This window comes from Macrosteles quadrilineatus, unplaced genomic scaffold, assembly GCF_028750875.1.
Source record: "Macrosteles quadrilineatus isolate MER2022 unplaced genomic scaffold, UCM_ALF_1.0 Scaffold_1__1_contigs__length_201487025, whole genome shotgun sequence".
Classification (NCBI taxonomy): domain Eukaryota; kingdom Metazoa; phylum Arthropoda; class Insecta; order Hemiptera; family Cicadellidae; genus Macrosteles; species Macrosteles quadrilineatus.
This window is the reverse complement of record NW_026542594.1, coordinates 114,687,995-114,760,083: the sequence shown is the minus strand read 5'-3', so window position 1 is coordinate 114,760,083 and position 72,089 is coordinate 114,687,995. Positions and strand designations below refer to the sequence as shown.

The following is a 72,089-nucleotide window of genomic DNA, read 5'->3' as shown; positions in this document are numbered from 1 at the left end:
AAGGAAAAAGGAAAATTTTAAGTGTGTCGGAATAAAACGTGGCCGGCGAAAATCTCCCTATGTTGCAATAACGAACTTGTTTTGGAAATACACAAGCACAGCGTAACCAGGATGTTGTATAGCCTAAAACATTGACTACTGAAATATTATGAGTGACCGATTACCACTAGATTAAAATTGTGAGCCTACCACCATTGACTATACACCTCTACTTATAGTAGAGGTGAATGAATGCTACCACCTTCTTAGAGTACTACGTGAATGCAACTGCTACTCCATGTTGTACCACTCTGTATTTTGTCTCTGCTAATATTCCTTCCAAACATAAAAAACTACATTTAGTTTGTAATAACCAGCCTATTTTGGTGCAACACTCTATTATCACTTTAGACTGCTATGTAAAAAACCAAATAGATGATAACCACATGATGGTAATCTGTTTCAGCTAAATGCCACGTTTTGCTACGCTACACGTCAGCAATGTGTTGACAGACAACGCTTGTTTGTGTAATTCGATTACACACTTTGCGACAAAGTGAACACATTTTACCTTGAGTGTTCCGTATATACTTGGGACAAATGTGATGCTTGCACTATACTTTACTCGCTTACTATGTTACTACGAAGCATATTGTGTTGGTATTAGTTAGCAAATAATTAAAATGAGAGGTCGTCCAGTGGCCGAAAACGCGACCAAAAATATGTAATGTACAGACTTCTCTATGTTCATTGTTCACCCCATGCTGTAAATAAATCTTTTTATTGGAATCTCTATCATTTGTTTTCCTTTTCTGTTTGTATTGTGTTGTTATTTCCTCACCATCTTGGCAACCCATATTGCCCATGTTATTTTTAAAGATTTTAAACTCATTTTTTGTGCTTATTTTTGAGCATATTTTAATTTATAAAGGGATTCTTTACATCTACAGGAAAATATCTTTCTAACTAAGTTGTTCTAACTAAGATTTTCCGTGCAATATAAACGAGCTGAGAAAACAGGTTTTCTATAAACATCCTTGCCTGTATAAAGATATAATTTTACGACCCTGACCATTACTTAAATTGTATGCCTTCCAAAATATTGAACTAATAAATTGATCCATAATATGAAACAGTAATATTTATTTTTCTAAGTGGCTTGATTGTAACATGGTTGTATTTCCGTTTCTTTCACAATTCACGTCATACATTTGTAAAAACTGGTTCATGAAAAATTTAGTTATAGACAAGAACTATTGATACAAAAACAATATGGAACGATTCTAAAATGAAAAGTACACGTTTTAAAAACTTAACATCAGATCTATTTAAAAGTCGTAGAAAAAGCAAACAATAGCCGTACAAATATAAAAATACCCCCGCCGCAGCAAACCTGCCGACTAAGCGAATTTCCATTTGTCTGAATTGATTTTCAGTTAAATATATTTTAATAACATTAGGTTTAACGAGTACCTAGGTTTGCTGCTACAAGGAAACTATAATAAAGTGTGTTTTTGAGTAAAATATTGATAGCTTAGTACAAAATAAATAAATTTGCCAAGTTTGATCAAAATATATCCATAAACAAGCAAACTACAACATTTGACAATATTCTCCTTAAGAATAACATGGGAATTTTAAATTTACATTTTTTTTAATTTTCTCCGTTACTAATAATCGAACAAAAATACTTTTATATACTAAATTATTTGTTTTTTTAAGCTCTTTAAAAAGGTCTAAAGAGAAATCGGGAAATTTTGTGTTTTGAGGGTCAAAAGTGAGAAAAATCAATTTTTACCCCATAAAACCCCCCGTAAAGCCCCGTTCCCATGGTCCGATGTGCTGGTTCGCGAACTCATTCAAGTTTATCCCGCTTTACACCTTTAAACCAAATTTCATCAAAATCGGACAAAAATTACTCAAGTTATCGCGTTCACGGACGTATATATATATCGTATATATATATATATATATATAAGTCTATATATTTAAATATATATATATATACATATATAAAAATTTGAACGAATGGTGTTTTTGGCCTCTGGGGACATCAAAATGAAAAAGTAAATCGGTCCCGGGTCTAGGTCTTACCGTGCCACCTACGGTAATAGCATAGATAAAACATACTCCCTTGTGTTGGTTAGTCTATGGTAATAGCTACTTCCCTATAGGGAAATTCGCTAAAATAAAAATAAAAGTACGTTGAGTGGTTCCAAACATGTCACACATCTATAATGTCAAGATAGTACAGACAATAAACTTTACCATCAAAGATGTCTTTAGAATATAAAATTAAAACATAGTTTGTGCTTATTGTATATCTAAAATTGAGGACTAAGCATAGAATGGTGAATATCTCAGTACAAAATCAAATCCGATTACCAAGCGTGCAATTCTGTTGTTCGGTTTAATCGTACACATGAATAACACATTCAATCTCATTTACAAGCTGTTGCCGTTCTGTTAGAGGAGAGTTTAACATATCGTTACGTGTAATAATGGTTTTTTGTGTATTACCTAAATTACTAGAGGATAATATTCACACGAATTGTTATGTTAACCTATTTGATTATATTCACTACATTACAGATATTCACCGTAAAATGTTGCTTTTAAAAGTGTTTTAATACTATATAACTTCTCTGACATATTCAATAAATCATTTAAGTATATCCATCTTTTTCCGTACCCATTCAACAGATACTACCTTAAAAAAAAACATTAAATAAATTATTTAAGATTGCACGATTGAACATTTGATTGATTGATTGATTGATCGATTGATTTGAACTTTTGCTCATGTGCAAGTAGTGGTGAACCCAGAAAGATACCCCACTTTAGACACGTTTTTCCCATGTTATTCTTATGGGGATTATTTTTGGCCACCAAATCTAAAATCCTGATCTTTGCCTAAATATCCCTATAAAAGTTGTCAAACCTTATTTCTTAGTTATTCCCTGTAAATATATTCGATATTAAGCAAAAATAAAAAATAAACTAATTATTTCATTTATTGACCCATGTATGTGTATATGTATAGTAGTATAGGTTGTCGCCGCCGTTTTTTGGGCATCGAGGTTTTTGTGCCAACTCCCCCCCCCCTCCCCCCCTCACCACTCCCCTCTGCCCCATGTCTAATTGCTAGTACATCTACCATTCCCCTTTCCAGTTGATATATTATATTTCTATTTCAAAATCATGTATGTGCGTGGTTTGCACGCGAACTCGGCTCATGGCGCGGGCGCGCTCCCGGTCGCAGGCATGCTCCCGACCCATGGTCGTTTCTTGCCCCTAGTGGTGACGTGGTGAAAACGTCACTCCCTTGGGCTTGCTCCTTGCTAGTCTTGGATCTGTTGAAGTAATTTTTACAAATTTTTTAATTTCTAGCTGAAAATTTTTAAAATTTCCAAAATTTTGAAATTTTCTAAAAGTCTATAAATAGAAGTGACACAAATTTTTTTTGTTATATATAAAAATGAGGCCCACCTGTCAACACTGCTCCGTGTCGCTCTCCACCAAAAGTAACCTGATTCGCCACTACAAGGTAATTCATCAAATGAATGTATGTAAAGTTTGTAATTTAATCTGTGATAGTAACATTGCTCTAAAATCACATATATTACAAAGTCACAAGAGTTGTAGTTTTTGAAAGAAAAATATTGTTGGACATTTTAGAAGACATGTCAATTCTTGCAACAAGTGTCCATATACAATGATTAAATTTGTGGGTGAATCGATTAGAGCTGAACTTGAAAATAATCTCAAGTCTTGTCCTCTGCCGATAAAATGGACTTTAGTTAGGAGAATCAAATTTATAAAATATTCAATGGATCAAAATGGTAAATTAGTTAATGAAAAAGAATGTATAGCAGATTTTAGAAGTCTTACTACCTTAACTATTGAGAAGAGAGATTTAAAGCCTCAAATTGAAAATGCACTTTTAAAGATTGACGCTTCCATACACAAATATCAATCCCAAGGCAGTGGATGGATATATGACCATACTAAATATTGGCAGTTGCACGTTTACAAGTATAAACCCCTAACTCCAAAGTCATTTATCCCCACACCAAAAAATATTCAATCAAAACATGCTGTTTTAAATATAAAGAATTATGATAATAAATGCTTTCTTTGGTCGATTTTAGCAGCTTTACATCCAAGGAACTCTAATGAACATGCTGAAAGGATTTCTAATTATGTACCCTATGAAAGTCAGTTAAATATGGCAAATATAAAATATCCAGTAAAAATATCTGATATAGATAAATTTGAAACACAGAATAATATAAGTGTTAATGTATTTGGGGTTGAATATGATAAATTTATACATCCATTAAGAACAACTAAACTAAATAGTAATACTCATATAGATTTATTATTATTACAAGAAGGTCGTAAATCACATTACTGTTTAATTCGTGATTTTGATAGGTTAATGCTACGGTCTACAAAAGATAACAATAAGAAGTATTTTTGCAAGTTGTGTTTGCAACATTTTTACACTAATGATATATTAGAACGACACACAACATATTGTAAAAACTTTGATGCTCAACGAGTGGAAATGTCTAAACAAGATACATTACAATTTAAAAATTATAAATATCAACTTAAAGCCCCATATGTAATTTATGCAGATTTTGAATGCTTTATAAACTCTAATATACATATTCCATCGGGATTTGCATTTGTCGTAGTAAAAGATTCAAAAATTATTTCTGAAGAGTTGTACAGTGGCACAAATGTTATGGATGTGTTTTTTGAAAGATTATTTCAGACTTATGATTATATTAAAAATCAAATGGCAATATATATTCCTCTTCAAATGACTCCTGAGCAAGAGGTATCTTTCCAAAACTCAACACATTGTCATATTTGTGAAAAGCCCCTATATTTTGATAGGGTGAGAGATCATTGCCATTCCTCTGGCCAATACCGTGGAGCTGCCCACAATGATTGTAATTTAAATTATAAAGTAACAAAGAAAATACCAGTATTCTTCCATAACTTGAAAAATTATGATGGTCACATAATAATGCAACATTTGGGAAAGTTTAATAAACGTAAATTAAATTGTATAGCTAAAGATATGGAAAAATATATATCATTCTCTGTTGATGATTTAGTATTTTTAGATTCATACAACTTTCTGTCCCTTCCATTATATAAATTGGCTTCCAATTTGAACACATTTAGATTCATACAAAATCCACTACTACAACGTAAAGGTGTATATCCCTATGAATATATGACGGGACCAGATAAGTTCGCAGAGTGTCTACCCCCAATTGAAACATTTTACAGTTCTATAACTAAAGAACATATCTCTCCCAATGAATATGAACATGCTAAAAATGTATGGACCCATTTTAATATAAATAATTTACAAGAATATCATGATTTATATCTTAAAACAGATGTATTGCTACTGGCTGATGTGTTTGAGACATTTAGAGACCTGTGTTTAAGAGATTACAAACTTGACCCTGTACATATGTATTCACTTCCTGGACTTACATGGGAGGCCTGTCTTAGAATGACAGGAATAAAATTACAATTATTTCAAGATATTGACATGCATTTGTTCATAGAAAGTGCGATTCGAGGAGGAGTCAGTATGATTTCTACACGTTATGCTAAAGCAAATAATAGATATATGGGTGAACACTATGATCCCAATCAAGAGAGTGTGTATTTAATATATTTAGATTGTAACTCGCTATACTCAACAGCGATGTGCGAGCCGCTACCTATGGATGGATTTTGTTGGTCGAATGAGATAGACTACAAATATAATCAAAATGATGAGTTTGGATACATTTTAGAAGTTGATTTAAAATATGATAAAAGCTTACATGATTTACATAATGACTATCCATTAGCACCAGAGAAAATGAATGGCAAATTGATGCCAAATTTAAATGACAAAACTAAATATATTTTACATTATAAAGCATTACAAAAATATGAGGAATTGGGTTTGATTGTAACAAAATACCATGGAATTTTAAAATTTAGACAGTCTAAATGGCTTGCGCCCTATATTAATTTTAATATTGAAAAACGCAAATGTGCTAAAACTGATTTCGAAAAAGACTTTTATAAATTGTTAAATAATAGTCTCTTTGGTCGAACAATCATGAATCAACGCAAGTTTCGTGATATATATCTCAAGGATGAGTCACTATTAACAAAATATGTCACTAATCCAAGGTTTGATTGTAGTAAAAAGTTTGATAACAATTTACATGCTATACATTTAAATAAATTAGTTGTAAAGTTTAATAAACCAATATATTTAGGAATGACCATTTTGGATATTAGTAAAGTAATAATGTATGATTTCCACTATAATTATATGTCAAAATTTAAGAATAAAAGATTTCTAATGACAGATACAGATTCATTAATGTATGCTATAGTTACAGAGGACTTTTACAAGGAAATAGAATGTGACTTACACTATTTTGATACCTCTGGATATAGTAAAGACCATTTCTTATACTCTGATAAAAATAAAAAAGTCACTGGAAAGTTTAAAGATGAATTAGGTGGTCATATTATGTATGAATATTGTGGTTTAAGACCAAAGTTATATTCTTACATTCCTCTTAAATGGTTATATGAAGAAGACAAGCAAGCTTTAGAGGTGAAGAAAGCTAAAGGAGCTGATGGTGCCACTGTTAAACATCTCCTCAGACATCAACATTATTTGAACTGCCTTGCAACTGGGCAAGATTACTATGAGAATGTGACAAGAATTAAATCTATAAATCATCATCTTCAAACCTTAACCATGAATAAAAAAGTACTATCCTTTGACGATGACAAGAGGTTTATTCTGGAAGATTGGATCAACACTCTTGCGTTTGGTCATTATAAAATTGATGTTTAAAATGTGTAGATATATAATAAATACAAATGTTAAAAAAAACTCCAGTCTTTTATTTATTTACCCTTACCATCCTCTTGATAGAATTGGTCAAACATAAATCTATATTTGCCATTATTCTTTGGCCTTTCTTTGTCTATTACGAGAAAGCCGTATTTAGTTTTATCCCAACATTGATGACAGAGATTTTTAAATTGGTCAAATGAAAAGTCATTACCAACATGATTGTGATATACATGTTTTAAATTTAAATCATCTTGTTTAAATAATATTAGGAAATTTACATTATCACGTAAATGTTTGTGTACTTTGCTGTAAGATTGACACAAGTAAAAACAGTTAATATTTTTAAGTCGACCCATTGAGAAAAATTGTGTAATATTTGGACTATTTATGTCATCAAATACAACAACTGACTGTGATTTTACATCATTTGGTGTGATTTCACAGTCAGTAAACGTGTGTAATTTCACTTCATCACAAAAACTAAATATTTCAATTATTTGTTTATATTTTTCTTGTTCTAAAGATTTAGATATTAAATATAAGTTTGTAAATTTTAATCCTTCCTTTCTTACAATTAAGTTATAAATTACAACCGTCTTCCCACTTCCACTTGGACCGCAAATAACACATCGAATATTGGTAGGAAATAGACCCAACTTCTTTGGTATATACTCCTTAGTATGTACTATTTTAAATTTGTGTTTTTGTTGAATAAAAGACATTTTTTATATAATAAAAATGGTAAAAAATGTTAATAAGACACATGTAAACATGTAAAAAGGGCAAAGGTTTATTCCTAAAGCCTTACAGGGGTCGAGGGTTATTGAATACTCTTATAAATAATCTTCCATTCCCACTTCACATACCAACATATCAATACTGTGGACCTGGAACGAATATACGTGAGAATTTAGCTAAAAATGTACCTCCAAAAAATAAACTAGACTCTTATTGTAAAGAGCATGACATATTCTACATGAATAATCCCGATACCGCTGCTCGGAACAAAGCAGACATGAGATTAGCAGACTTAGCTTGGACTAGAGTAACGGCCAAGGACGCAAGTCTTGCTGAAAGAGCTGCTGCTTATGCCGTGACAAATTTGATGAAGGCAAAAGCAAAGATGGGAATGGGATTAAAATTTAATAAAAAAGATGGACAACTACCAGCTGTTAGAGGTCGCAAAAGACGTGCCTCACTTCAGGGGGGTGTACCTAAAAAACGAGCTGAAAAATCTAACACCAAGAGTAAAAGAGTGCGGAATAGTTAATTTAGACAGTTCATCTGGCACACATTGGACAGCTTATCGTAAAAATAAAGATATTGTAATTTATTTTGACCCATTTGGAATCCAACCTCCAAAAGAAGTAATTAAATATTTTGAGGGATATAAAATCTACTATACAACCGATCAAATACAAGATTTAAATAGTTCTATTTGTGGAATTTTATGTTTATCATTCATAAAAAATATTTCTTTATAAAAATGGATTCATTTACTATAACATTTTCGGGTACAGAGCCAGAGCTAAAGTCAGTATTCTTTCCTCCCATAGAATTAAATGATGATTATGTAATTGGATTGGTAGATTTTCAAAGTTATAATTCATTATTTAATGTTAAAAAACCACTAAATACTTTAACATATTACAAAGTAGAGAAAATGACATTACCAAAAGGAGAGATCTCAGTTGATGATTTAAACCAGTTATTAAATGGAAAACTTAAAGTTATAGTAGATAAAAATGGAGAAGCATTAATTAATACTAAATCCAAACTTTTATTCAAAGGGCTTATTCCAAAATTAAATCAACTTAAAGGCAAAAAATTAACCATTAGTGAAGGTGATGATGTTTTCTATTATGACCACAATGCTCCAGTTACAATAGAAATTTCTGAAGGAACATATGAGGTGGTTGAGCTTGCAAAGGAAATTCAAAAGCAAATCCCAGATTTTTTCCTTACAGCTAATAATAAAACTATGAAAGCGACACTACTTTCTAGCCACGTGTTTGATTTTACAAAACCATGTTTAGGGTCTGTTTTATTGGGATTTAAAGGTGTTTCTACTCCTGGTGTTCAGTTTGAATCTACAAATAAAATAAACATTAATAATGTAAATGTGATTAGAGTAAAATGTAATATTGCAAATGGGTCCTATTTAAATGGCAAAAAATCACACACCATACATAGCTTTTATCCAGAAGCTCCTCCTGGCTACAAAATTATTGAAGTTCCAAGAAATATTATATATTTTCCTGTAAATAAGAGAAGTTTAGATGTTGTCAGTATTACATTTGCCGATCAACACGACAAGGCAATTGACTTTAACGGAGAAGAAACTACAATTACTTGTCATATGAAAAAGATATGAGAATTTATAACAATTTATCTAGAATTTAAAAGAGTTCCATAAAGGTGGCAAGTTTAGTACTTGTTTGCCATTAGAGCTGTTAATGGGTGTATTTGAGGATTTTAATAAGGTATTAGTAAATGTCAAACAAAAATTGGTGTTGAAAAGATCTAAAAATGATTTGAATTGTATATTAACAACCGCTAGTGCTCCAGCCAGTGGCACTGCTGATTTGATTCCTAAAATTACACTTAACTCAATTCAATGGGTGATGCCACATGTGATACCATCAGATGGAGAGAAGTTACAATTACAAAAGATGTTATTGCAAAATAAAAATTTGCAAATTGCATTTAGAAGCTTAGACCTGCATGAACTTCCATCATATCCCAATACCACAAGACATACATGGTCAGTAAAGACGTCTTCAAGTTTGGAGAAGCCTAGGTATATTATATTTGGTTTCCAAACAGCTAGGGATAATAGTGCACGAAAAAGAACTGATGAATTTGATCACTGTAAATTAAAAAATCTCAAAGCATTTTTAAACTCTGAATATTATCCTTATAGTGATTTAAATCTCGACTTTGAAAATGGAGATGTCTCTAAAGCTTATGAGATGTTTATGAGGTTTAGAGAGACTTACTATAATACTATCCCAGATCCTATGATTAGTAGGGCCGAGTTTATGAAGAAATATCCACTAATCGTAATAGACTGTTCTAGACAGAACGAAACAGTGAAGGAAGGAATTGTTGATATTAAATTAGAGATTGAAACTGCAGAAAATGTACCAGCAAATACATCTGCATATTGTTTGATAATACATGATAAAGTGTTTGAGTACAATCCTTTGTCAAATGAGATAAATAAAATGTAAATAAAAGATGAAAAACATTCAACAAGAATTGGTTGACTCTGCAAATCAAATACGAGAGAAATATAGAGCTTTAAAACGTGGCAAGTTTCTAGAGGCTGAAGAGAGGTTCCAAACATTCCAACCTTTAATAGAGCCATTACAAGAATTAAAGAAAATCACATCAGAGAGGCCTCGAATGGAGATACTCCCAATGACTCCATCTAGAATATCAATGATACCAAGATTACAACCATTACAACCATTACAACCATCCACCCCACAGAAATTAGATTTTGGTCTTTTAGCATCAGACTATTTAGGAAATTACCTCAGTAAAAGTAGTATGACAGACACTACATATGGTATTAGACGAGAAGCAAATAAATTTTTTATTGGAAATAAGGAAGTTGATATTGCCAATGATGATGTTACAGTTGCAAATAAAACCTACAAGGGGACAAAAGGTTTATGGGAATTGTTAACATTAAAAGAACCTGAGAACTATACTCAGGCTGATTTGCAAAATTATAAAGAGATTTTAGAAGCTACAAATGGACATTTAAAGAGTTACAAAGATGGTGCACCAATTTCAAGTAATAGACATACTAAATATCTTAATATAATTAAACCTCTATTTAAATCTGTTGGTGAAGGTTTGAGACAAGTGACTGGTAATAAAATAGACTATATTTATTGGGATGATCCTAATGAGCTTGTAGATAGGTTAAGACTTCTTTGGCTAAGTCGCCAAGCCGGTAACTCAGGAGTGGATAATGAAATAGATTCCATTATTGAGGAATTGAGAGAAAGTGGAATTATTTATTAAATAAAAATATGTTTATAGATAAATTTTATCGTTTATATAATCCATATAATAAGCCTGCAGAACCCAGGGCTAGTAGTAAACCTACTTTAAATTTACAAGATGATAGTTGGAATTGTTTAAACCGTAAAATTGGTAATGTTAAAGATGGGGAGTTTGTAGATGATGTATCAACTTTGGGACAGACATTAACTAGAAAAGGTGATGTCTTTTTACAAGGTAAAACTAAATATGAGTTTTTAGAATCTAAGAATAAAAAGTGGAATGCTAAAAAACAGAAAATTACTAATGTGGAAAAGGGTGAAAGTTTAGATGATGTGCCCACTTTACAACAGACTTTAATACGAACAGATGGTGGTACATTTGTACAAGACAATAAAAATTATGAATTTTTAGAATCAGAGAATGGTGTTTGGAATGCTAAGAAACGGAAAGTTACTAATGTAGAAAAGGGTGAAAGTTTAAATGATGTGCCCACTTTACAACAGACTTTAATACGAAAAGAAGATGGTAAATTTGTACAAGATGATAATAATTATGAATTTTTAGAATCAGAGAATGGTGTTTGGAATGCTAAGAAACAGAAACTTAGCAATTTGATAGACGGTACAGATAGTAAAGATGCTGTGAATGTTTCACAAGTTCCAAAAATGGAAGTAGGCTATTGGAATTTTAATAATAAAAGGTTAGTACGTGTTAAACCAGCCATTGATGACACTGACTGTGTTACAAAAGAACAGACTATAACTTATAATAAAAAACTACATTGTTGGGATGCCAAAAATCAATTCATAAGAAATCTACCAGAAGGGGAACATTCGGATGATATTTGTCTAATGTCACAATCTATGCATTACGATGGATCAAAATTTGTATATGGAGAAAAAAAAATTAATTTGATGGAATATAATCCTGATTTATTAGTTGCTGACCCCACATCTTTGAGCGGATTTAAGTATATAGATAATAGACCATATATACCAGAAAACTATGTATTTAAAAGAATGGAAGATAATCTATTGATTGGGGCTAATGGTGATGTATTTAGAGTTACAGGAAAGGATGATGTTATAAAAAATGAATGAAATTGCATACGAACTTCATAAGCCTGCAAGAAAGAATTTCATTAGAAGGTCTTTTAAAGTATTGGGTATAAACGAAACCATACAAATAGATTTAATTGATATGCAAAACTATGCTAGAGAAAATTCTGGCAATAAATATATTTTAACTTTAATAGATACATTTTCTAAAAAAGCTTATGCTGCTCCACTAAAGAATAAGACAGGGTTAGTGGTTACAGAAGCCATTAAAACCATTCTACCAAAGGGGGTTAAAAACATTCAATCTGACAATGGAAAAGAATTTTTTAATCAATATTTTAGCAAACTAATGAAAAACTTAAATATTAATCACTATCACACTTTTTCTACAACTAAGGCTGCAATTGTGGAGAGGTTTCAGAGAACTTTAAAGAATTGGTTATATAGGGAATTTAGTGCTCAGGGAAGTTATAAATGGTTGGATTTACTTCCAAAGTTAATTCGAAAATATAATAATAAAGTGCATAGATCTATAGGAATGAAGCCTAACCAAGTAAATATTAAGAACAGTAAATATGTGCATGAGAGGTTGCATGAAAGGACTTCTAAAGTAGTGCAAGTTAAAAAACCAAGATATAAGGTAGGTGATAGTGTGAGGATTTCCAAGTATAAACATGTTTTTAGTAAAGGTTATACTCCGAATTGGACAGGTGAGCTATTTACAATAGCAGAAGTAAAGAATACAAAGCCTGTGACTTATATCTTGAAAGATGAAAATGGCAATATAATCAGGGGAGGCTTCTATACAGAAGAGTTGTTAAAGACCAAGTATAAAGATATGTATTTGGTAGAAAAGGTAATTAGGAGGAAGGGTAATTTATTGTTTGTCAAATGGCTTGGGTTCCCAAATAGCCAGAACTCATGGATTTCCACTAAGGATGTCCAAGGGAGCGCGCCATGAGCCGAGTTCGTGTGCAAACCACGCACATACATGATTTTGAAATAGAAATATAATATATCAACTGGAAAGGGGAATGGTAGATGTACTAGCAATTAGACATGGGGCAGAGGGGAGTGGTGAGGGGGGGAGGGGGGGGGAGTTGGCACAAAAACCTCGATGCCCAAAAAACGGCGGCGACAACCTATACTACTATACATATACACATACATGGGTCAATAAATGAAATAATTAGTTTATTTTTTATTTTTGCTTAATATCGAATATATTTACAGGGAATAACTAAGAAATAAGGTTTGACAATTTTTATAGGGATATTTAGGCAAAGATCAGGATTTTAGATTTGGTGGCCAAAAATAATCCCCATAAGAATAACGTGGGAAAACCCTGTCTAAAGTGGGGTATCTTTCTGGGTTCACCACTACTTGTGCATTAATACATTTCAAACCAAGTATTGTTGTAAACATTATAAGTATTGCCTCAGACATGAAATGCTGTACATGTCCAATAATTGGATTACGTTTCTCTAGACTAGACAGATAGGACAAAAAGCTAATATCTGTAGTCATTTAATTTTTAACATAATCTTTGACAAAAGACAGTAACCAAAACTATGTATACCTTTTTCCTATAGAACTAGCAAATGTAATGAATAGATTCTCGTTCCCTACATATAAAATAGATATATTCTGTTTAATGTCCCCAGAGGCCAAAAACACCATTCGTTTGAGTTCATAAATATATATGTATATGTACTAGTACAACCCGTGGTTTTGCTCACAAAAATTTTAATTTAAAAATGTAATGTTTTATCTCATACAAAATATACAAAATCATAACTGACATGGGCCTAGTTTGAAAATCAAATCGAATTTTTATTAATTCCATTCGTATATACTTACCAAAGTTAGTTAAACATGTTTAACTACTACTGGGAGAACTTAGGTAGTAAATCTGACAATGTGTAAAACCACAATCAGGGAAATGGAATTTCGCTTGGTCTGCAGGTTTACTGCGGTGGGGTATTTTATTTATATTAATTTTGTATATGGCTAATTTTACCATTTTCAGTAAGTTAATGTAATCTTTAACCCTTAAATAAAACTTAAAGGTGTTGTCAACAAAGCATTATATATTCCTTCCATTGATTGTAGAGGACCTGGCACCCAGCCCGCCGGACTCTAGTGGTTGGTTTGGCTTCTGGTCACGTCCCAAACTGCAGAACCCTTGTCCTCAGCCCCCCCCCCCTCTCACTACCCCACCATCACGTTATGGCCCTTAACTCACTTTAGAGGATTGCTAACTCTCTAACTTTTTACACTTATTTTAATTTCGGAGGAAAGAGTCTAAAGCAAAACTCTGACAATAAAATATGCCATAAAAATACGCCAGTTAAAAAAATACACTTTGACATATTTGTTGACAATGTTTTTGCCTATTAAACTAACTAAAAGTGAGAAATACTAGTATAAAAGTGTCATAAAACATGGACTGAGTGTAGAATTGGGTATGACAATCTGTTTGGTTTTGGTTACTTTCTAAGAGCAACTGTTTGGTAGCCAGAAGCATTGATCAATTGTATATAAGGAATGAACTAATATAAAGGTACAGGCGAACTTTTCATTACAGTAGTTGATAACATAACCACCTAGCAACTCAGATGTAAAGCAATGAATGTAAAGTTTGCTTTTGAGCAGCGTCCTTGAAGTTCAATTAGATAAAGGTCTAATTGGAAAAAACTTACATTAAAGTTTTACAAATTAAAACATTACTCCTTATAGAGCAAGGAATTAATTATGTTACGACAATTTAGGGTTAATGTGCCAGAATTATTAATATTTACAATATGGTCGTGTTTGAATTTTAACTCTTTGGTAATAATGTGAAAGCATTATGCAAAATTTGTCAATAAAAGTTTATCATTGTAATATTGTGAGAGGACACGAGAGCTGGTTGTGTGTCCGCGTGTCCCATTCCGTGCGTTAATGTTGCCCAATTAACAGAGGCGTGCTAATTAATATTAACTTTCACACATTAACTGGAATTACCGAGTTTCCGTAAAGCAGTTGTGTAATTACAGTTATCAGCATATCAGTGCGAGATCGTCCAACGCGTTTCTTTACCCTGCATTGCGGTAAAGGTATTATCGTTTAAAATAAAACACTTCTTTAATATTCATGCACTCCTTAAAAGTCATGTCAAGTAATGCAGTCATGTGTTCCGTGATATGTAGTAAAAATGTTTGAATAATATTTGATTGTATTTAATTACAAACTTGTTTTTTTTATAGATAATTAAAGTGTTGAAATTCCGGAGGGATAAATACTAGCCTATTACCCACTTAAAATATTTTATAACATGACTACTTGGTGTTATGATTACTTTTATTTTATATTGATTAATTACAATTAGTTACCATGTAATGCATAATTTTAATATTTAGAACTTTTGTTGTGTATTTTATCAAGCACTTCTCTGATATATTATTGTAAAGCTCCTTGTTCCTATAAAATCTCATACGTTTATGATAAATGTATGATTCATTAATTAATTCATTTATCATGTATGATATATGAAATACTAATCAGTATGCAGGTGACCCAGCACTGTATCCTCAGTCTGTGGTATCATCAGTCTTGGCTGTGGCTGACCACACTAGCTCAACCTCACTAACTACATCCTCACTGTCAAACTACAGTGATGGAGTGATGTATGATATATGAAATACTAATCAGTATGCAGGTAACCCAGCACTGTATCCTCAGTCTGTGGTATAATACATCAGTCTTGGCTGTGGCTGACCACACTAGCTCAACCTCACTAACTACATCCTCAATGTCAAACTACAGTGATGGAGTGATGTATGATAAATGAAATACTAATCAGTATGCAGGTAGCCCAGCACTGTATCCTCAGTCTGTGGTATAATACATCAGTCTTGGTTGTGGCTGACCACACTAGCTCAACCTCACTAACTACATCCTCACTGTCAAACTACAGTGATGGAGTGATGTATGATAAATGAAATACTAATCAGTGCAGGTAGCCCAGCACTGTATCCTCAGTCTGTGGTATAATACATCAGTCTTGGCTGTGGCCGACCACACTAGCTCAACCTCACTAACTACATCCTCACTGTCAAACTACAGTGATGGAGTGATGTATGATAAATGAAATACTAATCAGTATGCAGGTAGCCCAGCACTGTATCCTCTGTCTGTGGTATAATACATCAGTCTTGGCTGTGGCCGACCACACTAGCTCAACCTCACTAACTACATCCTCACTGTCAAACTACAGTGATGGAGTGATGTATGATAAATGAAATACTAATCAGTATGCAGGTAGCCCAGCACTGTATCCTCTGTCTGTGGTATAATACACCAGTCTTGGCTGTGGCTGACCACACTAGCTCAACCTCACTAACTACATCTATGTTAAATACACATTGTAATTTTCGCTAAATTACTGTGAAATTACCTGTTTTCGTTACATGTTTATCACCTGCGAAAATTAATCATTACATTGTTTACTACGGCGAAAGAATATTTACTATGCAAAAGTAATGTTTACTATCTTTTTTTTATTTTGCTGACGTAAACAAACAAATATTTGTTCAATGGTCGAGAATATATGTATAGAACAACTTTCGGTCGTGTTTTGAGGTTACTTTTCCCTAGACTACAAAGACCAATTAATTATTTTCTTGAACATTACAAAACTCATAGCATTATTCAGGTTATAACATCAATACTAAACAAACAGTTAATACTTAGCCTACTTAGGTTGTATAGTTTTGGTTGTTGAAAATTAAAACAGTTAAAGTGTTCGATAAATCTCGAACTTCAAACATGGTCTCAAATATGCAATAACTCACTTTCTACTCTTGTTATGAAATATACTATTTTAAACCGTATATTCGGAAATGTAATTGCAGTGAATATAGTCTCAATATTGTAGGCTGTTCCATCAACATCGATAATTTTTAAGCCTTAAGTTAGGTTGAAGGGTTTTTATGACATCTATGTTTTATAATGTTTTCACTGCCATGTATTCAAAATAACTTAGCCTAATTGGATTAGCAATTCGTTCCAATTTCATGCAAAACGTAGTGTTATATCAAACATTCTTATACTTGCAATATTGCTATCAAAATTCGTTTCTGATTACACACACATTAACTTAAGTAGCCTTACAGAGACGAGAGGCAAATCTTGTGTGGATTATTTTAACCGTTCCTGTGAAATTCAGTGGTTTAATGGGATATTCATCCCTGGAATGTTGGTAACAACATGGATCAAATAGGGAAATATGACGTATACGTATTATAGTTGGTATTGGTAGCGTGTTTGCCTACCGTTTGATTTGTCACACGACTGTTGTGGATGTTAGTCCCCAGAGCCATGTTGTCCGTGAGTGTCGAATTGCGTGGGTTATCTAGGCAGATGGATGGCTCAATGACACCAGTTGCTGATATACATCTTCAGTTAAACACGCTACAGATACCTCTATCGGATGGTGACTGAGCACAATAATATTCATTTTATGACACGAGGTAAATAATTATGATGGCTATAATAAGGTCAAGTAATATATTGATAACTCGGACAAAAGTGGACCGATTTGATGGAATTTGGTACAAAACACGCAAAGGTTTGCACGGTCGAACGAGTTCGTGAACCAAGGTCCGTGAAGTTGGCGTACCCATATTAGCGTATCCACTTTTGATCATACCAATCGTTAGTTCATCGTTAGTTCTCGATAGTTCCCAATTTTGTTCGTTAGTTCTCAAAAAATAAAAAAGTTATAGCCCATAATAAGTGGGTACGCTAACTTCACACTTCCGGGTTCTAGCGCGCGCCGTTTTCTGGTGAGAAATGTTTACATCTATATATCAATCGTTAGTTCTTTGTTAGTCCTCGATAGTTCCCAAATTTTTTCGTTGGTTCTCAAAAAATGAAAAAGTAAATCGGTCCCGGGCCTAGGTCTTACGGTGCCACCTACGGTAATAGACTACTATAGGGAAATTTGCTACAAGTGAATAATAAAAAAAACAATAATTTTAATTCTTATAAATATTGTATTTTAATATGTGTACTGATAGAATTAACTAGTTTCTACCTTAACGTTTTCAGGAAATTCTTCAGCACAGTGCTAGTTTTGAATCTGATATCAAAAACCAGGTGAATAATATTTTTCAGGGTTTTACTGGTTTTAGCATACATACTTGATACATGCATGATACCTAAAAAGTACCTAAATAACATTTGAAATTTGTTTTTTTACCTATAAGGTAGGTATCATATAAGCTTCTATCAGGTAACAGGTACATATTTGATATGTATTGATGATACCTAAATATTATTTGAGATGGACATTTTCACTTATTAGATAGGTATTTAAAAGGTATCATATAGGTATTGCAACGTTAAAAATACATATCCTAAGTTTCATGGATACCTATCTGATACCTATATAATACATATTTGTGCTATATGGGAACACGCAAAGGTTTGCACGGTCGAACGAGTTCGTGAACCAAGGTCCGTGAAGTTGGCGTACCCATATTAGCGTATCCACTTTTGATCATACCAATCGTTAGTTCATCGTTAGTTCTCGATAGTTCCCAATTTTTTTCGTTAGTTTTCAAAAAAAAAAAAAAGTTATAGCCCATAATAAGTTGGTACGCTAACTTCACACTTCCGGGTTCTAGCGCGCGCAGTTTTCTGAATAAAATTGCTTACATCCATATAGCAATCGTTAGTTCTTAGTTAGTTCTCGATAGTTCTCTAATATTGATTTTAGATCTCTAAAAACAAAAAGTTTATAAGGAATACAAAGTGGACACTCTAACTTCACAACTATAGAATTTCCAGTGGATACCGTTTTCTGACTATAAATGCATAGAATTATATACCAAGCGTTAGTTCTTCGTTAGTTCTCGATAGTTTTCAAAAACGCACACTCAACTATTCTTTCAAACATTCACAGCATCTTTATTAAACAGTTTAGAAATACGTTCAAAATTAAATTTGTTAGATTACTAATATACACCGAGAATAAATATTTTTACCTTATGATAAATAAGTTATAATAAATAATTAATAAAAATTTTGTTTAATGATTTGCATAAAGGGGGTTTTATTCAAGATGCCTATAGCCGGCTTCAGACTGTACCTACGCCAAGTACAGAACAGCGACTCGCCGAATCGCGAGTAGTATGACAGCAAATGTTCGTGCTCGTGTTTTCCGTTCATTGCCAGTATTTTTGCAAACATCAAAGTGAACGAATATTTTTGCCATTCCCGAAACGAACAGTTGCTGGGAAAACAACACATGTGTGCAGACGTTTTACTCGTTAATCGGTGAATAACTAGACAACTAGATCGCCAAACGGCAAATATGTCGTGCTTTGGGAGTGGCGCACGTCTGGAGACAGCTTATTTTGTTGACGGAAGAACTTGACACGGCTTAGGAAAACTTGTAAATCACTCTAATGTAGTAATATGGAATTTCAATATCTAAATTCATAAAAAAAACTCTCCATATAGTAAACATAACAATAACAGCATAGCAAATAAAAAAATAATAATAAAAAGAATTTTTCGTCAGATGCAGTTTGCACGCTAGAATTTCTGTGGGTGTGAAATTAGTGTCCTCATTCAGCTTCAACCAATCAACTGCAACTTTTAAATGTTTTTAGAACTAACAAAATAAAACTTACGATTAATATTACTATGGAAACTCTTAAGAATATATACTTACACTCTTAAGAAAGCAATTACGGAGCAACAATGATACTTCGTGTTACACCGCTACAACAGTAGAACGTGTAGCGCCTACATACCGAACCACGGCAACCTCTGCAGCGACATCTGGCAGAGACTGTACCGTTGGAGCTTATGAAACTTGGAGGTTATGAACCGCTCTGTTTATTTGATATTTAAACGTTGGAGTTTGTGAAATTTGGACATTGTGAATCGGTGATTATTTGAAAGTTATAGTTTTTGGAGTTTATGAAATTTGGAGGTTATGAAACGCACTGTTTATTTAATATTTTAGACGTTGGAGTTTGTGAAATTTGGACATTATGAACCTCACCCATTTTGTTTAATGATTTGCATAAAGGGGGTTTTATTCAAGATGCCTATAGCCGGCTTCAGACTGTACCTACGCCAAGTACAGAACAGCGACTCGCCGAATCGCGAGTAGTATGACAGCAAATGTTCGTGCTCGTGTTTTCCGTTCATTGCCAGTATTTTTGCAAACATCAAAGTGAACGAATATTTTTGCCATTCCCGAAACGAACAGTTGCTGGGAAAACAACACATGTGTGCAGACGTTTTACTCGTTAATCGGTGAATAACTAGACAACTAGATCGCCAAACGGCAAATATGTCGTGCTATGGGAGTGGCGCATGTCTGGAGACAGCTTATTTTGTTGACGGAAGAACTTGACACGGCTTAGGAAAACTTGTAAATCACTCTAATGTAGTAATATGGAATTTCAATATCTAAATTCATAAAAAAAACTCTCCATATAGTAAACATAACAATAACAGCATAGCAAATAAAAAAATAATAATAAAAAGAATTTTTCGTCAGATGCAGTTTGCACGCTAGAATTTCTGTGGGTGTGAAATTAGTGTCCTCATTCAGCTTCAACCAATCAACTGCAACTTTTAAATGTTTTTAGAACTAACAAAATAAAACTTACGATTAATATTACTATGGGAACTCTTAAGAATATATACTTACACTCTTAAGAAAGCAATTACGGAGCAACAATGATACTTCGTGTTACACCGCTACAACAGTAGAACGTGTAGCGCCTACATACCGAACCACGGCAACCTCTGCAGCGACTTCTGGCAGAGACTGTACCGTTGGAGGTTATGAACCGCTCTGTTTATTTAATATTTAAACGTTGGAGTTTGTGAAATTTGGACATTGTGAATCGGTGATTATTTGAAAGTTATAGTTTTTGGAGTTTATGAAATTTGGAGGTTATGAAACGCACTGTTTATTTAATATTTTAGACGTTGGAGTTTGTGAAATTTGGACATTATGAACCTCACCCGGCATAACAACGTTTAAGACCTTACTGCCTTTTTTATTTTTCAATAACTAGCAATAATATAGGGGAACTAACAAGAAATAACGAAGAATTAACGATTAGTATATAGATATAAGCGTGTTTAGTCAGAAAACGGTGCCCGCTGGAAATGTTATAATTGTGAAGTTAGCGTACCCACTTTGTATGCCTCGAAACTTTTTTATTTTTTTAGAACTAACGTAAATATTTGGGAACTATCGAGAACTAACGAAGAACTAACGATTGGCATTATAGATATAAGCATTTATATTCAGAAAACTGTGCCCGCTGGAAATTGTATAATTGTGAAGTTAGCGTACCCACTTTGTATGCCTCGTAACTTTTTGATTTTTTGAGAACTAACGAAAAAATTTGGGAACTATTGAGGACTAACTAAGAACTAACGATTGATATATAGATGTAAACATTTCTCACCAGAAAACGGCACGCGCTAGAACCCGGAAGTGTCAAGTTAGCGTACCCACTTTGTATGCCTCGTATCTTTTTTATTTTTTGAGAACTAACGAAAAAATTTGGGAACTATCGAGAACTAACGATGAACTAACGATTGTAATGATCAAAAGTGGATACGCTAATATGGGTACGCCAACTTCACGGACCTCGTGAACCAGCATGATCGAATTATAAGAATATTGGTTTATGGGGTGTTTTATGAATTACAGATTGGGTTTACCCATTTTGGCCCTAAAAACATACAATTACACTATTTCTTTCCAAACCTTTTTGTAGAGCTTGAAAAAAGAAATAATTCAGTATATCGAAGTGTTGCTTTATGCCTTAAGGTTGAGGAGGAAATTCAAAAATTGTAAATTGAAAATTCCAACATTATTTTTAAGTTGAATAAATAAACTGTTGAAGTTCGCTTGTTTATGGATATATTTTTATCGTATTTGGTACATTTATTTATTTCTATTATCATGAACATTAAATTTAGTATAACATGAAATCCATCAACAGTTCAATAAAAAACACACCTTAGTATGTAAAAAAACCTTCCGCAGCAAACCCAAGTACTCCTTAAGATTAATTAAATTTAGGTAGGAAATAGATCTGACAATTTTAAGGGAATAGTTTTTTTTTATCCAGCTAGGTAACAGGAAACTTCCTTTTAAAACTAACTATACTATGTAATCAAACCTAATCTCACAACTTTAAAATCGAGTAATGTACTTACTACACAATCATTTTAATTTACAATTTTTATGAACTTCTGCCGTAACCGGCAGGCATACAACAACACCTCAGTATACTAAATTATTAGTTTTTTTTAGCTCTACAAAATTGTTTGGAAAAAATTGCAAAATTATTCTATGTTTTTAGGTTGACAATGGGAAAAACCCATTTCTATCCCATAAAACCTCCCATAAACCCTTGTTCCCACAGTCCGATCATGCTGGTTCATGAACTCGTTCGAATGAATGTAGGTGTACACGTTTATACCGAATTTCATTCATTTTCATTTCATTCTCTAGTTATCGCGCTTTAAAAAATTATTTTAAGTTTTCGTACATAATAATGAGTTTATCTAACTTCCACGTGTCCTGTATTATTTTTGCACGCAATTAATCAAGCCTAAAATCCAGTTCATAAAAAAAACACAACCTTAAATAAGATTGTTTATTTCAGCAAACGTTCTCATTTTCTCTCCGAGTTCTTCTTTAGTGTTCACTCTTCTTATGTAGACAAGATCCAAACCCCAAAAAGTCACACACAGTAATATCTGGTGACCTAGGAGGACAAAATGTAGGAACACCACGGTCAATCCTCCAACGGTTTGAAAATAATGACATATCCAGACAATGTCGAACAAAGCCTCTCCAGTGAGGAGGAGCACATGAAGTCTTGTACATGGAGTCTTCAGTCTTGAAGGAGGATTAATATTGTATCTTGTCTAAAATCTCCGTTGAACAACATCAGACTTGGTTTCAATGGATCACTCCACACACTGCACCTTAAGCTTAATACGAGGTTCCATTGCGATTCCAACGAGACTCATAAACTATTTGTTATAAGACTGCTACTGATTAAAACTTTTTTAGTCACTCTTTCATGTCGGATTAAAAAAAAACTGTTTTGTCACATGGAAAAAGAATGGTATAAACACCCTGTATATAATTGAAAAAATAGTGTTTTTGGCCTCTAGGGACTTGAAAACGAAAAAGTAAATCGGCCCCAGGTCTAGATCTTCCCATGAGACCTACGGTAATAGCTTATTCCCTATATGGGAAATTCAAAAAAACCACCTAAAAAGGAAGCCAAAGTACCGAATTCAGACTCCTCTGTTAACTTTATTTTATTATATTGACTCAAATAAGCAAAAGTAAAGCCGACTAATCCTAAATATTACATTGATTAAGAAACTAAAAGTGTTATTGAAATCGGATGTTATATATCTGTCAGTACAGTAGATTGATCTCGTGTAGTGTGTATGATGTTAGAAATTCACCTGAAAATATTAGTTTATAATATACATAGCATGTTGAGCATCTGCTAAGATGTAATTTTTATAAAATGTATACACTTTAATTAACTCCTACTACACGTTAAGCTAAGCAAACTTAATTAGTTCCGCTGAGCTTCCCACATATTTGTGTCTGTCAGAAACTGTGGTTGGAATGTTAACGTAAAATTTATAATCCCAAGCACTTCTCTAGAATATTTAGAGATGGTATTTTCCAACATATTCGGTCTTTGGGCCTTACATGTTTTACACGACAAGGTGCAATTTTCAGGCTTGTAAACTTGATGTAACCAGTTTTTATTATGTGATGTATCATCAAGTCGATCAAGATTTGTTGTGTCAAAACGTCACTACAGTTGATGAGTTGATGGAGATTTTGCGTGTTTGCCAATGTAGCGTGATGTCCTGCCTAATATGCGCCACTCCACTACTCCGCCATACGGAATAAGAAAACTAGCTGCCAAAATGTAGAGCCATTGTTAGGGTTAGTAAGGGGTTTGTATGATTTCTTATAAAACGTGCGAATATTTTATTCAAGGTTGAGTTGTTAACATGTAAAACTAAAACTCTGAACTTTGTCTATAACCTTGCTAATCCAAAATTAATAAGCTATCGCAATGTTTAATTTCGAACAGCTGATGGTTATCATTTTTGAATTTAACCGAAAGTGATTTTTGTTTTTAAATCCTATAAATTATGAGTAAAGTTTGTATATTTATTACCTTGATCTCGGAATCAGCACCAAGAAACACCTTTATACTTATGGTGTAACTAAGTTCTGCTTTTAAAATAAGTTCTAGACCAGTGTTATATCCATGAAAAGTCTATTATGCATACAAACTTAGGGAAATTTAATATGGACCTTATGGAATGCCATTCCACTATTACGGTTATATTTAGAACATATGTTTACAGAGAGCAAAATAAATTTGCAATGTTTATACAGTGCAGAGCAAAAGAAAAGAACAATCAGATTAATACAATTGAGCCAATTATACTGCAAAATGAGTAACAAATTAGGTCAATGTCAAGTAGTGAAATTAATTAGAGGATAAAACGGAATACTCCAACTCTAACCTTACTCATACACCTGCTTTTAGATCTATAACCAGCAGATTTGAGAGAATTTATTTTGAACTATTATTTCATGTGGAATTTCACAACATTCCCTTTTGTAATGCATCTTCTTCTATAGTTTATGTAGTAAATGAGCACAACACTCTTCACGCTGGCGCTCCTCAATCAAAGTAAATTACACTAACGCAATATTTGTATCGTTGCGATAAAAATGTCTAAACGGGCGGAGGTGAAGTAGCTTCGTCAACAGCATGGCATTGTTGTAGTCAATGAAGTCTATCGCAAAACTGGTAGAAAGATGTAGGCCTATTAATTATATATAGTCTTTTTCCAGTAGTATTTCTTTTTCGCAAATTTCCCATATAAGGAATAAGCTAATTCCATATTTCTTATGGACTTGGGACCGATTTACTTTTTCGTTTTGAGGTCCCCAGAGTCCAAAAACACCATTAGTCAAATTCTTATAAGGATTTTATTATATTTATATAGGTAACTCTCTCAAAGTGGCTACAACACGTTAAAGTTCATAAACGTTAAAATTTACGAAATCGTTAATGGTTTTAGCTTCGTCTCAAGTCAATTTAAAATGTTTCTTCTGTAGCTTGTAGGTCCTAAGGATAACTAGAGCGAACTATTTTTGTAATTTAATTAATAGACATAACTTACCGGTAATGTATTAAAATAAAATATTTTTAGAGTAATAATCCTGAAACCCCCCTCAAAACGTTTGAAGCAATATTGACACTGAGTTTAGATTGCATATCATCGAATAAACGGCGCCGGGTACACGTTGTTTGTGTATTTATGTTGTTTAAATTAAAGTAAAAGTGTGTATATCTATAGTGCCCATCCTTGTCTTTGAAAAATTTGCCAAAGAATTAAGATCTTATGTTAGGAACGATGTTTCAAAATTAGTTTTTCCATGTGTCTTATAGCGGTGTAAATGAGCTTTTGAATTTTAAATATTACATATTTAAACAGGGTTTCTTTCAATAATAGGGGTGACCATTTTTATAATTTCTATAGCGCTATAAATAAATGTATTTTTCCTTGAACCTTAAGTATGATATACCACATATCCAGGGACCACAGAATAATGGTCCTCCACAGGGAAAGAACTGATCATAACATTGGTCAATTGACTGCAGATTCTGCCAAAGCACCACTGTCGGTAATTGTTCCTTGGTAGCCTATAACTGACAGGTGGTTATCATTCAATTTAATCGTAAATTTCGTTACCTGAGAAACACTATTTCATTATAAATATTTCAAATGCGAGAGAAGGTTTTATTTTGCAAAAACAAAACAAAACTTTCTCTCAAAATTTGAAATATTCTAGTCTCTGAGCCCCAAGTCTCCCTTCATCATGGTGGAAGCAAGTAAAGTCTTCCACCATGAACTTCCGTGTTCTTTTTTGTATCCTCAACACTTGGTCTACTTGTCTTTCAAGACAACCCTTCTTCTTATCACCCCAAAGCCAGACCTCACCTTCTAAATTAAATCACTTTTTCTTTACAACCCATGCTTCTTACTCATTCAGTTGAACCTTAATTTCTTCTCTATTTCACGTATCACACATGCACCAAGTTTCACCTTTTAGAATTTTCCTCTTAGATGACCAATCGCTCTGTGTGACCTTCTTGAACATCTTACATCTCACCCCCTCTTCTGGCCCACACACCACACTGGCCTCTTGCTCTAGGCTTGTCCACATTTTCAATCTTTATCATTTTCAACCTTTCCAAACTTCCCTCCCTCTGGGGCTTTGAGGGTCAATACTTTTAATGCAGCCACTGGCAGTCTCAAGCCTGTAAAAAGAGCTCATTCGATCGATATATTTCCGAGTTATTGTTTTAAAATATATGTTCAAAACAGTATTTGGATTTTTTATATTTTAAATTCTGAAGATTTCATTTGTATAAAGGGTTCTTCATGTACGAATATTATTTTGTAAGGACTGCACAGTGATTGATCTTAAAATTATTTTAATTAGATATTTTCCTAAACTACTAGACCAATACCTGTCCACTAGACCAAAATATTCACGTTTATGTACTGTACATATCATTCATATAACCATAACAATTTAAATTCCAAATCAATATGAGGCTTTATGGTTTTAAAATAAGAAATTAATATATATATATTTTAATCTTTGTGAAATAAAGAGCACTTTGAAATGTTACTCAAGTTCAGCCACACAGAGCCAGGTGCAATCCTAATGCTAAACCAAGTTAGCGCTCGGGGTGCATATGTAATTACCTACACAAAACCACCAGGATTAAATGTTTAATCTCGCTTTACGTTCCATGGGCAAACATTGCAAAATAATTCATGTTCACTATCCAAATGTTCATTATAGATTAAACACTAATTGTTTGGATAGGTTTGTTTGTCATGTGTTACCAATACCTGTGAAGCAATTCCGGCATAAATTGTTTTTGTGTAAGAATTGTTATTCTTCAAGGGAGACTTTAAACAATATTCGTAAGAATCGCAAGTTTAATTACCTAATTTTACAGTCCAGTACAGTTAAATTTGTCCGATTTTTATCTATAGTCAAAACTTTATTTAATTAATAAACTATCTTATTTATTATTAAAAAAATAGTCTTAACTAGAATGTTTTTTTATGAGCATTATGTTCATAAAAACCATATCAGACTGTAACCTGTTTTGCCTTTAACCTGGCGAAACAGGCTACAAAGAAATATTTGTTGAAATTACACAATATTCCGAAAACTAAATAGGCAGGATGAAATCCAAAACGGTGGGAATAGAAGACACATACATTGACTATAATGTGTGTAGCTACGTTCATGGGTGTAAACTGCATCAAATTATCCGAGTGGAGCTAATTACAATAATTAACCACATTAACCGCATAACCTAACGGGCCATGGCGTGATAGATCTAAATGCGATCACATGCAGATATCAGTCCCCTTCATTATCAACAAAATTATAAATAAATAGTCAAACACATTAGTTGAGCCTCATTTACTACATTTTGTGTTACCAACACTTACATTCTTTTAATAGACAATAAAATTCAACCATCCAATATCGTCTATGATTAAAAACGAGATTTTGGAAGGACGTCGTTCATTTTAGAATTTACCATAATAGTGGAATATGAGCAATATATAATAGATTTACACATAATGGAAACCGGAAACTGGTTGGTTTCGTAAGAGCCAAACATCTATTTTAAATTACTGTTTAAAAGTGGTGATGATAAAGTGTATCAAAACTACTAGATCAAAAGTGGGATTACTGTAGTTTGTAGAGTTGTTGGTTCAAATTCCATTTGTCACTGAAGTAGGTAGGAATTGTGCCCTGATCGACACGAGAAACCCCGCACCAAACTGCCGAACTCTTGTGGTGAGTTAGACAAACTTAGCGTTAATTAGTTCTCGCCAACTTTACCTGCATATATTTGACTGTGGTAATGTGACAGACTTTGGTGGTTTACGTTTGGAAATAGTCTTGAAACTAAGGCCTGTTGAGAACAACCTTTTGTGCATGCCTAATATATCTTGAATAATCTAAAACTATGTGCTGGTAAACCCTGTAAAATATAATATCACTAGCAAGTAACAATGATTAAACAAATATACAAAAAAGTTAAAACCATTACACCTATCAAAAATAAGGTTGTTAATGTTTTGAATGTGTTATTTCGTTGACTGTGGTAAGAATTATGCACCTATGAATACAGCTTATGTTGACAAATATATTGTGCAATTTAATAAGACTTAAGGCCTTTATCATCGTCGATATTCCCATTATAAAAACTATTATGTGAAGTCGTCCTTTATACTTTTAAAATTTGAGAAATAAAAAACCCAAGATGAAAAATAGTTATAATAATACTAGGAATATCTATTAATTTATGATTTTTATAATTTTGCTAGTCATTAGGAAATATTGATTTGCTTGGCACCAACAATAGTAGGCTATATTGTTTAGATCGTGGCCAAATTGAAATAATTTAACAACTCTGCTGCTAAAGTGTAGTCAAATACACTGAGGTTATAGTCAATGTTGTTTTTGAATAATTAATGACCCTTTCCTTTTACAAACCACTTTCATCCTCTAAGGATGTAATTTATTTCCACACTTAAATATGCACCCTTCACGACCAAAGCGAGTTGAACATCAGACTTGGCAATTTGTTTTGCGTATTATAATTTTAAATTAATATGACCATATTAGTCTTATAGCGCAGGCCTAAACAAACCTTTACTGTTATAAATCACTGTTGGTGATCAAATGAAAATGATCAAAACTGGTATGCACAAATTACATGGTTAACGTTACTATATATTTCGTTCTAATCTTTCGGCAGATACCAATATACATCTAAATACAAGAATATATTGAGAATACAGACGTATTTTCTTTACATTATAAAAATGGTAAAACAATATGTATGTTTACTTAATAATTTGTTGAAATTCCATAACGTCAGCGGAAACTAAAAACAACCGACGCTCATGGGAGGAGATGATCCTGAAATTTTACTTCAGCTTATAATCTGTCAAACGCAGTGCATTATTAATATGAGTGTCAGCGCGGATGGATATCTCCCCAGGACGCTGATAATTGAGTTTTACCTGTTAACCAGTCCTCATCCCCCGTCCCCTCCATGTCACGTCAGAATTATAAACATGAAGCTCTGGACTGTCAACAGAACACATTCAGCCAATATAACGTGTACAGCCGAAATAGTAATACTATTAACAAACTTGTGAATGATGATATAACATGACATGGTTTTATGAACATAGATTAACACTTTGTATTTTGTATGATAATTATTTGTTAGGTGTCCCAATGTTCATCAGAATATGTTTCCTAGAAACGATGAAATCATTTTCATTAAATTACATAATACTTCAATCAGTTTTGTAAAGTTAAATAAATGTGATAAAAGAAGATCAAAAATTTGTAAATTTATATAAGTTATATAAGTAATAACAGTTTTATATTCAATACTTTATTCCATTACAATAAAACTACTACGTTATATAATTTGTAATTTAATTAATTACATTATTTTTCGAAATTTGTATAGCACAATGATTCCAGTTTTTTTTTTTTTTTTTTTTTTTTTTTGTAAAATTAATTTATTTTAAAACTACATTGTATTTTAAGCTAAAATGTAATTCCATATTTCCCCTATTTCCATCTTGAATCCCCTAAATACCCTTTGCACTAAGCGTATGTCAAATGCTTGACTAACTAAAATTGAAGACTTGTGATAAGAAACATTTCAGGGTGAAACCACAAGTGGTAGCATAACTTGTTAAAGCCCAAGTTGAGTGTGTTTCGCTGACGGTAGCAGTTCTACGATCAACTCGGTGTTCAGCTAAGAGTACAAATACTTGTACCTCTGTTCTAAGTTGCACAAACGATCCCATTCAACAACACAAGCAGTTCAGCTCAAGTTTGTCAGCCACTCCGGCAAAATTTGCAAATTACGAAAGTTCTTGTCTAACTTTAAAGCCAAATACATTCAAAATACCTTTACACCACTAAGGGTATTAGGGGTTGTATTGTGTTTCTGTCTCTTTGATTGGGAAGTTTTTACTTTTTACTTAAGGTATGGGAATAAATAGGACATTCTAAGAATCATTACTGTTTTATACTGAATTAGGCTACTTTATTTGAGTGGCTTTAATTTATTTTAACTGGATTGAAACTAGTTTAGGCTATGGAACAAAATTTGTCCACTTTTGGGTAAAATATAAAAGTTAGGTCCTATAAAACCTAAATATTCTTGTAATAGCTAATTTTATTTACTTATTTGGTACCTACTATAATATATAACTTTATATATAATTTAGTTAATTTTTCTCATACGAATTATATAGAATCCTGCTATACAATTAAACCTATTCGTTTTCTCGCATTTGTGGAGTTAAGCTTTCATTATTTCCGTTTTGAACATTTGTATAAAACTAGCAACGCTCCAAAAATTAGTTTCTTCAAAAAAAAAAAAAAAAAAAAAAAAAAAAAAAAAAAAAAAAAAAAAAACTATATAAATATTCATAGAGAATGAGTAAATGTGTAATTGGAAACTCCCTTTTTACAACTGTCTAACTTTACATTTCAGTGAATTCGCTCTGGTTTATTTACAATGCACACGAAAAATTACAGCAACATACGAATGACAAACAAACTCCAAATCATTTAGCACTAGATCTATCGATGTAATAGGTTTGTTCCTGTGTTTGGAGATTTCTACAAGAAACTGTTATCCTAATATGTTTTTATCTTTCCCTTAGTGCCACATTGTGTATGCACCCTCCGGTGTTAATCTTGTAATGCTCGGGAAGCGCACCTGAGACTCTTGTGAGGTTAACACCCGGTCTTGTACGTGAGTCTGTACCTCATAGAGTTAATATCGTGTAACAACCAACAGCGTTCGAGTATTTGAAAATACTTCATTCCAAAATGAACAAGATAGGCTGACAAAATATGTAAAAATACTATTTGTAAGGACGGGCATTTTGAACGTTTAACAGTAACTACATCTTTTCATAGGTAAACTGCGTTCATGATAACCTGCACAAATTCATTACAAGGAATGAAGTGTGCAGTCATAATACAAGGTGGAAAAATAAGATCATTCCCTTCTGCAGGCTTAGTAAAACTTAGGATGCCATTTACAGTTATGACACTGAAGCTTTACAAAAAGCTCCCTGGTCAATCCAAACTTCTTGAAGACAACAAGATCGCTTAACACCTTAAGAGGAATATGAAAGAAGAGCCCTACTACAAGTTAAGTTAGTTTTTCGATGACGATTTCGGCGTCCCAAGACCATTGTCCACGGCAGCAGTGGGACTCGTATAACTTAACTCCGTCACGGAAGTCTGTAAATATTGTAAATATATACAAAATTATTCTTTTGACATTGCTTATCATTTGGTCTCAGGCAAAGGAGGACGTACTGAAATGGACATTAAAACTAGCAGCATGAAGAAATACAACTAATAATTAATCTGTAAAATACAGCATTGAGAAGTGTTAACGTTATATAAAGGCAGATAACATAGGTTTGTTTTTTATCATGTAAGCCAGATCTGAAGTTTTTTCTACAATTTATTAATATTAAGCTGTAAACTTTCAATGAAAATGCGAACTTTTATTGTTTTCTGTATAGTTTTCTTACTATATACCTATTTCTATCAAATAAGTTATAAAAACTTTAGTTTGGCTGGGATAGACTGTGGTAGACACAAAATTCCAGTTAAATAAATATTTTAGGACATTGCTCACCTTTTTGAAATAAGGAGAGCGCAAACCTTGTCAACACTAATCATATCACACAAACAGACATTTAAAATTAAAATTTTAAAAAATGAGTCGTGGTTAAGCGCTCACAACGTTTACGTGAGAAAAAGTACCTGGAAAATGTGATATTGGTGCGGCGAAACGTCGGAATTAGAGAACTTTAGTCCGTCATTTTATTTTTATTTTAAATGCGCGTTTGTGTGTGATATGAACTTTGTTGGTAAGGACTGCGTTCTCCTTATATAAAAATGTGAGTGATGGCCAAAATATTTATTTAACTGGATTAATTACCTCACCTAAAACCATGTCGTTTGAAAATAGAACACAAAACTTAGTTACCAGTTAAAAACCATTAGTTGATAAAAACGCCAAGTAATAAATATACAAATTCAAAGATGATAAGTGGAATTAAAAATTAAATATATTATCCCCATATAAATTATTGAAACACATACTCCGTAAATATTCTTAAATAACTAGTTGGCGAACCAGGCCATGGAATGAGTATTGAGTAGGTTGACTATTTCCCCAAAATTAGATCCATACACTGTTTATCCAAATAATAAGTCGTTTCAACATTTAATTAGCTTAAAAAGACAATTAATTGATTAAGTTTATTGTATAAAAGCAAAATGATTTTTTCGTGGCATCAAACATAGGTATTAATTTAGCAGCTACATTATTCAGGCTGTGTTATTTATTGTTAAACTATCGCACATTGTTCTAAATGAAAATTTCCTTTGAACTTAACGTTATTAAATTAACTTAATACATTATCATGGATTTGCTAATTGACTATGCATCAGTTAATGTGCAAAAATTAACCTTTATAATATGTAAAAATAAAATAAGAAATTCCCTACTGTTGCCTAGTCAAGAACCGTAGTACGGGGTAGTTATACAGATTGATAAGGTTCTGTATTCTAAAGATGGCTCGTTTGGGTGATGTAAAAGCCCATTGACTAGGGAGAGTGATCTACAGCCTACTTTATCTGCTTCAAGATCCAATCTTCATGATGTTCAGAGTTTCTGGCTTGTGATTTAGCAACTGCGTTCGTACATTCGAGTAATATATGTTAGACTTAGACGATATTATGCATATACATTATATGAGCAAGAATATTACGTGAACTATGTATAACAATATCCCTTATAAATCACAGTGTTTAATGGCCCATCATTATTTGATCAATCTCAAAAACATATCAAATGTGATATATTAATTAACAAGTTTTTGAAACCAATTGTCAAAATTACTAGAAAGTCGTTAATTTATAAACATGAATTTTAATAGTTTTGATAAATTATCAGATAGTATGAATAATTTAGCCACAGATATATATCGTAGATAAAGCGTTATACATTTTGAATGAATTATTGTAATGTATTTTATGGCGTTTTGTACTGCGATAGTTGTTTTTACTGCGTAATGTTAACATGACTCATATCTGAAGTCTATCTTCTGATAAACTTTTAGTAATCAAAGCTAATATTATACAACAGATTAGAATTTAACCTCTCACTGAGGTTTTTTTAAGCCTTGTTGCTCTTTGTTTAGTATACTAATACAGCATAAACACCTTGTAAGCCCACACACACTGCTAGTGTGATATGTTCGTACAACAGTGTTATCGTAAGCCGCCAGACTCCCTTCATTGTACTATCACGTCTCTCCCCGATCTTGTTTACATACACGTTTATCGCTTATGCAGAAGCTATTTAAGTAATGTACGGTATGGCTGCATGGTTTTTAAGTTTCAATAAATATTGGTTTATCGTTTCATCTCGGTTAGGCTGCTTAGTCAAACAGATAGATGCTAATATATATAATTGTCTGCTTCCTGATTTTAATATAGGGTGAATGAACGGTGGATGACCGTTTAAGGTTGAGTTTCCCCTTTAATCCGTCATGGGAAAATATGCTATTAAGTTAAAGAATAGTTTAAACTTCTTGTCCGTTAAACACAACGCTACGCATTCGTTCGGTTTTAATACTTTTACTCTACCATAGGTTGTAGGACCTGAAGTGATGTATACCTACATACTTTTCATAATATCTCCCATCTAACCAATGCTATAATAGAAAGCAAGAGGATTTAATAGGAAAACTTCTCAACGTGGACTGTGTGTGTAAATCAAGATTTTTCTGGCCATGTATTTCTTAACTTAGAATTTACTTAAACTTAATTTACTCGAGTACAACTGAATACTCAACACTTCTGCTGTAGTGAAGTAACAGATTTTTAACCGACGATACAATAAGCATACAAAAATGGTGAAAGCATAGAAAAATGACACTATAAGTTTATTGCTACAACTAATAACAATAACAATCATTCCCCAAAGTAATGGTGACAAGACAACATATTTTTTATTTAAATTGATATTCGTATGATTCCAGAATGAAAACAAAAGCATAGCAAATTTAGGAAAGTTTGACGAGGCGGAACGTGAATCTGCAGGGCATGAAATTGCACTCAGTTGAGCTATCAACCCCTCCCCCCTCCCCCTGGCGGCTCATGCCTATCTGACCTTACCTGAGATAGTAATTATGTCCCTGTAGCATATAGGTGGGTCCCACCGTTACAGAGATGTCTCAATCTTCTAACTTGATAACAATTCACCCCGTCATCCCCCTGCAACAAATACCTAGGTACCTTACATCAAGCCCTCAACTTCGACATTATTCTTTGTTCAATTACTTGGCTGGTCCTCGTGTGTACATCTCACACTCAAGAAGTAAAATATTTTTTTTTTAAATCTTTGTTAAACCCTCCCTAATTTTTATCGTAGTTAATATCCAACCGTTAATAGTCGACACTGTTTATCTTATTAAATAAAGCCATATAAAGAAACAATGAACGCCATGGGGTGTGTTGACTACATGCCATCATTGCGTGTAAAATGATTATGTCTTTACAAGTAGCCTAGTGTATCCAGATAGCCGTGGTGACCCGACAATTTCTTTCTCGTACGTTTTTTACACCCTAACCACTTATTTACCGCCTTTGTTCGTATTTTCAGACGTAATTCTATTTCTAGCACTCAAATATGCACCCTCAAGCTTTAGAGGGTTTTTAGAGACAGCTTGCGTTCCTTCAAAACCTTCATACGTACAGATTTTCAGCACTCAGTCTGCAATAGCTGATACAATGCGTAGATTTGTACATTAAATTATGTTAGGTGCTTAAAACTAAAATATTTCTATTATTGCACATAATTGATGGATTGTAATAAATTACCGATACAACAGTATTTACGGGTCTTACAGAACCTAATTAATTGATGAGATGCATTTTGTAACAGTAAACATTAATTTATGTGTATTAAAATGATAGCCACAGTTTACAAACATCCAAACATCCATCCTGGTTGAATAGTACGGTAGTACACGTACCATAAATTTAAATTATTTATCACATTCATATTATTGTTCTTAATAGATAACGAGGCAATCTTAAATGGAATTACAGAATTAACGTATAGCATCCACTATAATCTAAATTTTATAAAAGCCTTGTAGATAATGCAGCTGAACTTCTCATAAAAGGACTTTGCCGGAGGCAACAACTTTGTCAGAGTGGTTTCCCGTGGAGAACGTTTAGTAAAAGAGAAAAGCTTTTAAGAAAAGGTTCTAAACTGAGTTAAGTTCCTCGACATAATGTTTACAAGGCAAGGCGCATTAGAGTCATAAACAAAAAGTGTCAAGAGCTAAATTTGTTCTGACAACATGCTCCTTGCAATTACAGAATACTTTCAGATTTGTTTGAGTTGAATGGCATTATTGTTTACACGAGTGTAAATCACATAAGAATCATTAATTGAGTGTTTTTATTGTTCAATATTATCCTTAGGACACGAAGTAACTGCGTGAAGGATGCGTGAAAAGCAGAACTAGATGCCTTGCGCACTTTATTCAGTAACGTAAGCTATGGATCAGTTGGATGCTACGCCACTGGACTAGGAGAGTAGAGGGCAATACTTCTGCCATAGGAGTAGACTTTGGCTACTCAAATAAGTATGTCTACTAGTCCTTTAATCTATGCTTCTGCTCAGGAGACTTGGGCTCGAATCCCTCCAAATACCAATACATGTGTCACAGTAATTTCTTGATCCGATTGTTTAAGGCCCAACCTTAGGGTGTGTGTCCACCCATCACTAATTCTAAACCTCAAGGTGTGAGCACACATATCGAGAAGACCAACCTTAAGGTGTAAGTCCACCTATCAAGAAGAGTCTTAGGTTTAGATCAATTAGACTCTTCTTGATAGGTGGACTTGACCAACAGGTGTGTGAAATAGGATAGGCGATGAGAACTTTCCCAGTATTAGAGGTCTCCAACCATTAAAATCCATAACATGATAAAATATTATGCATCTAAATGAAAATTATGTTTATGGCTGGAAATTATTTACTTGTACCTAAAGATTTGATGTATTTATAACGTAACTAGCTGTGTACCCGTTCTACGCACGGGGATCTTATAATATTCAGTTGAAACCTTCTTATATAACGAACAGCAGTTGGTTTGCATATTTTAAGATATGCTGGCCAAACTATTATACATAGCTTCATTTTATGTTGTTTTTTGTTGTTCCGGATCGGTATGACAATCAATAAAAGGTTAAATTACCTCTGTGTCTGCCGGTCGATCCTATAACGGTAGGCTTACTTTTATTTTTACTATCTGATCTCGTTTGCATGGCTCAATCACGTCCTGGTTGAAGTTCGTTCGCTACGCTCACTCACCTGTATGTTGGAGCTCGTTCGCTGCGCTCACTTTCCTTCAGGTTAGCTCGTTCGCTACGCTCACTTGCCTTCAGGTTAGCTCGTTCGCTACGCTCACTCGCCTCCAGGTTGCAAATTAGCTGTTGTCATAAATGTAAAAGAAATAATAGTGCTAGTGCTGCACCCTGTTGGTAATCCTTGTAACTTTAATGCTATTGAACATCACAGAACAGAACCAACTTGTTTAATTGAAACAGCTGTTAAGATTCAATAATTTCATTTCTCATAAGGTTAACATGGGCTTCCAGAAATTCCACGTCAAAAATCGACAAAAACTTGATTTTCAAGGGTTTACTGTTAAATATCTAACTGTCTCATATTCGATGAAATACGTCTAAAACCATCTCATATATGTATAGTATTTGGAAAATAAGTTTCAGGCGGGACAGTGCTATAGTTATTGAGGAGTAGTTGTAATAAAGTGCGTATTTTAGCGTTACCAAGAGAATGACAGATAGACAGACAGACAGACAGACAGACAGACAGACAGAAATTGAGATAAGGTTTGATTCGGTTTCTCTGACCTATGAAATGTAAAAATAACCAAAAAGTTCATTATTCTAAGCAATGTACAGACAAAACTCTAATTTTATTTATATAGATTATTCAAGCGTTTGCATATTAAAAAATGTAAACCTCTATAGTGTGCATATTCGTTTCTACCAACAAACAAGACTTTGGTAACAGCGTACATGCTTCCATTTCCTGATTCTGGGTATTTACCACAGTATCGAGATATACGTATCGTTTGTGTCCAAAACCAACAGTTAAACTCCCAAATAAATATTTTAGGGCTGAACTGACAATTTGGTTGAAAAAAGTACTGTAGTAATAACATAATACAGTTACGTAGACTTACGAAACGTTGGTGACAAGACGTGTAATGTATGGGGGGGGGGTCCGAGGGGGGCAGATAACATTGTGTAGTGTGAAATACAGGGGGTGGAAGGGGGTACTGATAAACGTCCACTGTACACTGTCCTTGGGGTGCAACCGACCTTATAAATGTGTAATATCGTAATAAGTCATCAAGCCCTTCATATACGGAGAAACATTCAACATATATTTTAAGAATAACCATGTGGTCTATTATATAATAACGCCTACCAGAAGTGCAAAACCACAAAAACTTTATTTTCATGAGATGGGCAGGATTAAAGTCTTTAATCTTCTCAGTAATAACTAACCTCCTCTTTGAGAGTAAAGGCCTAACACCTGGGTCGCTTAATACTATTCTTTACATAAACGATTCGTGAGATATAGTTTACACAATATGGATAAACTAACCGGGTTACTATTTGGTTTTTATTTATGTGGAATTATTTACCATGTAATTCTGTTTTTATTTTTTAAGGAATTTAACCACTGTATTATGCATTATTATGACAAAGACTATACTAAACCAACGAATCTATAAACATTTAACTTTCTCAAGAACATTCCTGAATATATTTCGAAACACAATAAGATGTTCAAAGTCCTTGCAGCCACAATGCGATTATAAAAAGCCGATTGAAGTGGAACGATGATGAATTTAGAATCTCGTTAAGTCTTCCTGCGGGCGAACTTGTACTTTCTGTCTCTTTCTTTCCACAGTTTAACATAGGCCTAATTATTGCCTTATCGTTAATAGTTATTAATTTATTGATGTATTATCGTCGTTCATGCGGTTTTATAGGCTTGAACTGCATACTTTTCATATTTAGAATGTGTAATGAAATGTAAATTTTACGATAGTAAATTTGTATGTTTTATCAGACTCAGTTTAGCGTTTGTACCTTTTGACTTGACAGCGGGTTAACAATGACTCCTTAAAATTATGACATTGAAGCTGTGTATCTCTACCAAAAAAGTGTGTAAAAATGGCCATATCTAAAAGAGAAAAACACTACCGTAGCCTATCGGATTTTTAATAAAACTTCATAGATTTATTTAGAAATCAAATAACCACCTTTTTATACTATTTAGTTTAGAAAAAATAAACTCACATCGAAAAAATTAAAAGTTACGAGTGAGTGATTGTGCCTGATATCACACACGTTGATAATTTAACTGCATAACTGCCTTAAATATTATTCAACAATTATATGAACTTGACATATATAAATGTCACAACGTTATCTTCACTCTCCACGCCTCCTTTATTTGTAATGTCATAGGCCCAACACTGTATTCCCCGTGGACCCTCCTCATACATATGCAGGACACTGACACGCGGCTGTCTTTCACTACTTAACACGGAATATTCAATAATATCACAAATCTGCAGACTACACATATCGAAATAAAAATAATGGCTAAGAAACAAGGCCATTGATGATTCCAAATAGCTTAGTAATACTGACGAAAAATTACATTTTGAGAAAATTATATTATCAAATTTCCCATTATGGTGAATAAGCTATCGTATTACTTAGGTCTCATAGGTAAGACCTAGAAGACCCGGAACAGATTTTTTTCGTTTTGAGATTAATTTTTTTGTTAAGGTTTATATGTACATATGAGAATATGTATTGTATATCTAACTGTATATTACTATATATTCATTTCAATAACAGGCTATCTCGAGGAAAAATCATACGAGTTTGAATGACTATGAATTAAAACGAAGTTTTATATGCTAAAAATAGGGGTTTCCCATTTTGACCTTCAAAATATCAAGCTTTGCACTTCTTCTTTCTGAACCAATTCGTAGAGCTTAAAATGAAAATAATTTATTTTTCTTATAAACAATGCTGTGTGCGCTTCGATGGTTGTGGAGAAAATAAAAAAACGGAAAATATTATTTAAAATTCACATTTGATTATTATTATGAAGAATAAGTGAGGCGTTGTAATTTGCTTGTTTACGGATACATTTTGATAAAATATGATAATTTTTTTTACAAATTGACAAGATTTCACTTTTTAGCAACCAACCTAAGTATTCATTAAAAATAATTTGGTTTGGATAGAAAATAAATCTAACACTTCAAAGGAAATATATCATTCAAAAACCAATCAGGCAAATGAAAATTTGCTCAGTCTATAGATTTTCTGTGGCGGAGGTTATTCCTAGACCCATCAAACTGCTATGAAAACATATCTAACTTAATATATAGCCTATAACAGTTTATTTTTAAAGGGTTAGTTGGCAAACACTAGGTAAATTTCAATACTGCCATCCTAATCAAGCTTACTCCACTATTCCGATGTGTTACACTTGAATTATGTCTGAAATTCACAAAACATTTTGTAACAAATCAGAAGGTCTTCAGCCATTGGACGTAATCAAGACCAGAATCCAACCAAACAATTCCCCACTTTACACAGAACTTTCAACATCCCTACAACCAATACAACCCTAACTCATTGAGCTTCGTTTAACTTATCCAATTCTCTCCGAAATATCTCCTTTTATCTCCTAAGGCTGATCCAGCTCCTCCCCAGCTTTAAAGTGGGGTCTGCTAACGGCATATTGCCTATTGGCTAATAGGATCAAGTTTACTGAAGGACGATCGGCGAAAAGAATGCCAATTTCGTTAGACAAAAGAAAGATTTATAGCCTAACGCTAATGTTTTCCACTATAAATAATTACTAACACTGTAAATAATAACTGTTATTTACGCTGGTAAAAAAACTGTTAGTCCCTAAAAATAGCGTTACAGTAATTGTGCGAATAAATATTGCTTCCACCAAATCTTAAGTCATCCTCATGGAAAATTTATTATCAGGCACAAATTTAGTTTAAAATATTTTACCAGCTATTAAATAGCCCATAGAGCTAATGGCAACAACTAAGGGACCTACAGTTTATAGTGGAATCCCGAACCACATTTTTGCCTTTGGTATTAACGAATTAGTCTAATTATCAGGATAGTACTGCGGATATTCGTAGTACTCACTATGCTCACTAGTGCGGTCGTTAATCCACACCAGGGAGTATCGTATCCACAGTGCATGCCTATAAATATCCACAATTCGTGACCTCTTAGTAGCTGGTTTACAGGTCATAAGCTATAGTATTTTCTCGTTTCAGATTTTACAAAAGGATTAGAGTGTACTTACTCTGTTTAAGGTCCAGTAGAAAACCTGTGTGTTTCTATCAGAATATTTAGATAGTAACCAGTACCGGTAAATGATTTTGAAAGTATGCTTTTTTAGTTCATAACAGTTGATTTGAATTGTTTGCTTTTGTCACCATTTACAAGATCAATATTAATTTCTGTTTTAATGTTGTTGCTAGGCTAACATTTTAATTTTGGTACTTAAGGATTGCTGAGTATTTATTCATTTAAGAGAAATTTATTATTAAACACTCTACTTAATTTTGAACACCAATATACCTATTTACACCGAAGGTACCATTTTACAAATGTACTAACATTTTCTTGTGTCTTGTGTAATGGCATTGTAAGTTATAATTTTCCATTTAGTTGTGCATATGTAGCCTACTTGTAACCAAGCTATTTAAATATACAGGGTGTCCGGTCAAAAGTATTAAATAAACATTATCTGTTAAACTAAATAACCTGATTGAATTATTCCTATTTGAGGTTCCCAACTCAAACCTAAGAGGATAAAAGATAAAATTAAAAATTGTTTAATAATGATAGTTGTTATGAAAAAACATATATTTCTGTGTAAGAATGACCTTTATTGTTAAAATAAATATAATTTTAAGATCCTCAAAAATTTACAATAAGAATAAGAATACTACTTAAACATTTGGGTGTTGGATGAAATTCTACTAAAATTTCATTGCAAAAGTTAAAATTTTTAACAAAGACAAAAATCCAGTCAATACTGTATTTTTAGCCTTTATTTCTAGGTTGCAAAAGCGCTGATGCCGCTGAAGGTATCAAATATTATAAAAAACTTCCTCATCAAATATAACAAGCTTTAAAATTATGTATCTTTAAAAAGTGTCACATCGCAAGATCAAATGCATGCATCATTGTGAAAAAACATGGTCTTGCCAAAAAAAGATAATTTGAAAGATAAGAGATTTAACTATTTTAAGGATGAAACTGATATTTATGTTTTTCTGATATGTTGGTAACTATCGGCGTAAAAATAGTTACAAAAATATAGACATCCTTTTTTACTCCTTGGAAAAATGAAAAAGCTATTTTACAGCAAATTTTCCTATAGGGAAGAAGCTATTACCCTAGGTGGCACGGAAAGACATGAACCTGAAACCGATTTATTTTTTTCTTTCTCCCCTTGTTTTTGTAAGAATTTTAGAGTTTGAGTTTTGAGGGGGGCCCAAAAAAGTGGGTTTTGAAGTGATGCTGTGTGTGTCTGTCTGTATGTGTACAGAGCTACACCACACCTGGAGTCTGATTGAGATGACATTTATTAGTATGCAGGTACTAATCCATGGTCTCTCCAGGGATTATTTAATTATTTGAAATTTTGATTTTTAATGGTGATTTCCTCATAAAACATTGGAAAAATCAAATTCCTTTGAAGATGGCCCGAACGATTTTGATAAAAAAATTTGTATGTAGTACTTAAAATTCTGAAAAAATTTTACAACTCTTGTTGCTAGTTCAAATTACTTCCAAAAAAACCATCAAATAACGGAAAATAGTTTTTTTAAGCAGGTTTTGATTAAAATTAGTATTTTATGGTCCTTACAGTTCTAAACAAAATACAGTAGTGTGACCCTTAATTCATTGCTGTAAAAATTATGTTTTAAAATTAAATAAAACTGTTGTGATCTTCCTTATAAAATACTGTATCATCAAAACCGACTCGAAAAAGAAAACCCAATATTTTTTAAATATGTAGATTCAAAATGTTAATACTTCAATAAATAATGGTTTAACCAAGTGTAAAACAAAGTTTTTTTGCCTTCAGTTAAGGAGTAAAATGAACTTCACAAAATTAAAATCGGACCACTCGGTACGGAGATACGTATAAGCAAATAATCTAGCGATTTGGCGGTCATTTTCCAATATGGCAGCCAAACGACCATGATCTGGACCACATGACCAGTTGTTTTTTTTAGCTCCCATAGGTGGTTAAACAAACCCCCCCAACAAAACTCAGGGGACATATAAGTGCACACAGGACATGGCATAGCGCCTAGACTACAAGAACACAAACATTTTTTGTGTCAAATGTAAACCTTTATATTCCATCATTTGATTAGTCAATAAACCATAAGAAATAAAATCATTAAACAAATTCAGGTACAAAATTGATCCAAGAAAGAGAGTATCAGTAATTTTTATAAGCTTTATTTAACAATTCTTAAAAATTATTGTCTATTTTGTAAAAGCTTTGTTGTATCACAATAATTATGTATAAAAGAGAAAAGTTATGATAGAAGTAATTAAAGCAGAAAATTATATAGCTATACAATAATATAAAGAGGTAAATATAATGTAATCTATGATTAATATTTTCAAGACTTGTGAAGAAATCCACGGAAGTGTCCAAGGTATGTATGATTGGGCAGGTATCAGGGTGAGTCTTCTTTCACACGTTGTCTCATACGTAGACTCTCCTCATGCAGTTGTCTGCGGAATGTCCCCAGCTGTGTAAGGATGTGAGCATTGTGCTTGGTGTTGGAACTGCCTTGCTCAACATAAGGCACCTACAAACATAGACGTAAGCATTATTGGGCAGACAGCAAAAGAAACAAAATCCAAATTGTTTATTCTGTGAAACAGAATAGTTTATACCCTTTGCAAGCTTAGCAGGGCTGTGCGAATAGTTCGAAAAACGAATCGAATCCGAATCTTTTTAGAGATTCGATTCGGATTCGAGAACGAATCTACTGTTTCTAACTGGATTCGGATTCGGAATCGATATTCGAATTTACTGGTAAGAGATCCGGGTTCGGATTCGATATTCGAATTTCTTGGAAATAGATCCGAGTTGGGATTCGATATTCAAATTTACTAGATTCTGATTGAATATAATTTTCAATATAATTTTTTAGACACTAAAAAACTACTTGTGCACTCCGATTTGCTGTTGACTGGTTCATGTTAGGAACCTGACCAACTTGGTGTTAGGTTTTAGGCACATTAGTGTAGGTCGCATTTGAACCCTATCTTGGCTATCAGTAAACTTAACCTCACAGTGTTAGTTGTTACTTGTAATAGTAATGCAGACATAGGCTTGTGTGGAGGATTAACACCGAGGTGTATAATAGGCTGGGCCTATGTTTTAGACTACACAAATTGGTAGTCCATCACTTTTAGCGAGTAACTTAGGCCTAGGTGGTATGCCTTACTTATGCCCAATTTTTTAGTTTCAAAACTTCAAATAGGTAGGCCTAAATTTTATAACTTTTTTATTTGGCCCATTTCAAGAATTTTTTTAAGCAATTCCCTAAGTTATTTCAGCCCCAGAAAATATGGTCTAAAAATGTGAAAATTGGTACTGCTGACTTTCCTCGGATTTGGATTCGACTCTGAACAGGTTTAAATATTCGGATTCGATAACAGCTTTAAATTTCAGATTCGGATTCGATCCAGGTTCGATAATGGCTGTAAATTTGAGATTCGGATTCGACCCAGATTCGACTCGGGATTAATTAAAATATTCGGATTCGATCCGGATTCGATAAAATCTCTACAGCTATGATTCGGATTCGGATTCGAACCAAAATTTCTGGATTCGCACAGCCCTGAAGCTTAGGTGTTTGATACACAGATTGCAGTGCAATAGCATCTCTAGCTGCTAAAAATTTACACTTACAATTTAGAATTTATTTTAGATAGTGCCTGCTATATATAATTTTGATTTGATATGTATGACAAAAAAAGCTTTCTGTAAATAAAGATAAAAATTCACCACCTCTGTGGCAGCACTTTTGTGTACTGTTTTGACCAATGGGAGTTATTTATTTTTCAAAACGGTTCCATTGGTTTTATTTACAGAATCAAAAATGATGTGCTGATATCTAAAGCAGATTCTTGGTTCTACCGCTTCATAGTGAAAGGGTGAATTTACAAGAAGTGTGAAGACCGACAAAGGTGGTGCAGAAGTGTCTCTAAATGGATACATCAATCTTCCATTGGGTGCTAAATTACTTGTATTTTAAATTTACTTACACTAAAGGAGGGACTAACCTAAAACATAAATCCACAGAAGCATTGGGAAAGTGACCACACCATAGCATACACAAGCAACAATTGCAATCACGGCACCATCGTAATCATCTCCCAAGAAGAGAGAACATCTGTGATCGTCTCCGCGACCGTTTTCTAAAATCTAAATTGTGATTTTCTCACTTGGGAGAACCAACAGAAAATTTACAATAAGTTTGCTCTTGGTCGAGGGCTATCAGGAGCAATTATTTTAAATTTCACAGTATTTTTATAGAATTTCCATACGATTCAGGATCTTTTTCTTGGTCATCAAAATGTATGTACAAATCATGATTTCCTGACCTGGATACTCCTACTAACAATATGTTCATTTCATTACATACTTCAATATTTGCAAAAGCTATATAACCTACTGTTATTTCAGTGCCAGTTTTTCATTTGTTCTGATTTTGGATTAGCCTATGAAATGGGAATGGCCTAAATTTTCTACCTGGAATCACCAGCTAATAGTTTATAAATTCTAATAAAAAATAAACCCATAAATTATGAAAGTATATGGCTGTACGCACATATTTTTCAGCTTGAATGAGTAAAACAAAAAATGTCAATGTTTAAATTTAGTCTTGAAGAATGAATACAATCATTACCTCCTCTAATACAGGGCCACAGGGTTGGTTTGTGGCTACGTATCATAGTCATGCCTATTACCATGGTAACAAGAGTCATAACAAAAGTGTAAAAACATTTAAACATTGCCTATAATCTTCATTATAAATTAGTGCAACAGCTGTTTCGGTTTACCAAGACAGCAGTGTTGCCACTTTGGTCTCGCCGTGGCCTTGTATTAGATGATACAATTATTTAGGTACCAAACCAATGCTACTTATACCAGGAACAGGATCCAACAGTTGATTTTTGCAAGGGTGGTACTGACAGATCACTAGTACAAAGTTTAACTTATAATTTGTGCAAGGATGTTAAGGAGTATTCAATTTGTTGTGACAGACACTGTCAATAATATACTCGCAATACTTTGCACAGCAATTTTATCATAACGCATCTGCCATGGTAAGCACCTGTATATAGTATTTATTTTACAAAATGGCTATTTTCTTATCTGCTTAGTGTCATTACCTTCCACTTATCTTCCAGTATGTCAGTGTTGATTCTTGGTGACTGGAAGGAAGCACTAAATGGAGGAATGGTGGCATGAAGCAGAGGTTGGGAGACGGGAGGAAGAACTCGGGATTCTGATATCAGAGGCTGTTTTAAAATATTATCTACTTCTTTTAACCTTTCTCTTGCTGTGCTAGAGGAATAAGGTGTATTGGCATTTGCTCTTGGAGAGGTCTTTGGAGTTGTATTAAACACTGCTTTTTGAGCTAGAATATCCACTTCCTTACTTTTGTGCACTGATATTGGGGGAGATATGGCAGCACTCATAGAAGACTGTTTTGTTTTGAGAGGAGGTGAAATTCTGTCAGAAACTAAAGGTAGAGAAGAAAGAAGGTCAGTTTCAGGCTTAAGAAGAGGTTGTCTCAGTTCCTGGTGAACAGTAGACAAAGCTGATGCTGCAGATTGGTCAGGTAGGGATCGGCTGTAATGTCTTCTTGAGGAACATGTGCGTGAAGGTTTAGTTAAGTCAGATTGGGTGCCCTTTTCATGTTGCTTACAAACGTAATTTGGCAATTCTGCATCTTTAACCAACCGTTTCTTCATGGCTTTGCTCTCTTTTGCTTTTTGGTGTTCACTGGCTAGTTTTTCTCTCAGAACATCTTCCTGTTCCCTTTTCTGGAAAAATAATATTATTAACATATTTTTACTTCAGATGGTAAATTTAAATTCTTTTAATTATTTGCTCTGAGTATATTCAAAAGCATGTTGTATAAGTTACATACGTAGAATGGTCAAAGCAATTGTTTTGTAATTTCTGCATTTGTTCTACATTTACAAGAACAAGAATGAAGTTATAGTCATATTTATACAAGGTGTTCCAAAAAGGTGGGGACATAATTTAAGTATTGATTTCTTGGGTCAAAATAAATAGAAATTCAAGAATAACATTTTTCCAAAATCGCTTCATTAGCCAGATATCCACCATTTTCTATTATTTACACAAACATTTTTATCTTGGAATTTTTTCAACCGATCTTTATGAAACTTGGTATGTATGTTAAGGTAAAAGAGACCCATGTTAGAAAAAAATCACAAAAACTCATTAAAACCGACTGTTTACTGTGATATTCGACTTAAATTTAGGAGAGCGTTGTATTAAGACTCGTGATCACTGGTCTCAAATCTTTCCCACGAGAACAGACGTTTCAGTACTGCCCACCTCCTGCCGATCTAGTCCGGTTAAACTAATGTGCTGATAAAAATTGTCTGGTTAAAGAGATATCATTTCCGCTGATTGTAGTCCGGTTAAACCGATGTCCGGTTAAAAGGTGTCCGGATAAGAGGGAGTCTACTGTATCAACCTTAAATACTGTATATAATACATTGTTTTGAATGATCAAAAAACAAAGAGTTTGTCTTTACTTTAATATTAAAGAAAAAAAAATAGTTTGAGTTTGCATTGGTTTTATACAAATTCAAAACCCTCCAAAAGTGCCATTTAATTCTATCATCCTCTCCACAAGCTTGAGGATCGGTATAGTTAGCCCGAATATATTGCTTTGTTTTGCATGGTGAATATATAATCTAGTTGCAGTATTACCATTGACTTAACTGACACAAGTGCAGACTTCTCATTACATTGTAAAATCTAAAGATTGTTTTTCATATCTAGTTCATGTTGGTGACAGTAGGTTCATGTGTCGACAAAATTTTGTTTATATTATTTTATGATTTGTGTTTTAATTTCTTAAATATAACCAGGGGACGAGCTATTGTTTTCGATTAGGCCTAAATCGTTTTATTTGGTAAAACGTAGTTTAAAATAACTGGAATAACAAGAATTGTCTTAAACTGATTTATAAGTATGACAAATCTACTAAGGGGGATGTTTAATCTATGGTATATTGGAGTTTATATTTGGGCCTAAAATTTGAAGCAACTGCGGCGGCAGCAATGGTCATCATTTGTTGCAGGAACGCTCTGCGGGTTAGATGACTGGTTTTTATTTCAGTCCCACAAACCTAAGCTCACAATATGATACATTAAACTCCTAAATGTGTTTAAGACGGTATTTTATTAAGGCCTGAACCAAGTAAATTCTTTAAAAAGGTTGCAATGATTAACAAGGTAAGATTAAGGTTGTGGAATGTTGTTTAAGCAATTGACATAAAGGCCTGATACAGTTTTTAATAAAGGGTTGTAGGAAAGTAAATTTAACTAGAATTAGGAATGGAAAAATTATTGGGCCTATGGGCGCCAAAACGCTACATTCACCCCTGGCTGTGGGGGAGATATTTCTACTTGCAGCTCAAAAAGTAATACTTACACAATAACAACATTTAATTTAGAAATTAATGTATATTAACTAGTATATTATTTGTACGAGAACATACCCTGATAGCAAGTTCTAGTCGATGGAGCCTTTCCTCTTCATATTGCCGTCTCATTTTCTCGATATCTTTTTGAATCTTAGCTTCAAATTTGGCTTCTTCTTCTAACTCTTTTTTCTTCATTTTCTCTTTTAATCTATTCTTTTCTTCTATCTGTTTTTGAAGTTCTTGTCGATACATGTATTCTCTAATTTCCTTTTCCGTCATGTTCTCCAAATCTATTTTAAAGTATAGGAACATACATAATAAATACTGTTAAATTAAGTTCCAATGAGTTATTTTTATTTTTTAATAACAAGAAATCTAAACATTTTAAACATTTAAAGCATTTACATACAGATAACCAAGATACATTTTTTACTTATTAGTAATTATTACAAGTGCCAAACACATTTTTGGGTTGTCAAAAAGGTCTCAACCGTGCATACTATTTTGAATACTTAATTTGATTTGGCCTAATCAATAAATTTGTTGCCTAGATTTGTTGATTTTTATAGTTATTATAAGCCTTAAAAAGTATTACGATCCAACTTGTCCACTTACTTAGCTTCAGATACATAATCATATTTATAAGATAATCTCATAGACCAGACAATTTTGAGTTATAAGAACATAGCTAATGACACTGTGTGATCGATCAATTGATCATAGCATGGTTTCACTTGTTTGATACTGGTACCAGCTGATTTCACATGTGTCATGGAAGATGTATTTGGAGACAGATATGGACCTGGACGTATAGAATTATGTCCACAGTTTGATCTTGCCTCAATCATTATGATGTCTTTAGTCAATTGACTGTTATAGCTGACTGTTTAATAGCTTCTGTTGTAACATACACAAGGGTTGTCCATAGCTTAAGATTTCCATCATTCTCCCTTCACAACAGAGTTAACTAGTTCAAATCTAACACTAACACCTTCATAACTTCCCCCTACAACTATTCAGGCGGTCTCAGCATTCTCATTCAGCATTCTCCAAACTCACTCCATTACGCACACTTTTTAACTTAATAAATGTCATAAACTTTTTTACTAAGACACCATCTTCTGTAGGTGATTTTAATGAGGATTGATCCCTTAGGCCCCTATTAGACTCGCCTGGCGACGTCGCCAGCGACCAAACTGGCTACTCAGCTTGTCAGGGGTCATTGATTCTTATGGATGTTATTACACGAGGGTAGCCAGCGACGCAGCCACACTTTGGCGACCGACTGGCTACCGAGCCCCGTCGCCACTGCGGTAGCCACTGGCTACCCATATTGGCGACGCTGCGTTGTAGCATATGAAGCTTATTACACTAGGTTGCCACTCGGTCAGTTCATATCACGGGGGTACCGGTACTTGCACACTGTTGTGTTGCGTTTTGTTGTGTTGTGAGTGGGTGAATTGTTCACTTCAGTTGATAAAATTTCTACTTCTGATTCAGTCGAAGGGATACGCAAAGATATGAAGAAAAAAGAAGAACTTCCGAAAGGCGAACAAAAGAAAGAAGCAAATAAAAAGCAAGAAGAGCTCATGAAAAAGTGTCAGAAGATGGCCGACACAAAGTTAAACACAGAAGACTTTATTAGTGAAATCGAAAAACACCCTTATATTTGGAACTGTGCTGTAGAGGAGTATAGCAACAAACATGTGAAATTGAGGTGTAATACATCTTAGGGTGTAGTACATCGCCTCGGGTGTAATACATCTTCTCATTGCAGTATCAGTTCCAGTTATATCATCCTTTATGAGACCTAACAACTTGAAGAAACTGGATTGTGACATACGATTAATTGAAAAATGTTGTATTGTCCGCACAGAGCTCATCAAAAAGGGTGTAATATAACCCTTTCGATTCCCTTGCACTAAGCATTGGATGAACGTATATTTTTCTATTCCTTTGCCTCCTTTTCTTCAGAAGTAACAGAAGGAGAAGATACTTATAATCACTCATTATTCACTGTAAACATACCGCTCATAACAAGTACAAGACAAGCACTCACAATAAAATGAGAACGGCGGTAAAATTCTAGCTACTCAACTGGCTACTAGGTTTGGTGGCCAGTGCGTCGCCAGCTACTCGTAGCCAGGCTACCTCGTCTAATAGGGGCCTTAAACGATTTTAACTTGGCACGAGGGTTGATTTTCCCTGTCAACATTGCTTATGCATACAGGTGAATACCAGTCAGGACAGTAGTGGGGGAAGTAGAGAACATGTCACTAGTGCTAGATCTAAACTACCTACCTTTACTCTGTTATGACAGAAGCTTGTTTGAGACCATAATTTACGCTCGTATGTATCCCTCATATTTATATAGCCTGAGGGTTTTATAATTGTTAAACACATTACTTCAGGCTAATCCTAGAGGGATGTATCATTATTACTTGGATAAAATCCATTGGTGATTGGTGAGATTTGAACCCGAGTTCGTGGGGATCAAAGTTCCACGCTCTACCACTAGACCAACTAGCACACTCCCATATATTGACAATAACACAATATGTTCAACAGTTACAGCTAAGAATTCTTAGGAGATCTGTTAGAGTAGCATAGTACAGTCTAGAACCTCATTAAGAAGTGTCTCAAGGGGATTAGGGACACAGTCCTCCTTGTTACAGTAGACTCCCTCTTTTCCGGACACCTTTTAACCGGACATCGGTTTAACCGGACTAAACTCGACGGAAATGACATCTCTTTAACTGGACAATTTTTATCAGCACATTGGTTTAAATGGACTAGATTGGCAGGAAGTGGCCGGTACTGAAACGACTGTTCTCGTGGGAAAGATTTGAGAACAGTAATCACATGTCTAACTAAATACAATGCTCTCCTAAATTTAAGTCGAATATCACCGTAAACGGTCCGTTTTAATGAGTTTTTGGGGACGTCGGCTTAACCGGAAAACCCGTTATTCGGACTGGCCTTGGTGTCTAGGAGATCGGATAAGAGGGAGTCTACTGTATTGAGATGCTCTTCTTGTTGGGGGTAATGTTCATAGCTAATTTTGGCTAGCAGTCTTGGTATAGAAGTTAAGAAAGCAATGAGAAATTTTATATTCAGAGATAAGTTTGCTAGCACGTCTATTTGTTTCTTGAAAGCAGTAGTATTAAAATTGTGTAACAAATTAAAATACCTTAGTAAATTGACAATATGGGAGAAAAAGGATAGGATAAGCAGGCTTACCTTAAGAAATGTAGGCATCCCACTTCAATCACTACAGAACACAGAAGAAAACACAAAATAAAATAAACACTGGATATTTCAAGGCCACTGGCCCCTTTCTCAACATGGAGAGTCACATTAGATATTTGTAGTCTTCCACTGGTATAATTATAATTTGGAAGACTACAAATATCTAATGTGACTCTCCATGTTGAGAAAGGGGCCAGTGGCCTTGAAATATCCAGTGTTTATTTTATTTTGTGTTTTCTTCTGTGTTCTGTAGTGATTGAAGTGGGATGCCTACATTTCTTAAGGTAAGCCTGCTTATCCTATCCTTTTTCTCCCATATTCTCAATAAGCCCTTTCTCTTCAAACCTTAGTATATTGACAAATAGAAATAGTCGTTTCAGGTTAGAAGTTAATTTAACGTGTTGTGGCGTTTTCAATGGGATTAAGAAAGTTCACTTACAATTGAGATTATTGAGGATTGTGTATATGATGTTCTCCTGTAAATGTAGAAGAATTTGTTGATTTTGTTTCCCAACAGTTAATATGATGATTACTGTCTACACTTACGCTTAGGAATGGGAGAGGTAGGCCTACAGTGTGTGTCGACATCTTTACGTCCATAGGATTCTCTGTGATACTGAGTCTCTTCTGGGCTTTGACTCATGCATCGGAGACTTCTCTCCATAGAGATGTTTGGAGACCAATCATCTAATGGGTCCTGAAAACAATTGGTTGCATTAAGAAAAACACTAAAAAATATAGCTTTATTCTAATCTTACATCAATCACACTGCAACCTGGTAGTTTGCATCGCAGTTCCTAAAATCTGGATTATCAGTCAGTGTGGGTTATCAGCTTTTGTCAGAACATCTTTACATGGCCATGTAAATTACATTTGTACATTTTATTGTATTACATTTGCAGTCAACCATCATATCAACTTCACCAATTCATATTCATGTGCTTACTGTACAGTAATGCAACTGACATGGCAGCTAACAATCAAGTCATTACTTTCAATAAAGTTCATTAAGTCTATAAATTATTAACTTAAATTATTTAACAGGGAATTTGCCAACTCATATTATGGAAAAGAAGTTTTTACAGAAATTGTACATGCTTTCAAGTTGAGAAGACATTTCTCGAGTTAAGTGATCAAAAACATTGTAAATAAACTCAAATTACTTTCATAGTTATGAGTTATGATAATAAAAAAAAATATCCAATGGTAATAGTATTAAAAAAAAAAACTAGCAGCCAGCTTGACTTCAAAATCCGTGATATGTTTGAATTAATTTATAATAATAATTGAATCAATAATTGAGTGCCCTATTATTTTCACTGTGAGTGCAATCTCTTTGAGCCATCTTAGAATAATTACAAATCCTAATGAAACATACCATGAAAACACAAAATCTAACTCAAGTAATTTTCTTCTTTCCATTTTTAACAAATGACATTCAATATTTTACTTAAATTCACTAAAATATCAATAAAACGACTTTGAGCAATGAACAACAGCCCATAGAGGCCATGGCTTTTCCTCAAGTCTCTTAGTTCAATATTAGTGTATAAAGTTAGACAATTGTGTGCGTACGTGAGATGTGACCTCTCAGCAACAATACAGTATTTTTATATGTATTTTTTTATACAATGTGTTTGTTTTGTAATGACTGTTTTGTTCAATATTTTAAATTGTAGAAGAAGGAGGATAGCAGCTAGCTTACCTTGAAAGTGTAGGTAGGCCATAGAACATCTAAAAGATACACTATGCACACAATATTTCGTCCCCTGAGGGACATTGTCAAGTGTAGAGAAAGTGGTAGAGTTTACAAATTGATTTGAAATATACTATTTCATTGTTTAGTGTTTACAGTGAGATCAAAAAGTAAATCAGTCCTGGGGCTGGGTGTAGGTGTTACTGTGCCATCTAGGGCAATAGCTTCTTCTCTATAGATAGAGCCAAAATGATGACATTTTTTTTATTCAATTGGAAAAAATGTGTATCAAATTTCACAGCTGGATTAGTAGAAAAAAAATGTGGGACTTCTGTCCAGGAGCCAAGGTTCAAACCCAGGTAATCACATAAGGCAATTTTACGGTACGTCTAGAGTGCACGCCGATTCAGATTTTCGGCGGTTGGTTAATCTGAGTCAGATATTTTGTTGGTGGCCACAGTGGAAGCAGGAAATACACTGCTGGTACTGACTCTGTTAGCAAAGAAACAAGTCAGACGTTGTTATGGAATTGTCGGATGAGGAACTAACGTGTAAAATTATAGTGTCTGAAACTGTTGTGAAGTTACATCCAGTGAAAAAATTGTGTTCATAATATTATATATCTCTTTTCCCATAGCTAGAAATGATACATCTTCTTTCTATATTGCGTTGAATGGAGCCCGAAACCACTGAAACTTATTATTAAAACCGGACATCGTATTGTAAGAAACTAGTGTAACCTACACAAACAAAACAATTTTCCTGAGCGTTTAGTGGTAACCCTAAAAGTAAGGATGAAAAATTTTAATATTTTACTATAAAACAAAATTTATTTAATTAAATAGTAGTATGCGTAAGAGCAAAATCTGAATCAGAATCTGAAACCAGAATGAAGAATTCATTCCGGTAAGCAGGTGCCTGCGCGTGGGCTTGGAAACCGGCAGCCACTACGGCCACTACCAAGTGAATGCAAGTGCCATTCCTGCTGCCAAAAATCTGAATCTGAATCGGCGTGCACTCTGGACGTACTGTTACACATGACGATGAGTAGGTCTAGCTATTGAACTGGTGCCTAACGATTACATATATAAATCCTTGTGTATTTTGTTCCTCAAACAAAGAGAAACAACACACATATAAAATACAAGAGTAGACCTGCAAGAGTAAAGATTGAAGGATTCTGTTTAGGAATATATTCTATACAATATAGTGTTTTTATGTAAGAACCACCTCTCATTCACGTAGAAAAAAATAAAATATACTTTTTAATTAACTACTGTTGCTCCCCTTTCCAACTGTATGGTCACTGTGTACACACATTTGTTACTGTCATTTACCGTTTGAGTTGCGATGCTCCGATGGTTGAGGCTGGGGCCGTCATCACAATGGGAAGGTGAAGGGCTTCTTGACACCTACAAACCACAATGTTACACTTCATTGGCACAATAACTATTTAACAACAATGTAGCAAATAGTAGTCTAAAGAAACAGAGTTTCACTTTCCCCAACCTGTCAGTTGTACCAGCTACGGTCTTTTGCACACTCGGGTTTGAATTTCACATCAGTTGTCCCTGCCACTTGGATCCAACATAAAATCAATCCAACACTCAGAAGGTCTGCAGAACTGCCCAAAAACACATTCTTTATACAAATAAAGCTTACCTGTTCCTGTTACCATGTCTGCTCGAAGGCAATGCCTAGTGAGTAACTTTGGAACTAAAATAATTCTGAGCTAATGTAGCTAGTGAATGGCTAATGAGTTGATACACAGTGTAGGGCGGCAAGTAGTGTTGACCAGATTTTAACAATTCTGAATTCCGCAGGGTTTATGTCAACGGCATGACCCTTTATTACTGGCAAATACTTAATAACACCCTGCTGCAGCAAACCTGTGGCTGCTAATTTCAATATGCCTCGTTGAAATTTTTGTTAAAATATTTCCTTTAACACAAAAGGATATATTCGGGCTTGTTAGGGCTAGGGTTTGATGTATTCCCTATTTCAATAACAATAGGTTTAGTGAATACTTAGGTTTGCTACTACAGGAAATGTAATGAAGGCTATTGTAATAGAGGTTATTAAGTTTAGGTAAATATTCTTGGTTGCTGTCACTAGAATCGTAAATTTTAGTTTTTGAGCACAGGGATACATTATCATCACCATCCTGTTGTTTAATTTCGGAATCTTAAACTTCGGAATGACATTGCGTCGCCCATGTACTGACCCGATAGTGCCGCCTTAAAGTGAATTTGTATTGCTATGCACGACCGGAAGATCAATTCTGACTTTGTCTGTTGTTTTTGTTAAGTTACTATCTGAATATGTACAAACAGATTTTGGGTATTACATTTTGATGTTGATTAATATATTTTAAATAAGACTAGTACCAAATTAAGTTTTTCTTGATTTTTGGCAATATTTGCAGCCAATGCACGACCGGAAGATATTAACATGCAATACTATTATTAAAATATAAATGTCTTAGTACCTTGTAGATGAAATGTTCAACTATTACATATTAAAAATTGAAATTTTAAAAATTGTAAATATTTCTGATAAAATATGGGTTTTTAGCGAATTTCCCTATAGGGAATAAGCTATTACCGTAGGTCTCATGGTAAGACTTAGTCCCGGGACCGATTTACTTTTTCATTTTGATGTTCCTAGAAGCCAAAAACACCATCCGTTCAAATTCATATATATATATATATGTGTCCGTCAGCACGATAACTCGAGCAAAAATGATCCGATTTCGATGAAATTTGGTACAAACGTGTAAACCTACGTTTATTCAAACGAGTTCGTGAGCCAGCATGATCGGACCATGGGAACGGGGTTTTATGGGGGGATTTATGGGGTAAAAATTGGTTTTTCTCATTTTTGACCCTCAAAACATAAAATTTCCCAAATTTCTTCTAGACCATTTTGAAGAGCTTAAAAAAACTAATAATTCAGTATATTGAAGTGTTTTTGTATGGTTATTGGTTACGGAGAAAATTATAAATTAAAAATTCCCATGTTATTCTTATGGAGAATAGAATAAGTAAACTTTTGTAGTTTGCTTGTTTATGCATATATTTGGATAAAACTTGGCCAATCGACTTATTTTATACTAAGCTGTTAATATTTTACTGAAAAACACACTTTATTACCCTGTAGGCAGCAAACCTAGGTACTCGTTAAACCTAATGTTATTTGAATAGATTTAATTGAAAATCAAATCAGGCAAATGGAAATTCGCTTAGTCTGCAGGTTTGCTGCGGCGGGGGTATTATTTTTTGTTAAAACTTTAGAGCACATGCGCGACCGGAAGATAACAACCAATATTTTTAATATTTTTGCCCTATTTTGGTCTTACAATTTAGCAACTTTTCCAAGGTATTACATCTCAAAAAAATTATTGATTTTTTTCGACCCCACCCCCCACATATCACCCATCATCCCCATATCACAAAATTATTAAAACCAAAACATAGAGACAAACTATACCTAATCGTTAAAGTAGAATAAAATGTTTTTTCTTTATAATCAAATAAAAAGGTTACACATTTGTTAGTGTCTTACCTGTTTATACTTCTGAAGCAGCAGTTGACGTTTTTCATCCCAATCACCCAGTCCCAGCACTGTGGCTCCTCCAGGCAAATTGGGGTTAAGTGGGGAGAATTCGCCAATCCTAACCATCTTGCTATCCTTAAAATTGTATCAGAGAAATATTAAATGTAAAGGAAGTTAAGTTTATAATATACTATGTACAAAGGGGAAAAAAACTAATTATTTTGAAGTACAAAAATTGTTTTGCTCAGTGAATTAATTAAATGTACTGGCAATCTGTGGATATGCGCATCGCACATTGGAACATCATAAATTTAATGATCTATTACAACATGTGGTTCCAATTAAAAAACCATAACTTACGTGAGCAAATTGGAAGGGATCTAAATGCTAGGTTGTGAAACATTTGGGATGGGCGAATAGTTAATATTTAGTTGATGTGTTTGAGTTCGAGTTAAGGCTCTTGTCACTAGTTTCCCATGCTGAGCTTGAAAATTTCAAGCAAAAACATTTTTTGACCAAAGATTAAAAAATTATCTAGTTGAACAGAAAACCCAATAGAGCTTTAAAATGTGTTTGAGTACTTACAACAGTGTCTTTTTCACTCTCACTATAATGTGAAACTACAATTTTGGGGTGGTTGTACTTGGTTCGTAAATAATCTTCTTGTTCTTCACATGTGTATTCTTTTCCTTCCAAAAATCTATTGTCACTCTCAATAAAACTCGTGTTCTGATTTTTATCAATCACTTTTTCCAAACTATTTTGTTTGAAGTCATTGAATGATATTGAACTACACAAATTTTTTGAAATATGGCGGCTAGAGGGTATTGTCAATGGGCTTTCGGTTGAAGCAAGTTTTTCAGATAATTGATCTTTCTCTCTTTCTCTTACATCGATTATTGGGCTCAACAACTGATTAAAATCTCCTGTGATTTGAGGATAAGATCTTCGTAATTCCCTATAACTTGTTACAGTTGTTTGCTCCTTCGGTTTAGATATTTTGTCTATAAGCTTATTTATTTCTTCCTCACGAGAATTTCGTATCATATAGGGTTTTGTTTTATTCTTAGCTACACTTGTTTCACTGACATCAGCATTGTTGTATGGTTTGGAATGTTTGTCCTTGGGAAATGTGATGTTGCTGAGGAGCTGACTTTGACTACTCTCACACTCTTGACTCTTGATGTTCTGAAACAATACAGGATATCTAAAGCCTTCACAAACACTCATCTATACACAAATAACACACATTAAGTTTATGGTCATAGTGAAACTGAGAGTAACACACATATTTCTTTGTATAAATGTTGCCCAGTCATTAGCAGTAAAATCTAAGATGTAGAGCAAACAAGTTGTAGTAAAGGTTAAACATACTTGCTCGTGCTATATATATTGGTACAACTAGGCTTCCTTTACCCACTCCCACCATCTTGACCTTAGTACATAAAGATTTCAAGTAAAATACCATAAATATATTGATCTTAAGAAATCCAAATATTTTTTTTCTCATTATACACAATAAAATCATTGACATTAATTTATCATGTTCATATTTGATCCAAGTATTTGGGGTAGCGGATTTTTATCCCCCTGGAATTTTACCCCCTGGGCAAACGTGTCGCCGGAATTTTATACCCCTGGAATTTTACCCCCTGGGCAAAGCTGACGTCACTATGACGTAGTAACCTGAGTGGCCAAAAGTTTGTTCGCGGCCGGAATTTTACCCCCGCGGATTTGGAAGTCTAATGAAAATAGTCAGAGCGTGATTAATTAGATTAGCGATAAAAACCGGAATTTTACCCCCTGTCCATATAACTAGCGTTTAGGCAACTGAAGATGTACGGGCCGGATTTTTACCCCCGGAATTTTACCCCCCGGAATTTTTACCCCTGGCTGATTTTAGAAATTGAATGATTGATTTTCTTATTTCTGTTTTTAATTAATTGTAAACATTTCATTATTTAGTAGCCTATCTTTATTTATTTATTTTGTAATCTCAACTAAGTAAACAGAATTCGCTGTTTTATTTTGATCATATTAACCAACAGTTGGCTTCAGAGATCGAATCCTGACACTCGAATCTCAAAATTAATATTAAAACCCTGTTCGATTAGTTAATGTTACATATAAATTAAGATAGGCTACTTAATAATAAAATGTTTACCATTAAATTAAAACTGAATGACGATAATTAATCATTCTCACTAATTTATATCTAGCCAGGGGGTAAAATTCCGGGGGGTAAAATTCCGGGGGGTAAAATTCCGGGGGTAAAAATCCGGGGGGTAAAATTCCGGGGGTAAAAATCCGGGCCGTACATTCTAGGTTTTTATAATTTGATGTGTTCTGATTAAACTCACAACCGTGAAAATATATGTTTAATTCCGCGTTTAATCCATCGAGCTGATGTCGCGAACTCAAAAGTTCGCGGCCGGAATTTTACCCCCTGGTTTGTGACGTCACGTTTGCCCAGGGGGTAAAATTCCAGGGGGATAAAAATCCGCTACCCCGGGCAAACGTGACGTCACAAACAGGGGGTAAAATTCCGGCCGTGAACTTTTGAGTTTCACGACATCAGTTCGATGGATTAAACACGGAATTAAACGTATATTTTCACGGTTGTGAATTTAATCAGAACGCATCAAATTATAAAAACCTAGAGTGTAAAGGCCGGAATTTTACCCCCTTCATGAGGTCAGCTCAAAATTTACGGCCCGGATTTTTACCCCCTGGCCAGATAAATAAATTAGTGATAATGGTTAATTCTCATCATTCAGTTTTAATTTAATAGTAAACATTTTATTGTTAAGTAGCCTATCTTAATTTATTTGTAACATCAACTAATCAAACAGCTTTTTAATTTGAATTTTTAGATTCGAGTATCAGGATTCAATCATTGAAGCCAACTGTTGGTTAATATGATCAAAATTAAACAGCGAATTCTGTTTACTTAGTTGAGATTACAAAATAAATAAATAAAGATAGGCTACTTAATAATAAAATGTTTAAAATTAAATAAAAATAGAAATAAGAAAATCAATCATTCTTAATAACTTCTATATCCGGCCAGGGGGTAAAAATCCGGCCCGTACATCTTCAGTTGTCTAAACGCTAGTTATATGGACAGGGGGTAAAATTCCGGTTTTTATTGCTAAGCTAATTAATTATGCTCTGTCTATTTTCATTAGACTTCCAAATCCGCGGGGGTAAAATTCCGCCCGCGAACAAACTTTTGAGCGCTCAGGTTACTACGTCATAGTGACGTCAGCTTTGCCCAGAGGGTAAAATTCCAGGGGGATAAAATTCCGGAGACCCAGTATTTCATCATATGTATGATACTTCAAGAAATTTAATCTTTCTTGGTAATGTTCAAATTAATCCAACTTAATAACACAATTCATGCTGTTTAGAGAGGTTTAAAAGTAATTTTGTTTAACTAGGTGAAACCCGTCGAAATCGACGGTACTTTCAAGGCTTACGCTAATTCATCTAACTGCGATAAATTGAGTGAAATTATACATATTTTGAGCATTTAGCATTGTTTAAAGGCTAATAAGTGTAAGAGTTATTATTAGTATGTTATCTGGTATCTCTTCCTTTGGATGTACCATTAAATAGTTTTAAAATCGTATTGGTGGATCTTTTGTAGTCAAACAATTCCGCGTTTTCATCAGTGTAATGCAGATTAATCTATGATTTTATTTGAAAAATATATATATACAGTATATCTGTTTGTTGGGAAGACACGTTCTGACTTCAAAGGGAGGTATATCCGTTACAGTGTAAGTTAGATTTTTCCTTTGTCACGTCGCGTCAGTTTCTGTGCTAATGAATAACCCTCTAGCACAGTTTTGAGAAATTGGTTGTGGGGTTACTGTTAAAGCTGGAATTCCTTGACATGGGGGATGTCAGTTAGTTGTCTCAGCCTGATCAATAACATAAAGTTAAAGTTGTCAAAATAATCTCTCTAAGGAATGTTAGGTGTAGTGGTATAGCCTACTTGAAGTGAAGTTAGCTTTTATTCTTGAACTGTTAGGGGCCTCCTCATTTATATGGTCTTGGTGGCTTCATTGGCAACAAATAATGCAAATGACATAGCAATGGGACATTTCCAAAAAGCAAAAATACTGTAAATTGGCTGTTACGTATATATTGACGTTTACATATTGGTAATCAACGTATCTTATAAAGGATGATGTGATCTAGTTTAAAAGGAATATGACCTTTCTGTCATGACAGTAGCTGCTTAAATAGTATTTACTCATCAGGCCATTTTTTACAGCCAAAATGTTGTGTTATTTTCAATAATGTTACCAACCCAGTGGGCCATGGTCAGTAATATAGGCCACTGTAAATAATTTGTCAAGATAGGTACCATTTTAGGCAAGGTTTCTGTGTTTGGATGTTATTAGACACGGTAAGAGCACAATAAAATTATTCTGCAGATGAATTTTCTGTTGGAGAAATATAAGTGTGCAGTATATTGCAGTATTCCAGCTTAATGACTTTCTAAACCCTACACATGTTTCTATATAAATATTGTAAAATGTTTTATCCAGTTGCTGTAAACTACTATTAATTTAACAAAATATGGACACGGCTCAAATTGGCACCATGCCCTTCTGCACTTGTATTATTTTGTATTGTATTCCACAATCGAAGATTTTCCCAATGATTGAAAACATTTTGATTTTGACAATAATCTCATGAACCTATGATGATCTGTCTAGAATAATATGATAAAATATAGGCAAAAGAAAAGTAGTGAAAAAGGCAGACACCAACCCGTAAAATAGATATAAGATAGTTGAATAAGAAATAACTGTAAGAGTTACTGTGATAAAAGGATTTTCCACTGATTTTGTAATGGAACGTTATATTGCAAAACATGACATGATACAGAAGCAAATCAATTTTAAAATCAGAACATAACATTGCAAATACTTCTTTTGGACAATTCAGTAACTCCAAATAAATGTGTGTTGTTTAATATACAATTTAAAAATTAACAGCTGTTTCATTAAAAAGTATTATCCACATGGCCAACATGTAAACAAATCGGTGGAGGGATCTTTAAAGGCTTCTGGGGCAGAGCCCTAAGGGAATTTACTTAGTTTTTCTTTTGATAACTCATCTACAGACCAAGACCTTTCTTTGGACACCTCTACCAAGTTTCTACGCCCAGCCGTTCTCTCAAATTAGTGGAGACAAAGTTTCCAATTAAATATTTAGATTCCCCCATGTTAATCTTATGGGAGAAAACTCAACTTTGATTGAAGATCCTGTCCAAACTAATAAAGATTTAAAAAAAAGAGAGATACATTATGGTATATGGGGCAGGCCACACCAGCAAGACTTTCAAACAGATTTGCAAGTGCATTCTCTACTAAAACAAACCATGTTTATAGAAGTTATGCCTCGCACGTGAAAACGGAAAAACCAATCTCGCTGGTTAAAACTTACAAGTGTAGCCCCGGCCTAAGGATAAATACCCCCGCCGCAGCAAACCTGCAGACTAAGCGAATTTCCATTAATCTGATTGGATTTACACTAAAATGCCTCCATAAAAATAGCACATGTATTTCCTATTTAAATAGAATTAGTTTAACGAGTACTTAGGTTTGCTACAACAGGGAGGGTAAAAAAGATTTTTTTTATAAAATGATAATAATTTAGTAAGAAATAAAAGTATTTCCCAAAATCGATCAAAATATGTTCATAAACAAGCAAACTACAACAGTTGACTTATTCTCCATAAGAATAACATGAGAATTTTAAAATTACAATTTTTTATAATTTTCTCCGTAACAATTAGGCGCATAATAACGCTTCAATATACTATACTAAATTAAGGTAAACGCACCAGTAGCTGACAGTATAAGAAACTATACGCACTTAATAATCCGTGGTTTTGAATAAATAGGAACTAAAGAGATATTACGGATTTTATGTGATTCTAAATTTAGTGTAGTTTTCAAATTTGTCATACAAAAAGGGTTTTTTAAATATATTTTATAACATTTTTAAACTTAATTCAACCTTTGTACGTGTTCCAGTGGCTGACAGTGAAAAAAGTGCTTGTACCAGTAGCTGACAGTCAGTTGTCCCAGTAGCTGACACTGGAACTTAAATGTATTAGCTGCTAAACCTAAAGGTTTTATAATTTATAAGACGAATAAAATCTAACTTAATAATTAAATTATAAAATCACATAAAACGTTATTAAGAAAATTTATTTTACATATTTTAAAATAAATAATATTTACATTAAAATATATATACAGGGTGACAAAAAAGTCTGGAAACGGCTTGATATCTTTTTAACTAAATTCGTTTGAAAATTCAAACTTTTCACATCAACTTATATGTATGATAACTACTTTTTGCAAGCATTACCATTTTTTGACCTCTACCAGGGGACGACCCATGAGGAGTAGGTACATAATCTTTGATGTAAGCATAGGTTGATATGCACATTATTTTAAAGGTCTGGTCCAGTGGAGTTCATTGCCGGAAACCGCGTCAAAAAAGGTTCATCCGTTACAAAATGGCGGCTGTCCAAAGTTCTTGCGGAATATACCTACAGAGGCCTTAGTATTGGTAAATACTCATATTCAACATTAGCCGGGAAATCTGAAACTCGGTAAAATTTGTTTTGAAGATTTTATAATATTAATCTATGAGCTAGTTGACTTAAAAATACAGTTTCAGCTCTCAAGCTAATGTTTAATATGAGTATTTACCAATACTAAGGCCTGTGCGGGTATATTCCACAAGAACTTTGGACAGCCGCCATTTTGTAACGGATGAACCTTTTTTGACGCAGTTTCTGGCAATGAACTCCACTTGACCAGACCTTTAAAATGATGTGCATATCAACATATGCTTACATTAAAGATTATGTACCTACTCCTCGTAGGCCGTCCCCTGGTAGAGGTAAAAAAATGATAATGCTTGGAAAAAGTAGTTTTCATACATGTAAGTTGATGTGAAAGGTTTGAATTTTCTAACGGATTTATTTAAAAAGATATTAAACCGTTTCCAGACTTGTTTGTCACCCTGTATATATTTTATATATATTTTAAAAAAATATACATTTTTTAAAATAATTTGGCTTATAAATTAAAAAATTAAAATCATTTTATAAAAATGTGAGATCACATAAATTATAAATAGCATGCAAATTTCGATGGGTGAAACCAATTTAATATTGTGCAAGTAGCAAATATCCCCTGTCAGCTAGTGGAACTTGTATGGCTTTTGTGTACCAAAGCCTGACATTGATATAATTTTAATTCCAAAACCCCTAACGCCCCAATTTTTTCATGAAATTGTCAACAAAGGTATAATTGATAAAAATAATGAGCCTAATCATTAATACTATTTAAGAAATTTAGCGAAATGACAAAAAACTAAACTAACTTTCTTAACAATTTCATTAAGGGAATCGACTAAATGTGATGTGTACGGACAGGGTCGCTTTCAAACCACCACCATTCCGCAAGTATGGGCTAAATTTAACTGATTTTTTTGTAAACAAATCAAGAATAAACATATGTTCTTCTAACAATGCAATCATGTGTAAATATTTTTAAGAGACCACATTATAATGTTAAGAAACTCAAACTGTCAGCTTCTGGAGCACTGTCAGCTACTGGTGCATTTACCTTATTTGTTTTTTTAAGCTTTACAAAATGGTTTAAAAATAAATTGTGAAATTTCGTGTTTTTAGGGTCAAAAATGGGAAAACCCTATTTTTACCCCATAAAACCCCCCATAAACCCCCGTTCCCTTAGTCCGATCATGCTGGTTCGCGAACTCATTCAAGTTTATCCCGCCTTACACCTTCAAACCAAATTTTATCAAAATCGGACAAAAATTACTTAAGTTATCGTGCGGATGGACACACATATATATATATATATATATAAAAATTTGAACGAATGGTGTTTTTGGCCATTGGGGACATCAAAATGAAAAAGTAAATCGGTCCCGGGCTTAGGTCTTACCATGAGACCTACGGTAATAGCTACTTCCCTATAGGGAAATTCGCTAAAAGATAATATGTGAAGGATTAGCAGTTGCAGCAGTAAAGATTTGTTGACTGCCACAAACAAAACCATTTAAGATTCAAATAACAAATCATCTGCTCATGTAGTAGCATGTATACATACAAAACACGTAGTTCAAGGCTGAAAAATATTTAGCCAGCACACTGATCCAAAATCAATCAAATAGATAAAATGATGGACCCAAATATGCAACATTAGTGTTGCAATTGGTGTGTGTTATTGTAGCCTAAATGTTTTTAGGCTTTCAATATCATTAAGAAAATAATTTAAATAATAGGCCTACTTTGATTACCAATTGTCACGTTGTGTTTGTCATATCAACTGAGTTATTTATGTTTTATGTCAAGTAAAACTCATAACTTCTTATTCAGCATAGTACTGTAGGCCTTCACAGCCATTTGCAAACTCCCTATCCCATTTTTGCACTTTACTTTGGCATTGAGTTTCGGCATCTTTTTTTTTTTTTTTTGGTCAAAAAACTTATCACAGACCTTACCTTGCATGCGGTGGAGCGGAAATGCCAAGATGCCTAGAAAGCGGTGGTTAAACTAAACTGCACTAAAACAAGGTTGGCTAACAAAATATTTTTTATTTATTATATAAAATGGCAATATTTTACCAGCAAGGGCGGATAATCCGATTAACGGTTAATGTAAAGTCGGTTAAGAGGGGTCTACTGTAGTCTAGTCTATTTTTTAGGTGAAAGCAATATAATTTCTTATTCCATTGATTTATTAAAAATATTACACATAGCCTAGGTATAAGAGGGTAATGTTTTGCCATAGCATTTTTAAAATTAAAAGTCGGAACTTAATTAAATATAAACTTACAGAGCTTTTCTCCAGAGTGTTCAATTTTCTACAATAGACTTTAGGTTAAAACACATTTTGAAACAACTTCTACAAACTATTGTTTTGGTAGTAAGGTGTATCGTGTTAAATGAAGCAGAAAAGAGGATGGTCAAGCATCCTCTATGAATTGTAAGCAAATGCAAAGCACAGCAGGTAGCATGCAACATTCTGATCCAATCAATAACATGGCCTTGAGCTGTTATCCAACTGTTTGAATAACTTCAAATATTGGAATAGTCTTTCTTACCAGCAAAAGAACGGTAATTAGTTATATAGCATTTGTTCTTGATACATTTAGGCCTAATATTTAACTTTTAGGTATATTGATTAATAGGCCCAAGAGTGTTAAGTTGTCCAAATTCAGTCCTTGGTAAACATTTTTCCATTTTACATTTTTGTCTCAGCTAGACAGAATTTATGTTCCAAGATGATTTTTTTTTTTTTAACATAGTTTTATTTACAATCTGTTTTGTATTAAACAATAAGTAAATATGATGGGATTTATAAAAATTAGAATGCATGAGTTAGCAGCTAAACAGCTTTAGCACTAACAAAAAAAAAAACAAAGAAAATAAATTTCAGAGCTGCTGTACAAATCGACTTGGAAGGTCTAAAACATTTTCTCTTTTTAGTCGGTAGACATGTTCACTGTTGTCTAGGAGGTTGAGGGCCAAATGGTTCGGATGATACTCAAGCTTTGAGATGTATTTTTTACTGCAGCTCGTAACTTCTTCAGTAACAAATGGAATTTTGCAATCATTGTGAATGGTGACGTTGGATACCTACCAAGGGGCTTTCAGGATGGTTCTTAGTAATTTTGACTGAAATCTTTGTAATAGGCCTATATCCAAGTTTGATTTTGAAGCTGTTCCCCATAAAGAAATGCCATATGTCCAAATTGGTTTGAGGACAACCTTGTAAAGCAATAATTTATTTTCTATTGACAGTTTTGAATTTTTATTCATGAGCCAGGCCATTTGTCGAAACTTTGAATTTAGATGTTGATTGATTTTTAAAATATGGAATTACGTTTGAAAAAAATGCTATTTTAATCAAATTTTTACTTAGAATTGTTTGGTTTTTTATAGGCAGAAAGACAAAGCCTTATCCAGCTGAAGATTTTTAAAACTGATTACTTTCAGTTAACAGTCACATGGTCCTCTTCATGATCCCCTACGTCCTAGATTTTAACCTGTGATGTGTTTTGGACACTGAATACAAAACTGTGTAATATTAAATTTTTAAGATTCAACTTTATAGGCCCTACTTGTAAAAAATTAATGGAAAATGAGATTGTCACTGCCATCTTCTATACTAATAATAGCCTATATAAAAAATGAGATGGTGTGTGTTTGTGTGTCTGTCTGCTACTTTATAACGCAAGAACCACTGAACCGATTTAAATAAAATTTTGTATGAAGGTAGCTTAAATATACCTGGTAGCTTAAATATACCTGGTTCATATAGGCTTATTCCTGTTATCATATTTCCCTTGGGCTATGCCTCATGGGCTTCCAAAGTTTCAATGTTTACATTTTGGAAGAATGTAAATAGTCAAAAATATTAATTGAAGTCAGCTGTAAATACTATAATTTGACAGTTGAAACAACAGAGGTTAAGAGGTACAGGTTCTGCTCCCAAGATTCTAAAGTTTTATGGTTATGAGAATAGTTTAGTAAAATATTTATGAAAATATACTTATTTTCATGGAAACACAATTGGATCATTACAATGTATAGCCTAAATTATTTGGAATAATTTTGATATGGTAGCTTTTTGTTTACAAATTTGAGCTGATAAACAAATGTTTGGATCAGGATTTTTATAGGTTTTACAAACTTATATAGATATATATATGTACTGGTACAGTTTTACAAATTTAACGGACTCTTTTTTTATTTTATTATTTACAAACTAAATTTCAACTATACCTACTTTTATTCTGTCCAGAGGTAGCTAAAACTACTTATATTTTCTTCTATCAATTACTTCACATTCACTTTTTTTTTTTTAGAAACCTCCTTTAGTAGATTGTGTTTTTACAACAATGTTTAGTTGTGTGTTGATGTATAGTTGTGTACGGTACCGTTTATAGTTGTGTTCCACAACTAACATACTTTTTTAGGGCAACTTTAACTATCTGCCATCTAGACAATGTTCTGTCACAGATGTTGCTGCGATGAATCAATATTTATCAATTTCTGGATCTTACCATAGCTCACTGTTTGTGGTCACGGCAATGAACAGAAACCAAAACCACGATTGTGTAAGAAAGTAGTCAATGTGTGTGGTATCAACGATTCAGGTGTTTATGGACAGGTTACTGTACTTACATTACAGGAACTTTCTAGTTGATAATTTAGGTAAACTCAATTATTGCACAATTTTGATCTTACTTAAGATTTAAGGTTACCTACCGTACCATGTTTTAAATCGTGAAGGGCCTTGCTCTGAATTTTTGCACTGGGCCCCTACCACCTAAGACTGATTAAGTAGGTACCATGTGGTACTGTAACTTAAATTAAGAATGTTTAATATCCAGGCCTACAACTGATCAAAGGTAGGTATGGCATTGGGTCTTTAATACAACATGAGAAATACGGTACTTAAAAGTCCTTCTCCCAAAGAACCTGTGACCTGAATAAACTTAACTTAGTTATCCTTTTTGACAACTAACTTAGACCTATGCCTGCAGATCAGAAAATTTTAATCCAAAACTAACTTACCACTAAATTGTTCTCTCTAATAAGTTTGGCCTCTAATTGGGAGAACTGCGGACGGATGGGAGTTTCAAAAACTATTTCAGTGCCAAAATTGTTCACTTTGAACATTTGACCCTTAGTTGAGTACCTTGCGGAAGGACTGACGCGGACGGCTGCAAGTGGTAGTGGGTAGGCCTAAGTTTTAAGGACTGTTCACACCGGCGTAGCCAGATGTATTAATACTTTTTCGGAATACGTAGCTCTTAATGTAATTCATAGAGAGTGTTCACACCGGCGTATTAATACGTGAGCTACGGAAGCTACGGCGCTGCCGCCACGCCGGCTAGCTACGCGTAGCTCGCATAGCCGAATACGCGCATGCGCACTAGCTAACCGGGATGTCACCACCACCCTCCCTCCACCTTATAGTTAATTTATTAAGCGGTAAATGTTGGATTATAACACAAAAATTAAGAATCACTTAAAAAAATCATTAAATCACTATAACATAACAACCTTAAGAAAACTTTATATGATCAATATAATAATACTTCATCATACGAGTACCTAATGTTCACTAACATTTTACTTGTAAATCTCCTTATCAAAAAAGTCGTCTTTCTTAATATGGTTTATTATGGTTCATATTGTGTGCTGATATTTATGAAACATTAATGAATTATTTTTAAACATAGGCCTACGTCTTACTTAGGCTACACCATAGAATATTTTATCATGTAATCCATGGATGAGCAAAATTATTGCATGTTTTCTGATAATATTTATTTTATATTATAATATAGCACAAGTCTTATAGTCTACTATATACGGCCTAAAATTAGAGTGAAACATTTTTGTCGACATTAATCAACAGACTTTTCAGGGTACTATAAAAGCTGCAATTGAACCGTGACAATCTTGTCTGAAATCCATAAAACGCTAATAAAAATAAACAATAAAATTACCAAATATAAAATCATATAATAAAATAAACAAACAACAGCCGGCTCACCGGCTACGTAGCCGTCAGACGTAGCTGCGGTGTGAACAGTGCACGGGCAACGTATTAATACACCGAATACGTCTGCAGACGTCGGGCTACGCCGGTGTGAACAGGCCTTTAGGAGCGGGTGGCAACTTAGCAGGGAAGTGTTGTCAACAGCATAGAAGTAGGGATCCCAGACGTCCTCTTTTTCCCGGACACGTCCTCTTTTTGGGTACAAAACAAAAGTCCGGGGGGATTTTTGTCAATACTTTCAAATGTCCGGGATTTTGACTTTGTGAGAGAATAAAAAGATATTTCTGCAAGTATTAATATTAGAGCATATTAGCAATCAGCTTTTATAAGAAATCGTCATCATAACATTATTAAACTAAGTTAAAATACTACACTTTAATAATATCTTACGTATAAAAATGTCATTTCCTCTTTCTTTAGGTCAAATTTCGTGTATAACGTACGCTAGAAACCATTGGAAATACTGTAGAACCAAACGGAACGGAAGGCGAACAATGGGTTTCCTGCTTTGCCTGACTCTGCTGACTGTAAACTGAATAACTCTGCTCACTATACTCCGTTCAAACAGCCGTGGCACCTGACGGATTAGGAGATTTTTTTTTAAATTTCAATATTCAATCATTCATATTTAGAGCACCTGATATCATATTTAAGAATAACACTACCCAATTGGTATGTTGCTAGCCACAAAACAACAACAAAATTGTAGTGTCTCGGACTTAGATGCGGAAGGGACAGATTTAATTCCCGGCACAACCACTCACAACCACAAAAAAGTTGCACAAAAACTTTATTCTCACATTGACCCCTTGTAATGCCACTGGCGTAGAAAAAAATTAAAACACTGAGAACCAACTATTCAGGCGGTAGCAGTGACGGGACGCCGACGGTATCGTTAGTTGGGTAGTGTAGTTTGTGTAGGTTAACTGTTGCTTGCTGTGCAGGTATAATGCAGTCGTGTTGGGTGCTAGTTCTAAAACGCTTCTTAGATAAAATAGGCCTAAGTTCTCCGGTTCAAAATCATGGTCTGATTTTGGACAATTTCTGTTAAGCATGCACATTGGCACCAGTTAAAAGGGTGTTTTTGTAAATCAAACATGCTTGAATGTGTTGTAATGTTGCGGTATTCCTTTGATATTAAAACCACAAGTCTCAATAATAAAAAAAAAAAACATGACATCATACTAGGCCCTTGTACAAGTTTATTTTTTAAAAATTTGTTGACCTTTAAAAAATAAACTGTGAAGCTTGAACACATTAAACTAGGTCCTCAAAATAGCTAAAAACTAGGCTACTAATTTTAGCACGTTATTTCCAAATTTTCCCGGACCCCCCTTCTTTGCTGGGGGGTATTCCAGGCCCCCCCCAAACTAGGTGACCCCCCCCCCAAAAAATATTTGTCTAGGACCGCCCTTGGTGAGTAATTTTGTCCTCTTTTTTGATGGAGGGTCCCTGGGAACCCTACATAGAAGTACCGGTAACTTAGGGCCTATGTTACTGAAAAACATGTTCCAAACCATTATTCGGAACACCCTTTAAACTTTACCTACCGACTTCTGACGAGAAACAAAGTTTTGTTGTTAAGTTACTTAGGGTCTAAGTTACGTTAACACTAAAAAACTGGTCCAAGCATCAAATTGTTTCTTTTAAAAAATAGTGTTTAGCTTATTGGTTTCTTGGACCAATTTGTTATAATAAACACATGTTCCGAACTCCGGTGTAAATGCGGCTTTAACCACAAAATAGCCTACTTCTTATGTGAAGCATGGATAGGGTACCGGTAGCCTAAGTATAGGTACAAATAAAGGTCCCTAATTTGCTGACTCAATGACACTAACCTTGGCATTCCTTTGAAATCTTGATTTGTCATCTTCCAAACGAATTTGCTCTTCTTTGATCAAGTTATTTACGTATTTCAAGTTCAAACAATCCTCACGATTCATATCCATTTTAATAAAAACAATTATAACCGTTGTCAATAAAAACAAATATAAAAAGACACTATGCCAGCCAGTGATGCCTACATTTCAAATCTAACTTTGTAAGTCTAAATCTACACAAAATCAATACCAAATCTAACTTAGTTTTGTTATTATGTTGTTAAGTTGATACTGTATAAAGTTTGTTTGAAATACCGACAGTTCGTTTCGTTCCCTGTGTCAACCAACTGTCAACTGTCTCTTTCACGATTACTAGAAAAACCCCGGTATGGATCATAAACATCAACAAATGACGTTTTTGGCCCGAAAATAAACATGATTTAACATTGGTTAAATCAATGGAACTGCTAAAACATATGTTCAATGCTATTAGTATAGGATTCGGGCCAACAACGTCAATTTGTTTATGTTTATGATCCATGTTTTTTCTAGTAATCGTGGTCTCTTTACATTACAAACAAAACAACGAAAACGAAACAGCTTACAGTTTTTTACGGTTTCTTAATTTTTGATGTTTTTTTTTCTTTTCTGCTTTTACCAAGCGACTAGGAGGGATTTGTATCGGGGACAGCAGCTGACTTACTCTACAGATCATAGTCTATACGAGCTTTGTAAATATGATATTATAAATACTAAATAGTATCATAGATGATAGTATATAGAAAAGAAGGTTCACTTGCACTACATGCTCGTATACAGGGTGTTTCAAAAAGAATCATCCGATTTTGAAAAATAATAACTACTCATAATTGAATCCGATTTGATCGAATAATATATTGTTAGAAAGAGGGCGTTCTCGAGTTTAAGGGAAAATTTCTAAAAGTTCCATTTTTAAATGTTAACCCCACCCAAAAATCCA

The 72,089-nt window shown here is 33.7% G+C and overlaps 1 protein-coding gene across 1 annotated transcript; it reads right to left on the bottom strand.

Annotated features, from left to right (window-relative positions):
- Positions 1-42,891: 42,891 nt before the first annotated feature.
- On the bottom strand, positions 42,892-71,439 carry LOC128983583 (uncharacterized). The gene is made up of 8 exons (XM_054402920.1): positions 71,129-71,439; positions 57,233-57,835; positions 56,657-56,782; positions 54,430-54,504; positions 51,943-52,093; positions 48,223-48,437; positions 45,848-46,504; positions 42,892-43,248 (listed from the first exon to the last, which is right to left on the bottom strand). Exons 1-8 carry the CDS (start codon positions 71,237-71,239, stop codon positions 43,114-43,116), a joined length of 2,073 nt encoding a protein of 690 aa, XP_054258895.1. The 5' UTR covers positions 71,240-71,439; the 3' UTR covers positions 42,892-43,113.
- Between the last annotated feature and the right edge of the window lie 650 nt (positions 71,440-72,089).

Bases quoted from the DNA above. Each gene is read 5' to 3' on its own strand.
- LOC128983583 (XM_054402920.1), bottom strand. From the start codon at position 71,239: ATGGATATGAATCGTGAGGATTGTTTGAACTTGAAATACGTAAATAAC. The intron at 48,438-51,942 runs GTAAGTGTAGAC...ACTTTAAAATAG, and splicing joins TACCTCTCCCATTCCTAAGC to ATTTGGAGAACATGACGGAA. The intron at 43,249-45,847 runs GTAATGACACTA...CTATGTTTGTAG, and splicing joins TACTGGAAGATAAGTGGAAG to GTGCCTTATGTTGAGCAAGG.